This window comes from Psammomys obesus, unplaced genomic scaffold (assembly GCF_907164565.1).
Source record: "Psammomys obesus unplaced genomic scaffold, mPsaObe1.curated_primary_1811, whole genome shotgun sequence".
Lineage (NCBI taxonomy): Eukaryota > Metazoa > Chordata > Mammalia > Rodentia > Muridae > Psammomys > Psammomys obesus.
This window is the reverse complement of record NW_026596962.1, coordinates 973,713-1,045,801: the sequence shown is the minus strand read 5'-3', so window position 1 is coordinate 1,045,801 and position 72,089 is coordinate 973,713.

Below are 72,089 nucleotides of genomic sequence, written 5' to 3'. Positions count from 1 at the left end.
AACTGAGTTCACAGCAATGGGCACACTTTCAAAAACCAGCAGCTGAGCCAGGTGGCCCTGCTGCTCAGCTGCGCAGAGGCTGAGACCGCAGGATTGAAACCCAAGGGCAGCCTGGGCCACTTCTGAGTCCCTGTCACAAAATTAAACAGCCACAGGAGGGCTGAGGGTATAGTTCATCAGAAGAGGGCTTGCCCAGACTGCTTCTGGGCCTGGGTTTGAGCTCAGGACTAGGATAAACAAAGAAACAACCACTGGCCTGCGCATCCTCTGCCCGGCCGGTATAAGGGTAAAACCTGAAATCAATTAAACAATACAAAATTAATAATACAAACTTAATTTGAGTTTTGGAAAGATTTATTCTCATTTTGTGTTTATGAGAGTTTTGGCTGCATGTATGGATCCAGGTAGAAGGCAGCCTGGATCCTCTGGAACTGCAGTTAAGGTGACTTTAAACCACCATGTGGGTGCTGGGAAAGCCTGGGTCCTCCCTGAGCTCTGAGCGACCGAGCCTCCTCTGCAGCCCAGTTAGTTTGATATTATTGAAACACCCAACGACAGGTTCAGGTGTCTCATGTGAAAAGCCAAATGGGGATGTTACATTCTGTCTTGATCTCGTGCAAAAGCCTTAGAAACAAGCAAGAACACTGGAATCGGGCCCAGGCCCTCCCTCAGACCTCTCCCCTCCCTCCCATTCCCACTGGAACTTCTCTACTCTGTTCTACAGAAGGGGCAGCAGGATAAGTCAGACCCAGGAATCGTCCGAGCTCTCCAGGTTTTGTTACTTGATGATGCATTTCTTGGCATGTAATGGGCACGCTGCCTCGGAGTCAGAGGCGTGTCAGACAGGGTCCTGGTTTCACTCTGCCTCTGTTTGGTGACTTTCCAGTCATCCTCCGGGAGCCTGAAAGCCAGTGTGGTTCTGTTCGGTGTGGAGCACAGACGAGGCATCCGCATCGCAGAGAAGCCTGCGGTCCATCAAGCGCTCAGGCCGGGGGACAGAGCCCTCGGCGCTGGTGCAAAGTGAGGGTCCCGGCACCCAGGAGGGAGGTGGCTGGAGACTGGACGCTGGCATAGATGGTGCTCAGCTCGGGGCTGAGATGGCCACAGGGAAGGCAGTCGCAGGTGAGGACCCCACGGGGGACGATGGCTCCTCCTTCCATGCCTGCACACTGGGTCACCAGAAGGGCAAAGGCTGCAAGGAAAGGGTTAGGTCAACCTCTGCGGGCTACAGGGCGGGGGCAGGGAGAGAAGAGATTCCTTCGTGCTGTGACCCCAGCCTCCCCCACCCACTGTCTCAATTCCTGCCTCCTTGTGCTAACATTCAAAACAACAATGTGCGTGTGCACACTCACGTGAGTGTGTGGTAGCGGGTCACTGGGAGGTCAGAAACAAGGTCTCATCACGTCCCAATATCTGGAAGTCAGTCACTGTGCGTGGCTGTGTCCATTAATAGTGAAAAGAATGATGAGTCAAGGAGAAACCCCGAGTCAGGTCAGCGTGGGAGGAAGGTGCATCTGGTCCACGCCTGCAGGGCTGGTGGAAGCACAAGCTTCTCCAGGGAGGGTCATTGAAAGGGAACTGTGCTATTACAGAGAAATAATGAGCGGGGCAGTGGTGACACAGAGGCAGAGACAGGCCAATCTCTGTGAGTTTGAGGCCAGCCTGGTCTACAAAGGGAGTCTAGGACAGCCAAGGCTACACAGAGAAACCTTGTCTTGAAAAATCTAAACAAACAAAGAAATAATGAGTCATCAGCTCCGAATGAACAATGAGAACAGAGAGAGGCAGGGCTGATGGGGAAGCAATATGGAGTTAGGGTGAGGGCAGGTGATTGGGTCCACGGCTGAACACAGAAGAAAGAGAAACTTCTTCCTTTTTCTCTAGCAGAACACCTGAAGCTGGGTGACTCAAAGGTGGCAGAGGATGAAACTGCTCACATATTGACATCTGTGAAGGGTGGTACCCACATTTGCTCAGTTTCCAGTGAGAGGAGAGGAGGGACAGGCAGAGGACAGAGGGGCCCAGGCCTTCCCGATGTCTGTCTCGGCCTGCTGCTTCCTCTGAGAGTGGCTGGAGGCAGACTGTGACCAGATCTTCACTTCCCACCAGTGTTAAGAGCTCCAGGACTCAGGATTGCCTGGAACGTGGCAGGCCCTCAGCCAGGGCATGCTCCACAGATAAATGTGGGAGTGGTGACCGTGAGAACAGGAGCTATGGCGTTAAGGGGAGAGCAAAGAGGCTAGAAGGGAAACCGAGTCCCTGCTAGAGGATGAAGGCAGGGCACGGTTAGTTTTCTCATGGCTTTGATAAACACAGTGGACATCAACGCCAGGAAGGCAGGCTTGGTTTTGGCTCACAGGGGGAAGGGACCATCCACCAGGGAAGGCAGGAGTATGAACAGGGCTGGCTACTCTGCATTCAGAGTCGGGAAGTGGAGGTCGAGGACCGCTGGGCTCACATTGTCCTTTTCATCCGGTCTGGGGCTCCAGCCAGTCAAACGGTGCAACAGTCACTAGGATGGGTCTCCCCACCTCAGGTAACGGGATCTACAGATGCCAGAGGACCGTCTCCTAGGTGACTGTAAGGATCGGAAGGGCTGACACAGTATTGACCCTCACGGGCGGTGGGGCGGTGGAGGAGTGGGGGGGGGGGGAGGGGGGAAGCACAGTTACTCCAGGAAGTGAAGCGGCCTACGAGGGGCAGAAGAGGGAGGAAAACCTTCGTGCAGCTTGTGAGCAGCAGGGCTGGGGCCCAGGATGGGCACTGTGGGTTGGCAGGTGGCTACCGTGTTCCCTGGGCTATCGGGGGTGATACAATTGGTTTTGCACAGTCTGAAGGTCCTGGAGTCCTGGCCAATGCCAGCCTGTTCACAACGTCCAGGGCTTTGAGCTTTTCTCTAAAGTAAAATTTTTATCTTAAAAAAGAAAACACATCCAATACAGTGTGTTCTGACCGCAGCGGTGTTCTGGATCTCGCCCAGGCCTGAGGGTGGGGGAGTCGTGGGCCACTGGAGCACGGCAGGAAGCAAACAGACTCTTCGTTTTCCCCCTCGCCTTCTGCTCTGTTCTCATGGGCTGAGGACACAGGAAATTGAAGGCACAACAAAGGGCTGAAGAACTCTGTGGGCATTTTGAAAACCCTGGGACAGAGGAACTTGGAATAGAGACCCTGATCCTCTCTATGGCAGGAAAACACTGAGGTCTGCTATTCTCTGGGGCAGTCTGAGGCTCTGGTGGAAATGCTAGCTATGGGTCTCCGGTCTGTAGTGAGAAGCCAATTTCCAGGTGACCTGAAAGGAAAGGCACCCACAGGCGGTTTCCAGCGCTGGCCCAGCCCGCACTCTGTGGACCGCCTCAGGCGTGATGCTCCTTCAACATACCAGCAGGTCCAGGGACAAGTCTAATTGTATCGTGATTAGAGTTGTGAGGGCTGAGGTCTGGGAGGCCCCGACATCCTGAACGAGTCAGGCTCAGTCATCTACCCTCGACAGGTGTCGACTGAAAGATTTGTTCAAGGTGGCAGGAGGTCCCCCGACACATTCCACAGACTCCATCTTCAGGGTTCTGGCAGGAGGATTAGACTTAAGCCGGGGACAGGAGCTGAGCATAGGCAAGCAGGCCTGGTTAAGGTGTTCCTGTCCTGCCGTCAGAGCAGTGTGAGGTCTCTTCCTGAGAGACAGGCTTCCTCTCCAGCAGGCCAGAGAACCCCAGACTTTTCATTCTCCCAGTTAGAGACAACTGGAAATTGCAACTGGGCTCCACTGTCTTAGCCTAACGCTGAAGGGAGCGCAAGTGTCCCTGAAGAAAAGAACATCATTGTTTCTGCCAGGAGCCTTCAGACACCCAGCAACAGGCTACCCTAGAGCACAGCAAATGTGGAAGTGTTGTAGCCCGAGGCTCTGGAACACTGTGTGATGGAGCTTTCTGTGCTTGAGGAAATACATGGCATTTCTGAAAAGCAAAGCCAAACGTCCAGTGCTGCCGACTGGTTGCTGTGTGTGTTCCCAGGGTGGAAGCCAGGGCTGTCTGTGGGCCTCTGGCTAAGGTTTCACCCAAGGCACTCGCTGCAGTGGGAATGAGGTCAGCGATTGTGCTGGGCGGGGGTGGGGGTTGGGGAGGGACAGGAAGTGGGATGAAAAGAAAAGTACTGGATCCAGGGCTGAGGCCAGGCTGATGCCCCAGAAGCAGCAGGAAGGAGCAGGCTTTCCCAAGGCCTGCTGTGTGAGTGAGGCTCAGGCTGCCAGCACCCTCGAAGCAACGCTGGTGCAGGGTGTGCGTGTGTGTGTGCCTGTGTGTGTGTGCTCTTGACATCTGCCTAGCAAAGCACTGAGCTCTGAAACCATCCTAGAAACAACTCTCACCTCCTAGGGCATGAAATGGGCAGTCCTGTCTCTCTAGGTGTTCAGTGTTTGCTTTGGGGGTAAAAGTTGGAGACTTTCCTCCTGGCCCTGCTGTTTGACCCTCAGATTCTGTTCCCTGCCTTTCCAAGCTGCCTCCATTCGCTCGCTCACCACCCAACAGTTTGCTTCTGGCCTTTGTCTTTGCTGTGAGTGCGATTGCGCCCCCTGCTGGCAGCCCTTGGCTTGTGCTCACGCAGTTTGCTGAATTTTCTTGCTGGGCTGTGGCGGCACCAACAGAGGTCTTCCAGTTTCCCTCTGATGAAACTCAATGCTTAAACGGAAGTAGGAGTCCGTTTAGCCCTGCATTAGCAGGTTTCCTTCTGAACTGAGGCTGCCTGGCGGGAGGAAGACACAGAAGAGGGTCGGCTACAACCATTCTTTTTCAGCCGAGAGATTACGGCATCTGTGGGGCCGAAAACCGGCTCATTTAACCTTTCCAAAGATTTTATCCAAGTCTTGGCAGCCACAAGAACTTTTAGGTCAATATACTAAAGAGCTTTTGTTGGGATTAAATGCAGAATGCCAAAATTTCATTTAAAAACATGGATTCTGAATAAATGCAACGTTAGCACATTTGCAAACGGATGCAAAACAGGCACTTTGAGCTCCCTCCCCCACCCCCACCCTCTGTGGCCTTTGTGTGAGGGCTGTTTGCCCAGAGTTTCAAGAATGGAAGATCTTGGGAGCTGAAAGCTTTCTCTTCCTTGCTGGCAAAGAGTAATTTGGTCTCTCAAAGTTTTACATCATTGACGATTGGAGTGTGTGTGTCACGGAAAAGCAGACTCCTTTTAGCTCAAGGTGGCACAAAGATGGGATCCCGGGGCCTGGGACTTCTTCAGGAGAGTGGACTCTGAGGTCCTGGGCCTGGGGATGGCCCCTGCTGTGGCACGTTGTACGTATTCAGTAATTAAACAATAAATATTCAAGGGAAATGTGATTCTGCCTATGAGGCCTCTGCAATGCACTGAGCTTTCAAGAGGCAATAAATGAAAGGCTCCTCTATTAAAAACCAGAAGATTAATGAAATCATGACGTACGGGGAGGAACAAAACAACCCACAGGCTCAAGACAGTGTGTGCAGAAGCAAATTGCTTCTGAAACTCCAAGCATGAGCTACTTTAGTGTACCCCAGCAGCTCTGAGAGAGAGCAGGGAATAAATAATTTCACAGGGAAGAACACGACCCTTTAAAAATGTAGCTCTTTCTCTTCAGGAGGGAAATGCAGCAGATAGAGCTGATGGCCAAGATGTGTTTGAAGCTCAAAGGCGGGTGCTTTCCATTAGGAATTAGATGGTAAACACTGATTCCCCTTAGGAATCAAGTTAGACCAGCCTCCGCCCGGCTGGGAGCAGCTGCTAGCCCTCTGGCTTCTGCCTCTGTTTTGTGATTAGAAGCCTGGGTCCTGCCTCACAGCCAACTGCTACTATTCTCTTTTCTGAGTAGGCTGTTCCCACAAAGATGCAATGACTTAGCATCAACCTGCCTGACCGTGAGCCTCTGCATTTTTAACACGCACTTGTCCAATCCAACGTCACAACAGAAGGTGGCAAGAGAGCCTCCCCACCCTGCACTACCAGCAATTTCTGCTCCCACAGACAGCTGTTTTCCTTTAGTAAACAAACTCACATCAGAGCTTAGCTAAGGTGAATGTGCCTCCTGGGGTCCTGAAGCCTAGGAAACCTGCCCTGAGGTTTCAGAAGGACTCTGGCAGCAAGGTTTAGAAACACTGAGATGGAGACAAAAATGGGCTTAATACAAACAAATCCTGTGTGTGTCTCAAATGCAGCCCTTTTAGCCACTTACTCTCTCAATATTGACTAAACTTTGTGTTGTATAGGAAATTGCCACCTTCTCAATGGCCACAATTCAAGGGTAAATTGGCAAGAGAGGCTCAGGTGGCAAACATGCCCAGGGGCCTTGGGTATTAGCAGAGTTTCTTTCAGTGGATATAAAATGTTGGGACCACTGCGGGCCATTCTGCTAAGCCCAGAGTTCTAATGTTCTGGGCTTTAGAAATCACACTCAAACATAGCATACACTTTTAATCCCAGAACTCAGGAGGTAGAGGAAGGAGGATATCTGAGTTTGAGGGCAGCCTGGTCTATATAGTAAGTTCCAGGACAGCCATAGCTATGCAACAGAGAGAAGACCTTGGAGAGAGAGAGAGCGCTCAGACTCCAAATATACAAAAAGCTTCACAGAAGCCCAGAGCCACCTGCAGCACATCCCTGGTCTTCTAGACAGGAAAGCACTGCATCACAGAGTTACACAGGGTGTGTGTGTGTGTGTGTGTGTGTGTGTGTGTGTGTGTGTGTGTGTGAAGCAGGGGCCTGCTCTCTGCAGTACTGGCAGGCCAGAGGAGCACCTCCAGCTCGTTAACCAAGAGTCCCTCCTCTACCCATCTGTGTCACGTCCTACCACGCCAGCAGCGTCTACTAGCTGTTGACTGGACCGCCCTTTGTTCAAGTAAACAATAGCGTCCCCAGCCAACAAGCAATCAGGTCAGGAGGAAGGCTGCCCTTCTGGTGCTGCCAACCTGTGCTTTTCTCCCGGAGAGTCAAGGGCACCAGTCGCCCCAGAGTCCGAAGTTCAGAAGGCAAAGATGTGCTTTGCTTACCAGGGCAGGGACTCGAGCCTCGACTGCATTTCTTTTTTCTCTTTCATTTTGTAATTGGAAAGCTGAAGCTTGGGAGGGGCTGCCAAGCACAGGGAGTCAGGAGTTAAGGTCTGGACGCGCACTGCTAGGATCTAACAGGAGGTTTACCTAGATCTCCCCCACCCCACTTACGATTTGGGGAACTAGAGGGTTAAGTTTATGGCTAAGGAATGCTTCAGAATGAAGAGTGAGTCAAAGCAGGCTCTAGGCAACAAAATACTCAGGCGTGCTGAAGGATTCTTCCTGGTTTGTGACCCAAACACATCCTACCTGAAACTGAGCCCCAGAGAAGGGGGGGGGGCTTGGTGAATATAGTCTATCTGCTCCCACCCATTCATGTGTGTGTGTGTGTGTGTGTGTGTGTGTGTGTGTGTGTACAATGCACAAGTGTGCATTGAGAGAGCTGTCTTAGGGTTTCCATCACTGTGATAAAACACCACGGCCAAAGCAACTTGGAAAGGAAAGGTTTTATTCCATCCTATACTTTCATTTTAGAGACTGCCAGTGAAGAAAGTCAGGGCAGGAACCTGGAAGCAGGAACCGAAGCAGAGGCCACAGAGGAACATTTCTCATTGGTCTGCTTATAATGGCTTATCAGCTGGCTTTCTTACATACTCCATGAAACCAGCCCAGGGGTGGCAACGCCCACAGTAGCTGCCCATCCCATCAATCATCAGTCAAAAAAATGTACCATAGGCTTGTCCACACACCAATCTGTTGGGGCCTTTTATCAACTGAGGCTCCCTTTTCCCAAATGACTCCAACTCATGTCAAGTTGACATAAAACTCCCCCACACAACCTGAGTTGTCATTTCTTAGGGACACTGTATATAGGTAACTTTTATTCGCCTGAATCAATTGTTGTCTCCGAGGCTTACTGCCTTCATAGTCCCAGAAGCTTCTAACCTCCATCTAGGCCTAGAATGTTTTCAGCCTCTGAGACTTACTGCTGAATAAGTTCACCCTTTCTACCTCTTTCTGAATTCTCACTGGCGGGTTCAACTCAGCTGTTCTGGCTCAAACTCATCTTCAAGTTGACTGATTCAACCTGGCTTCTCTCAGCTTCTGACTGAATTGCTCTGCTTGTCCTCAAAATAACTCTAGAAATTTGTTCTAATATTCTTGCTCCTTCTTTTTCTCTGGCTCATTTTATCTTCACCTGTGTCTAGCTTGTTCTCTCTTTAACTTCTCTCTGTGAAACTCTCCCTGTAAAACTGCCTCTAAATTCCACAAACTGAACTGCCACAAACTCAACTCCACTGCACTGCCTCTCAACTCACTGACTCAACAGAACTGCCTGAGCAGCACTGACTAAAACTGAGATCTGCATGCCTCTTTTCTCCTGAGTGCTGGGATTAAAGTTCATGCATGAGTTTTTCTTTACCTAAAACTTGCTTGATAACAGGCTGGCCTTGAACTCAGATCTGCTTGTCTCTGTCTCCTAAGATTAAAGATATGTCTGTATTCCAGCCAGATCACACAAACCTAGGTCTTTGGATGTGATCTCTTGCCAGAATAGCCATGTTTGGAATCAAAATTCCTCTACAACACTGCGCAATTCATTTTTAAGGCAAAGTCTCTCATAGGTTATTCGGGATGGCCAGTGAATTCCAGGAGCCCATCAGTCTCTGCTTCCCTAGTGTGGATATTACAGACAAGTGCCCCATGCCTGAGAGTTTTACAGAGATGCTGGAGACTGAGGTCCAGTCCCAACATGCAAAGCACACACTCCATGAACAGAGCCACCTCCTGGGCCCCGCCCTCAACTCACCGCAGAGCAGGGACTAGGGAAGAATTCTTGGAACAGCAAGTCTGAGAGAAAAATCTGAAGGATAACATCAGTGCTCTTTTCCATCTCCGGGGTTTTCATAATTATTATGAAAATAGCTGGGGCCGAAGAAATGAATGCAGAAGAAATGAATGCTGGTCAAGTTGTTCAGCTGCTTATCACTCTTCATCCTTGGGTATTATTCCCAGCTTCCCTTGTGATAGAAGGTAGAGCTTGATAGATTTGTCTTTTTTAAGTTTTAAAGGTCTCAGTGTGTGCGTGTGTCCATGACTATGAATGTTGGGGCCTGCGAAGATGTTGGATATCTTGGGGCTGGAGCTACAAGCAGTTGCAAAAAGCTCGACACGGGTGCTGAGAACCAGCTTAGCTCCCATTCTGACTATTTCATCTGTTTATTGTCAACTTGATGCAAGTTAGAGTCATTTGGGAAGAGGAAACCTCAGCTGGGAAAATGTCTCCATCAGATTGCCTGTAGGCAAGGCTTAGAGCAGCGGTGCCCAGCCTTCCTGTGACCTTTAATACAGTTGCTCATGTTGTGGTGACCCCAACCATAAAATTGATTTTGTTGCTACTTCATAACTGTAATTTTGATACTGTTCTGAATCACAATGTAAATTTTTTTGAAGATAGAGTTTTTCAAAGGGGTCCCAGCATCTCTCTTGGTAAATGGTTGATGTGGGAGGGAGGCCCCAGCCCACCACAGGGGGTGCCCCTTGGGCCTGTGCTCTTGGATGGCAAGAGAAAGTGCTGAAGGAGCTACCTCCAAATGATAGCCACTTGCAAATGAAAAGTTATTTTTCTCCAAGGGAGTCTCACAGGAGAAAGAAGCCATTCTTAAGGGCAGGCCCCATGCCGGACAGTAGGAGGCCAGCACAAAACAAGCTCAACAGTGTCTTTGGAGGCCCTTTGTCTCATGTTGGGTAACTATTTTATAGCTTTACAGGTCCTTTGCATCTCTACTATGCCGTGCAGATCTGTGGACCCCTCAGTGTGAGGGGAGGGTCTGCACTCACCCTGCAATTCTGGAGCCACCCAGGTGACCACTGAGTTCAGGACACGTGACAGGAAAGTCCGGCTCCTGGCAGAGTGGCTGTTTCATCAACAGGGAGGCTGAAGAACTGTGCAGATAAAGTATCACCTGGGAACTGACGTTAACACGCCGTGGTCTCACACAGCTGAATGTTTAGGGAGATAAGATTTCTGCAATCTTGAAGAATACTTTTAAATCACACTTTGGCAACAGATGGGAACAGTTGGTGGCCCTGGAAGCTCTAACCAGTTTCTTCTTGCCCAGGCGGAACTCCCGTTTTCCCTCTCACAGAAAGCCATGGCCCCTGGAAAGCATACAGCCCAGTCAGGGTTCCGCATAAGACTTACAAGGCAAATTCTTTGAAAGCCAGGTCCCAGCTTTTGCCTCCAGTCTTCACATGCAACAGGTCTGAAGTCAGGCCCTGGGAACTGCGAGTGTGACAAATGCCCTGCTAGGTCCGATGCTCAAGCTCCCAAGGACAGGCTTTAAGGCTCATAGGAAATGTGTCATGCTTCTCTAGGTAGAAAAGCTGCAGTCACCATGCTCAAATACAACGAAACTGCCTTGAGAACAATTCTTCCATGAATTCAATTCACTCCACACGCCGCTCTCCAGGCGCGCTGAGGGGGGGGGTCTGTAAAAGGGTTAATGAACGTTTGCAAGCACCGCGGATGTACGATTCACCTGGGCGACTGCCATGCTCCAATCAGCCTCTTCCTCGCAGCCTTCCCACACTCCACGGCTTGAGTGAACTCTGCTGTCACGCTCCAGCTTGGTTACCAGCCCTTGCTCCAGACGCGTGGCCCCGTGCTGGCTGCTGCTCTCAGCTTCGTGGTCTTGCCACCTGTGTAGAGGCAGCACCACACTCTCACCTGGAAGTCAGAGAGCACAAGGTTCAAGCAACATAGCAGACAATCTGGGGCAAGCTAGAGTGGACAGCCAGCCTCAGTAAACACGAGTGTGGTCTTGCACCTAGGAGACCAGGATCTCACCTGAGGTCTGTCTGATTCCATACTGGGCTTTTGTTGCCTACCCAGAAAGCCCTACTCACCTAGAACCTCATAATGTCAGCATATTTGGAAACAAAGTATTTCAAGAAGTACTTGGTTAAGATGAGGTCACCCATAGAGGGTGGGCCTGACATCCAGTGACTGGTGTCCTTGTTTGAAGAGTGAAGAGACTCCGACTCACAAGGAAACCTCTGTGTGAGGGCTGGGCCGAGACTGGAATGATGTTTCCATCAGCCAATGGCTGCCAAGGATGGCTGTTGCTGCAGACAGCAGCAAATATCCAGCCCAGAACTGTGGGGGAGCTTAGAACTTTACTGTTAGTGGCTTTCAGAATCTCACAGGGGCACAGGAGTTACATCTGAGCCTTGAGCTGGCTCCTGCTCTGGCTGTGTCCTCCTGAAAACCCAGCCGACTCTTGTCCATCTGTGTGGGTTATGCTGTTATTCTCTTTTCCATGGACTTTCTCCAAGGAGTAGAAATACATAAATGAAAGACAAAGTTCTCTCTTTGAAAGAAAATGGCTCTTACTGAGAAACGCAGAGAAAAAGCTGGCTTCAATGGTATCTGGCTTTCTACGCTGAGCCCTCCTACAGCTAAAGTTAGGAGGGATGGAGAACCTCCTTGTCTTAAAGTCAAGATAGCAGGAGCTAGGCTTGGGCCAGCTGGGCACTCCCACCAGGACAGTGGAACACAATGGGAAACAAGAACAGGAATAGCTGTGTTTTCTTCCCAAATAGATGCATCACAGCATCTGAATGAACCAGTTCAGGACCAGTTCTCTCCTTCTGTCATGAGGATCCTGGGAACTGAACTCAGCCACCAGGACTGGCAGCAAGTGCCTTTACTCACTGACCCATCCCACTGGCCTTTAATTCCTAATTAAATGTATTTATTGTGTGTTTGTGAGTCCCCATGTGCATGCCAGAACACATGTGTGGAGGTCAGAGGACAGCTTTCAGGAATCACTTCTCTCTCCGCCAGGTTGGTCCTGGCACTGAATTCGGATCCTCAGACTTGTTGGTAGGTGCCCTAATCTGTTGAGCCATCCCACTGGCCCAGTGTTATCCAATAGTCTAGCGGGATCAGAGAGCAGTAATGGCACTGTGGACAGTCTACAAAAGCAAGCTGGCAGCCCTGAGCGTAGACCGATACAGCTGAGAAAACAGGCGCAAATATTAAGGGCAGCTTTGGAAAAAGCGGGGTTGGAGGGGGATTAAGCAAGGCTCGAGGCAATCAGGGAGCACCGTGTAACTTGGTAAAAACAGCCACTCTCTGCATACAGGGGCGTTCCTGCACCGCTGCAGCTTGTGGCTTCTGCGTGTGGACACGCTCCCACCCCCACCCCCGCATTTAGAGGGATACTGACTGCACTAGCTCTAGGATCCAAGGAGAAAGCAGAGTGGGGAAGGAGTGAGTGCAGGCAGCAGGTAGGGTAGCCCCAGAACAAGTGAGCTCATGACCTGGGGAAATGAGAAAGGCAAAACCGAGCCCATAGTGCATCTACTTGCAGGTAAACTAACCCATTCTCAGGGTAATCACCTAAACTTGTTTATTTTTATTTTAAAACTTCATTATAAAACACTTGCAAATACACACACACACACACACACACACACACACACTGAAATTCATCAGATTCAATGTTTGTGCACCTCAGTGAACAGTTAGAATAGCCCTTCTGAAGCTGTGGATCTTCACATTGGATTTTATACTTTTTTTTTTTTTTTGAATGTTAGCATCTAATTAACCTCCCTGCATGGCTTTAAGCCACCAGGACATAGGCACCTCCAACACCCCTCATCTTCTGCTGAAGAATCTCACCTTCACCAGGACAGACTGTTTAGGGAGTCGCCAGAACCCTGCAGTAGCCAGATGCTCCCATCAATGATGGAGCAACTCCGGCCTTGTTTTTTGCAGCACTAACCTGTGTCTGCTCACTGACCAGTGTGCACAGCTTATCCGGGTTGGCGTTAGGTCAGAACTGGTTCCTCTTTAAGTGGTAATGCCTCTCACCAACTTTCCTAAAGTAGCCTGGATGATGTTTGTCGAAGCTGGTCCAGCACTGCCGAGGCCTTCTGGGTGTTTGCGGTGCTTATGGCCGTGACAGTGGAGTTTCCCGGTCTTCCCCTGTCTGGATGGCATGGTGGCAGCAGAAAGGAAAGAGGATTTTATACTTTCACTATCAGATATATTTTTGTGTACTTACATAATCAATTTGCTTTATTTCCTCTTTCATAATTCATGTCCATCACTTACATTCAGTCCTTCCTCATCCCCTTGTATTTTGCCTTTCTTGTTGTCTTAATGTTATACTGTACCCACCAGATCATTTGTTCACACACGTATATGAATGATGAGGGAAGAGCTTGCATGGCTGAGCAAGTCTCCTCAGACCCACCTCCCAGGTCACTGCAGTCGGTACCAAATGTCTAATGCATGGACTTCTGGGAACACATTCAGACTGTAACACATCTAATTTTTATTAATCAAGGAATCCTTCAGTATTAAATGAAGATCTGCTAGACAGTCATTTGAATCTATATGAAGTACAAAAGAACTTTGATAGGTAACAACAAGTAAATATTAGTGTAGTTTTTGTTTATTAGTCCTCACTTTCCCCATCTGATTAAAGATAACTGCATAAAATAATGCTACAAATCTATGCTGGTAGGTACAAAAAAAGTATAAAGCTATGATCCGTGGCAACAGTTGTATGGAGGAGAGAACTATAAAAAGAGTCTTTGAATTCCACCCAAATTGAGTATAAATTAAACTGTATTTTATACATTAAGCTGCTAATTTGAATTGCCAAGGTAAGCATTAAAAGAAAATATCTTTTTAAATACAGTGAAACAAAATAGAACACTAAGCTGGGCATAGTTGCACATATCTTTGATCCCAGCACTTGGGAGGCAGAGGTGGATGGATCTCTGTGTGTTTGGTGGACATAATGAGTTTCGGGACAGCCAGGGCAAGGTAGAGATCCTGTCTTTTTATTTTATTTTGTTTTTGTCTGTCTAGACAGGGTTTCTCTGTGTAGCCTTGGCTGGCCTAGAACTCACAGAGATCCACCTTCCTCTGCCTCCCCAAGTGCTGCACCTGGCTGAGATCCTATCTTAAAAAAAAAAAAAAACTAAAACAAAACAAAACAAACAAACAAAAATCATAGGGTATTAAAAATACCCATTTAACCAAAAATAAGGTAATCATAGAAGGATTGAAGGGCGGAGGATAGAAAATAGGCTGAGAACTAATGACAAGTTAACTAGTCTTTCCTTATCAGCAGTTATATCAGTTGTAAGTGAGTTACACTCTGTAAGGAAACAGCAGAGACTTGCAGAATGAGTTTAAAGAAATCCACATGGCCCAAGCACATGGTATCTACAGAGACATAAGTGGTGTAAAGTGAAAAAGATTCCTTTCGATGGTAACTAAGAGAAGTGGAGTTGGAGGACTGTGCTGAGACTAGACAAGAAACCAGAAGAAAAAAAAAGACCAAAACAACATTCTATAATAGCAAAACATTTGAGTAAGCAAAATACATACATTTCATAAACATACATGCACCAAAAGACAGAGCTTCCCTGAGACATGAAGCTGTAACTGATGTTATGGAAGAGTGAACACGTAGCTCAGCAGTAATGCCTGCAGAACTCAGTCTCTGCCTGTCGATAATGTTCACAACCTTGAGACACAAGGACAGCAAGGACATTTTAGCCAACCAGACCCAAAACTCATGTGCAGACTATTTCACTCACCAACAGCCGGATCTGTGTGCTTCTTGATTATAGGTGGGGTGTTCTCCAAGTCTGACTGTCTCTATGATATAGAACGCACCAAGGACTGACACCATATGAGGCATCTTGTCCAATCTACGGGAATAAAATTAGAAATCAGTAAAAATAAAAACTGGAGGCTGGAGGTGGCTCAGAGGTTGAGAACACTGGCTGCTCTCCCAAAAGCCCTGAGTTCAAGTACTGGCAACCACATGGTGGCGCATAACTATCTATAATGAGATGTGGTGCTCTCTTCTGGCGTGCACGCACAAATGCAGGCAGAACACTGTATAAATAATAAATAAATCTTTAAAAAAATAAATAAAAGGTGGAAAATTCACAAATGCCTGTGAACATTTAGATAACCAGTGAACAAGAAAAAAAAAAAAAAAAAAACACAGAATAAGTGTAATAACAGTGGAGAAAGGGAAACCAAACCAAACTACCAAAACAGTGTGGGAAGCAGTGAGCAGGGAAAGAGATAGAGCATCGTACCTTATGAAACCAGGAAAACAGCACATTTTGTTTCTGAAATATTCATTGGCGTTTTTCTCTTTTCTCTTCTGTATTTGTGCAGCCTTGAATCTCAAAACCTGCTGGTATTTTATATTGCTGCTCAGAGTTGAATTCCATTTCAGCATAGAAACAATGTATTCAGTGCTTTGGGGAGTACAAGGATTCAAAAAAATATGACAGACACATTGGGATAAAGTTGCAAATTAGCAACAAAGAGATTAAAGATCGGGCAGGACTGCAGTACTTATGTCTAAAGGACATTAATGCCTGAAGGAGGGAAAGCTTGAGGAAGCAACAGAGAAGGATTCAACTGTCCAAGGTGCTTTGAAAATGTCGAACCCAAAATAATAGCAATGCCGAAAAAGCTTGCTATTGCACCAGGGTCTCACTAGGATGGTTTCCCACATAAAGGCTCCAAGAGAAGGAAATACTAATTTCCATCAAAAAAACAAAGAAAAGAAACTTGGAGGTGGAGGAGAGCTAACAAAAGCATAAAAGAGGAAAGAGGAAGTAAACAGTAGAGATCAAGCAGTGGCAAAGAGAAGAGACAACAGAAAAAACAAACAAACACAACATAACAAAACAAAACAAAAAAACCATTGAAACCAAAGACTGGGTCTTCAAACAATATTAGCAAAATTAGCAAACACCTTCTTGGACTGACTAAGAAAAAAGAGCCAGTGAAGTGAAATCAGGTGTGTCACTATCAACCTCACAGAAGGAAAGGATTTTAACAGACTGCTGCTGATACCAGCGTGCAAGGTCACCCATGTGCTCTGTGCAGATTCAAACATACAACTCCCAAAACTGATTTGGGAAAGTCTCCATAGCCTTTAGCAGTAAAAGCCCAGGATCAACACTTCCCTGAGAAATTTAAGCAGACATTTAAAAAAGATTTGATCCAGGTCTTCTCAAGCTCATTGAACATAAACAATGGATGAACTCTTTTCTCTCTTTTAATTGAAAATAATTTTTCTTATACAGTATACTCTAATCATGATTTCCCCTCTCATCTCTTCTCAGGACCTCCCCATTCATTCAACTCCTTGCCTTCTTTTACTCTCTCTTTAGAAAACAAATAGGCCAATAAAACAAAACAAAGCAGAATAGAGCAAAACAAACAGGCAAAACAGAGGGGAAAAAACCCAAAACCAAAGAAAATGTACAAGAAACACCCCTCCCCACATACAAACCCCCCAAAAATCAGAAGCTAAAATAGATCAGCAAAGGATGAGTAAGGTAAAAACAAACAAACAAACAAACAAAATCTCAAGCAAAGCGTTGAGTCAAAAACATCTCCAAAAATGCCAGTGCATTTACTTTGGGTTGGCTGTATACTGCAGGCATGGGACCTCCCTTAGGTGAGGTTCTTTATCCAGTGAGACTCCATTGGAGAAAACTAATTTTTCCTTTGTGGGCAGTTGTCAGTTGGAGACTGCTTCTGGGTTAGGGATGGGGGCTCACGTCCACGTTCCTTCTCAGAGCTGGGACCCCATCTAGCATGGACCTGTGCAGGCACTGTGCATGTCAGCACAGTCTTTGAGTTCGTGTGTGTATCGGTCCTGCTGGCTGTGTCAGGAACACATGTGCTCACTGCCTCTTACAATCTTCCTACCTCCTCTTCTGCAGAGTTCCTAGAGCTCTGAGTGGAGGGGCTTGATGAGGAGGGAGGGTGTTCCATGGTTTCTCATTCCCTATGCATTGCCAGTTGTGGGTCTGTGTTTTAGTTTCTATCTCACACAGGAGGAGGCTTCTCTGGTGACAGCTGAGTGAGACCCTAATCTACGGGAATAGCAGAATGTTGTTAGAGTCGTTTGGTTTTCCTGTAGGTTCATGCTCTATTTAATCTCAGGTTCTTCGGAACCTGAGCAGCATCAGGCTCTAGGAGACGGGTGAATCCCATCTCATAGAGTGGACCTTAAGTCCAATCAGGGAGTGGTAAGTTACTTCCACAACTTTTGTACCAGCAGGTCATGCAGACAGGCCACCTTTGTAGACTGACAGCTGAGGATGAAGGTTTCTTAACTGTTTCCAGAAGGATGGCTTCACCAAACCCAGACAATGCAGAGGAAAACAAAGTGAGAAATCAATGTTCCCTATGGATGTAGACATAAAATTCTTCATCAAAATATCAGCAAACTGAAACTGGAATTGCACTAAAAGAATTTTCCACCAAGCTGGGCACTCAGGGAGACAGAGGCAGGTGGATCTCTGTAAGTTCAAGGTCAGCCTAGTCTACAAATCAAGTCTATGACAGCCAGAGCTGCACAGAGAAACCCTGTCTCAAAAAACAAAACAACAGAAAAAAAACAAAAAACAAAAAACAAATCCACCATGATTAAATAGGTCTATTCAGAAATTCTATGATGGATCAGCATTTTTAAAAAATCAAATAATATAAAGAACCATATTAACAGAACAGAGGATAAAATAACCCATCTTAATAGATATAAAAAAACAACAACAATAGAACCAACACCTTTTCACCATTAAAATACTCACCAAACTAGGAGAAAAGGCAACATTCTTATTTTCATAAGTTTCTCTGAAAAAAATCACACACACAGCTGCTATTGTTATTGGGGAAAATATTTTTTTAATTTAGGTCCAAAGTCAACAATGTCTGCCATCTTTTACTATTATATTGGAGAGGTTAGCCAGCAATTAGGCCAGAAGAAGAAATTATGTGTATATATATACATTTATATACGTTAGAAAGGAGGAAGTGAAAATATCTTTATTTACAGATGAAATAATATTATACATACAAACCCTAAACAACCATTTAAAAATGATAAAAAAAACAAAACAAAACAAAAAAACAAACAACAACAAAATTATTAGTGTTAATGGCATTTGGTGTGGTTGGGAGATAACCAGATCAGTGTACAAGAATTAGGATCATTAATATGCACAGAAATGAGGACTCTGGACATAAAATTGGGGAAAATGTTTCATTTATTTATGTCTTAAGATTCCTTTATCTTTTTGTTAAGGGTTTATATGTATGTGTGTGTCTGTATGTACAGCATGTGTGCAGGAGCCCGTGGTGGCCAGCAGAGGGCACTGGAAGCCTGATCACTGGAATTGCAGGTGCTTGTGAGCCTTGATAGGCTCCTTGATATGCTTGCAGACACCCAAACACGCCACAAGAACAGTGAGTGCACTCAACCTCTGAGCCATCTCTCCAGCCCCAACTTAGTTTATAATCACATTAAAAATATTTAGGAATAAATGTAACAAATACTCGATATGTACACTGGAACCTACAAAACATTGGTAAGAGAAACTAAATAAAATTTGATTAAATGAAAAGGTGCCTGTGTTCATGGACTGAACGACTTAATAGTTTTGAGAAGGCAGAATGGGAAAGAGACCTATGGATTCGATACAGTCCTTACACACACATCCGTTGCTTGTTGGTGCTGAGGACTGAGCCCAAGCTTCTCTACATGTGGCCTGTATAAATACACTTAGCTGTTTATTTTCTGATAATCTGTTCTTAAATTTCATGTGGAATCACCAAGGGGTCCCCCCAAAAGCCAAAACAAAGAGGGGATTTACATCCTTCTTTCCTAAATCAGAATGATTTAATGAACTTGCAGGGAACACATCCATTCCGTCACCCACAAATTAAAGGCTTCTACAGGCTGAGATGGAGGGTGTCTGCCCCTCTATCTCCGAGTAGTGAGGCTAAAGTAGCAGTGCGGGCAGGCAGGATGGCTCAGCAGGTAAAAGTGCTTGCTGTTCAAGCCTGAGGACCTGAGTTCTGTTCCCGGACACCATGGTGGAAAGAACCAACTCGTGGAGGTTGTGTCTGACCTTCATGTGTGCGCAGTGGCCCATGCCTGCACACAGTGTGCACACACAGATCCTAGTAACGTCATAAAGCCCTGTGCACCCTCCTGGGGTGCACCCTCCGTCACCATCACAAATGTGAAGGATGCTCTAATGGCCGGTACCACCTTCCAATGTGTGTGCCTCGTTCGGTTAGTGTAAGGATAGCCTGTTCCCGGGGACACTCGCAAATGTCACGTTTGCTCCATCAGGTGACCTTCCTGATCTGGCCTCTAGTGTGTAGCCAAGGAGAGAACTGAGGCTTTTCCCAGCCTGCAACAGGAACAGCAGAAGCAGTTGCTGGCTTCCCTCTGGCAGGGAGGGGAGTGCTCATTTTGATGCCTGTAGACACAGTTTGCTCGATTTTGGTCCATAAGACCATTTCTTTTTTCTTTTTTTTTTTTTCAGTTTTTTTTAATTTATTTTAAATATATTGATCACAGGTTATTTACTTTGTATCCCAGCCATAGCCCCCTCCTTCATTTCCTCCCAATCCCACCCTCCCTCCCTCATCTTCCCCCTGTCCCTTTCCAAGTCCACTAACAGGGGAAGACCTCCTCCCCCTCCTTCTGACCCTAGCTTATCAAGTGTCTTCAGGACTGGCTGCAATGTCCTCTTCTGTGGCCTAGCAAGGCTGCTCCTCCCTCGTGGGAGGGGAGTGGAAGAGCTCGCCATTGAGTTCATGTCAGAATAGTCCCTGTTCCCCTTATTAGATAACCCATTTGGACACTGAGCTACTATGGGCTATATCTGAGAGGAGTTCTAGATTATATCTATAATGGTCCTTGGTTGGAGAAACAGTCTCATGAGAGACCCCTGTGCCCTGATATATTTGGTCCTTGTGGCACTCCTGTACTCTCCAGGTCTTACTGACTCCCCTGGCTTACTCCTGGCTTTGGGGAAGATGGGCCAGCAGCTTGGAGTGACCTGATCACCCAGGCACCTGGACTTGGCCAGGGACCTTCCATCATTTACAGAAACATTGTCTCCAGGATTGACCGAGGCTGCACAGAGCTGGTGTGGGAAGAGGCCACTGACATCTCTGGCACATCTACACTTCCTACATTGTTCACTTTGACAGGGACGTGATCCAGTCGACTTTCCTGGGGGAAATTTGGCCTGTGAAATGATCTGCACTGATCCACACAGTGGTCTATAGTGTATCTAATCTCGACAGCCATGTCTACATATGATATAAAAGTGTCCCTACATAGACTTTGTAAAACATACAGACATACACATGAGATAGATACATACACACAGAGGGTGAGGGAGAGAGAGAGAGTTCTGCAGCAACCCATTAGACGTGGACTGCAATATCTGATCCCTACCTTGATGTACAGAGTGTCTACGAGTGTTTCCGCATGGGTGCTGGACTCTCAAGGTGATGCTTCAAACCCATCCATGTTAGCTGTTCTGTGGGCTGGTACTTAAATCCCGTTCAGGCTTTCCACACACCAAGAGCCCAATTGCTCCACTGATAACTTTGAGTACCGCTCCCCTCTCCCCTTCGTTTCCCAGGTCATCCTGTGTCCTTCTGGACTGGAGTTCCTGGCAGTCTTCCGAGTCCTTAGTCACCTCATCCCATCTTGTCATTCCACAGTCTTCCAATGAATTTCTTACCTAGTGCCATGTCTCCATCTTCAGGTCAGGTTGCTCGGCCCCAGCCAGGCTGAGCCTTTGTACTCATCCCAGGGGCCCCTGGATCTCTCTGACATGCTAATATACTCTCCATAGGCTTGGGACCAGGAAAAGGCTGTCTTCTTGGGTATTCCTCCTGAACCTTCCAGAATTCATAACACACCCACACAACCCCTTGAAGGACTTAGGTGGCCCTTACCCTGCCATTCTGCTGTCACCTTAGCCCAAGTTGTAGCTTGTGATTTGTTTGTTTGCCTGTCAGGGCTGCATAAATGGCCAGTGTTTCGAGGAGAAGCAAAGGAGCATGGCGCTAGGCAGGGGGTCTGTCTCCTCAGGGGCGACCGCAGCCAGCCCGCTGTGAACCAAGGCTAACTTTCAACACCGCTGGTCTAAGAATCCCACCTGCTCGCTAAGGAATCCAACACGTTGTTCCACAAATGAACATTCCTAGGTAATAAGTGGCTAAATTCTAGATTACATATTTTGAGCTGAAATGTTGGTTCTCTGCCCTCCCAAATCAGTGTTCTTTCGTCAGAACCAACTGTCTGTCTGGCTCCTCTTTTAACTCAGGATTACTAGAGCAAGTCCAGGTGAAGACTTGCTGAGACTGGGCAGGGAGGGGAGGAGAGCTTAGGTGTGAATGCTGGGGCCGGGTGGGGGAGGGGAGGAAGTGGTTTGTGAATGCCCTAGTTCCTTTTCATCTGGCTAGGGAGGATTATAGAACACCCTCCTAATACGATTTTGTTTTATCCCAGGAAAGCCATGTGAAGGAAGAAATGAAAATTGATACGCCATTTTATTTTGTATGCTTTTGCCAACGCATTCTGTTGAAAAAAAGGTCTGGTTCACAATTGCATATTATTTTGTTTGTTCTGTTTTGTTTAGACAGAGATGTGTTTGAAAGCCCAGTCTCTGCTTTACTTATTTTGATTGGGTTGTAACCCTTGGGATCTAAGGTCATTGTCATTCTAGAAAACAAACTGTAGAGCGCATGTCCTCTCACGTGGACATTGCGGAGAATCCCAGCAAACCCCTGCTGTGCAGTGGCATGTGCTTGCTTGGGACAGCCTGTCCTGGTGAGCAGACAAAACCCAAGAGCAGACTGGTGGGGGAGAAAGTCCTGGTGGGCATGTGTGGAGTTTCAGCTCTGGGCTTGACCCCATCCAAATGAGCATGGCTGAGGACCTCACTCAGGCTTGCTTGGATCCTGGAGCCCTCTCATTTGAATTCTGTGGTAATTACTTACTTAATTTCCTATCTAATTTACCCACATAATTGTGAAGCCTCACATTGTGCCTTGCTAGGTGTTGAACACTTTAGAAAATTCTATATGGGGTGTCAGATTTTAGGACTCACTCTTTTGTCCAAAGATATGTTTGGCATGTGATCTGTAGATAACCCTATGTGTCGTTTGCTGTCACTCTGATGGACAGTTTCTTTGTATAAATACCATTATTGTTATTTATTTACCCATTGTGATGGTTAGTTTTATGCCAGTTTGATACCAGCTAGAAAGGAGGGAACCCAAGCTGAGAAAATGCTTTCCTAAGTTCTGGCTGTAAGGCATTATCTTAATAGTGATTGAGGGGGAGGGCCAGCCCATTGTGGGTGGTGCCACACTTGGGCTAGTGCTCCTGGGTTCTATAAGAAAGCAGGCTGAGCAAGCCATGAGGAGTGTTGGTACCAGGGTGGAGCACTGTTGTGATAGGCCTGACCATGCTTGTGTTTGGAGGAATGTTGATTTGGGGGAATTTGGATTAGAAAAGCAGTTAAATGTTTTAAGCAGGGTTTAGTGGCCCATACTAGGGGAAACATGGAAGAGAGTGGTGCTGAGGTGATTTGAACTGTGGTGGTCTGGCTCAAGAGGTTTCAGAGTTGAAGAATATTAGTATGTGGCATAAACACTGTTCTTCTGATATTCTGGCAAAGAATGTAGCTACTTTTTGCCCTTGTCTGAAAAGTTTGCTTAAGGCTAAGTTGAAGAGTTTTTTATTAATTCTGTCGGGAGAAGAAATATTAAAACAGCCTTGTATTGCCTCTGTCTGCGGTCACTCCTAGGACGATCTATCGAGAAAAGAAGCAAGCTGAGCAATGGAAAACAGAAATGTACAATTTGAGGAAAAAAGGGACACCAGGAACTGGAATGAAGCTAAGTCCTGTGTTCAAGCAGATTAAAATGACTGAAGAAGAGCCAGATTTAAATGGAATAAAGGGAATGGTGACCTCAGGGCAAGACCGCCTAGCAGCTAAGGTTTCAACTTGCGCAGAGGAATTAAAGTGAAAAGGAGTTAAAGAAAGGCTCAGAGCTACGTGGTGGCGGCACACACCTTTAATCTCAGCACTCAGAAGGCAGAGGCCTGCAGATCTCTGAATTTGAGACCAGCCTGGTCTATAGAGCAAGTTCCAGGATAGCCAAGCTTAGGCAGTGAAGGACACCATGGAAAACAGAAAGCTAGAGAAGATGCAATTGAATAAGAGGGCCATGTTCCAGCCCCAGCAAGGAGCAGAACTTGGTAGCTTTGACCATGTGGCTCTGGCTTTAGAGTCAAAGGTAGAAGAAAGGGGTTCTGGGATTTCCCGCTGTGAGTAAGGAAAGCTGCTGAGGTGGGTGCCAGGGGTGGCCCTGTACAGACGCCCAGGGAGACCACTGTGGGAAAGAAGCTGTGATGGTAAAGCTTGGATCACCTTGGAGACCCCAAGATGTTGGCGATGCCAGAGCCATGGGACACCTGCCAAGGAGAGCTCTAACAGGGAGTGGAACAGCCCAGCAGAAAGTGTGTTGCAGTCCACAAAGCTGAAAGGAGTTGGAGATCTGAAGAGCATTTTGACACCAGGCATGGAGATGCAGCATTTGGAGTTTGCCCAGATTTTCAGTCTTGCTTTGGTCCAGTATTTCCTTACTGTGCTCCCTTTTGGAAGGGTAAGGTATGTCCTTTGTCATTGCATGTTGGAATTATATAATCTGCTTTTTTTGATTGATTTTACAGGGGATTACGGTTAAGAGATTACATGAATCTCAGAAGACACTTTGAACTTTGGACTTTTAAGCAAGTTTGAGATTGTTTTAAACAGTGGGAACTTTTGAAGCTGGACTGAATGCATTTCTGCATTATGGTATGGCTACAAGCCTATGGGGGCCAGGGCGTGGAATGTGCTGGTTTGAATAGGTAAGGCCCCCACAGGCTCATATGTTTGAATGTTTGGTCCATAGGGAATGGCACTATTAGGAGGTGTGGCCTTGTTGGAGTAGGTGTGGCCTTGTTGGAGGAAGTGGGCAGGCTTTGAGGTCTCATATAAGCTCGAGCTAGGCCTAGGGTGTTCAGTCTTTCCCCTGCCTGCAGATCAAGATGTAGAACTCTCAGCTCCTTCTCCAACACCATGTCTATACGACGCCATGCTTTTCATCATCATGATAATGGACTCAACTTCTGAACTGTAAGCCAGCCCCAATTAATTGTTTTCCTTTATAAGAGTGGTCATGGTGTCTCTTCACAGCAATAAAACCCTAAGGCAAGGAACAAGCTAGTGAGCAGCACCCCTCCATGGCCTCTAGATCAGCTCCTGCCTCCAGATTCCTCTCCTGTTTGAGTTCCAGTGCTGTGGAAGTATAAGCTAAGTAAGCCCTTTCCTTTCCAAGTTGCTTTGGTCATGGTGTTTCAGCACAGCGTTAGCAACTCTAAGACACCCATTTAGGGATTTCTTTTTCTCCTTTTTTTCATGAACTCTGATAGTATCTCAATATCATTTACATGTGTAATTGTGCACATACGCAGCAATCATTACACTGAGTATTCATAAGCTGCAGACATTCTCTGACTACAGAGCCCACTACACACAGGAAGGAGCTATGAACTGATCACTGTTTTTCACAGTTGCATTGGAAATCAGAGACTCGAGAGGCAGAGCCTGGCCAGCTCCTCTCTCAGCCTCCTTCTGAGCCTTCCATTAACAGTAAGCTGTCCTTTCGATGAGATTTCTCCCTCCTGCAACCCCACCTAGGTGCCACAGGCAAACGTCAATGCATGTGAAATGCTGCCTTTTGCAGGACAGTATTCCCCAGATGCTCTTCTTATGCTTCCCCCTGACTTCAGCTATGAAAGGGCTCTGCTCTTCAGTGTGCCCCCTTGTAAAACAGCCATGCCTGACTCCCATCTGTCATGAGGAGAAGCCCATGAAGAAGGGTCCAAAGCGCTTTGTGATGAGCAGAACATTCTATAAATGGGCCCTGAAAAATAATCAAGACAATCAGGGATCCAACAGGCCACAGAAACTCCATAGCAACAGATGAGCAGTAATTGCTACGGGCCAGCTATTTCCGCAGCTGTGCTCTCAGGCAGTCACAAACTGAGCAGCTCTGGTCTTAGTTAACCCAGGTCAGGAACAGCTGCCTCCAAGAGCAGGAGCATGGAGCCAGGCAGGGCCAAGAGGAGGTGAGTTTGTCTTCCTTGGCACCTCTACAGAGACATTTTCAACAGAGACAATGTGATCCTGGCTATCTGCACCCCATTCCAGGTTACCCAAGTTGCTCAACAATAGTTTTTTCTTCCAAGAAACCTGGTGTCCCAACATCCTTATGTCTGTGGACAGATGGCTTGGAACTCTGCAGGCTTGGAGAGAATAATAAGGATAAAGTCCATCTCCTTACTCCATTCTTGGAAACAGCCATGGGCCCCTGTTCAGGAATGTGTGCGAACTGCAAAATGTTCTCCTTCCCAGTTGTTTTTGGAAATGGTCACAGCCAGATGTGGCCACACCCCGCTTCCCTGTGTTACCCAGAGGCTAGACAGCTCACAGAACCTGTTGCATTCAACAGTAGCTGGAGACACAAGTCCCATTAATGGTCTGAGGGACACTGACAGCTGTCAGTGCATAAGGGAGCTGCTGGTCCCTTTCTTGGGGAGGTGTAATGACCTTACCCTGCTCCACAATGTCCCTACTCCATGGAAATTGCAAATGCCATCCTACTAAGCATCCAAATGGAATACTCCTCTAGATAAGAGACAGAGTGAGTGGGAGGAGGCCCTCCCTCAGGTCCTGCTTCCCTGAACTGGTGTCTGACATCATTACACATCTCCCAGGCTAACCAGGCCTCTGACTCAGCAGACGCTTGGAGGGACATAAGGAAACTCCTTCCCACAATCAGTGATTTCAGAACTTCTGTTCTTGACATCGTCACCATCATGGAGGGTAATCTGTATGTTAGAAGGTGGCTTTGTGACACGCACCCTCCACCCCCCAGCAAATTCAAGTTCAGTTTATCCCCATAGTTATACTGCTTTCTCCCAACTCACAGTCTGTCAGAGGGGCATGCTGGCTGCCTGGTGACTTTCCTGCCCCCCACATGCACAGATCCCTTTAACAACATCTACGTGACCGCGCATGCTAGCTGGCAGTCCTAATCTTGAATTAAGTATCTTCCAGGAAACACAGCCAAGGACGCGTGCACTCTAAGCAACAGGGCTAAAGCACAGACTCCTGGGATGGAAACATAGGGTGAGAAACGAGGATGCAGAAGAGTGTCCAAATAATGGTTCAGATATAGGCCTCCCCAGGCTTGCGCGTGTGTTTGCACACAGAATGGTGGTACCATTTTGGAAGGTGTGGAGCATTTAGGAGGTTAAGTCTCACAGCGGGGAGAGGGTGGCTAGATTAGGACCCCACTTCCTGTCTGCTGTCTACTGTCTGCTTTCTGACTGGGGCAGGGGCAGTGTGGCCAGCTACCTCACACTCTCTGCCATGGTGGACTATATCTTTTCTTTTTAGACGGTAAGCCAAAAATATACTCTTCTTGTCAAGCATTTAGTCACAAGAAAGGTAGCTGATGACGTCAGTATTGGCCACACCGCCCTGGGACCGTTCTCTTGCCAGGCTGAGTCCAGGAGCCCAGCTCACTGGCTGGTGAGAGCCTGCCAGGGCTCATATACCACGATGATATGTTATCCCTGATAGCTTCAGACACAGGCTTTTTCTCAGTGACTGCGTGGATCTATTCTGTCTTACCTGTAGTTCCCTTAGCCACAAAAGAAGTAACTTGGGCGTTGCAGAGAGGATTGAGTGCCACAGATAAGGGGTTTAGTATAGCACACTCTGCACACAGATAGCTGCTATTTCCGCGCCATTATCTCAAAAGCCATGAAAAGCCGCAGTACAAATCACAGTGAAGTATGTCAGTATACCCGAGGTGCGTGGTGGAATTCACGCCTCTCGGTGAATTCATGGGGGTGAGGTAGCACTTGAGGTATGAAAAGCTCAGAGCCTTGAACATGAGCTGATGTGTCCGTTCCACTCAATGGGACACTTTTCTTCCTAAGGTCAGAGTCCCAGAGCACCACCACACGGGCCCTGTGTTGGCATTGCCACGCAATGAAAATGAAATCTTGAGCAGCGTACCCCAGGTTTACTCCATGAATCTAAATCCCTCTCAGGAGGGTAGGTACTAATATAACCCTCTGGGAGCAAAGACGTTTACAAAGGGCTCAGATAGATGTCTGCTCTCTAGGGAACGTCTCTCACCAGGCGGAGGGAGGTGATGCCCTCTGACACCCACAGAAAACAACCACATTCTTCTCAGCCCTTGCTTACCCGGAAGCTTGTACTGCAAGCTGGATCTGTCCCGGGGCTCAGCTGCTCATGCTGGGCCTTGTATTGGTGAATCTTCATCGTCACCTGAACAGGATTTAGAATCACCACAGAAGCACACCTCCAGGCCTGTGTCTGAGGTTGTTTCCTAAAAGGTTTAGTCAAGGAGAAGAGACCGGCTCTGAATAAAGGTGCCGTCCAGTAGGCGGTTGTTGTGGACAGAGTAGAATTGCTGAGCACTGTCCTTCACCCCTCTCTGCTTCTCCTGTAAGCACAGTGCAACCAATTCTTTCATATCCTTGCTACTATGATTTCCTCTCCGGGATGGATCACACCCTCCAACTGTGAGCCAACAAGCCCTTCCTTCCTTACGTTGCTCTTGTCAAGTATTTTTATCACAGCTACAAGAAAGTCACTAGCACAGCTTTCCTACAGTCCTGAACTACATGAAGTCTGCTGCTTTGTTCTTGAGGAGACACAGCCTTACCTCAGACATTACTGCTGCACCAATGGCCCATGCTGAAAGCCCTCAGTAGCAAGCAGAGTGGAGCTACTCTGACCAACTTGCAACAGTTGGTGCTCACTCACTGGGCACCAAGCAGCTGAGTGGAAGCAAGACTTCCCCATCGAAGAGGGAAGGGCAGCAGGTGGGCAGCACTGAGCCGTCCCTCTCAAGCCGGATGCAGGAAGGGACTGCAGCACGGAACGGGAACTCTTGAGGCTGAACGCGGAGTAGGAGCAGCTGTTCTCACAGGTGGGCCTTCCATGCTGGGAGATGCCTCGCCGCCGGCGGCGCTGCCGGAAGAAGGGCCAACCCCTCTGCCTCTTCACCCATGACTGGAAGCGCCAACCCCTCTACCGCTTCACCCGAAACTGGCAGGAATGTAGGGCTCAGGCGACAGAAGCCCTAGTTCCAGCTGCTGGGCTTCGGCAGGGCTCACCGGCACAGCAGGGAACACCTTACAGCTATAAACTGTTTGAGAAAACATGCTCTTCAAAATGCAAACGACATCTCCGCAAGACCCTCCGAGTAGCCTGGATCTGGCTCTCATGTTCACTGAGGCTGAGGGGAGGTCCAGCTGGGCCGTGTCCATCCTTGGTGTGACGTAAGAGGGTAATTAGAAGCCTTGGGCCAGGTGAGCCTGCCTGAAGTGAGATTAGGGTGAGGTTTTTTACACACACAAGAAGCAGGTAGGTGTATGTAGTGTAAGCTAGGTGGGGGTGCCACCTAGCTTCACCTTCATGGATTTACTGAGCTCTGGTCCTAGTGCGGCTTACACAGCTACTGGTAGGAGTGATTGGCCAAAGGGCAGGTCTTCATTTTTCTCCTTGCTGTAGCTCGTGGTCTGGGATGGGCTGACACCTGTCAGAACCTCAGCTAGCAGCTGCTGAGTGACCTTCATGGCTGTCACTGCCACATGCGATGTGGTACTGCTTCTTACGGGGTGTGTGCCTTGTTGTGTGCCCTTGACATGACTCGGGCCTGACTCAGGACATCTCTATTGGGGATAAGGGAAGACTTGGGTGGGATGTCCTCCAGCCCTCCAGCTCTCTCTGTAGAGGGAAGTGCTGTGCCTCTAAGGAAAGGGGGTGGGTTCCTGTTTACAGGATCCTTATGCAGTCTGCATTTGTCAGCGTTGATTGAGGTTTAATTTCCCAAAGCTTGTCACTATGTGACTGAACCCCCAAACTGTGAGCCACTGTACCCTCAAACTCTGACCATTGGACCACCAAACTCAGATCACTGTATCCTCAAACTGTGAGCCACTGTACCCTCAAACAGTGAGCCAAAATAAACCCTGTCTTTAAGTTGCCCTTGTCAGGCGTCCAATCACAGGGATGAGATAAGTAATGGATACCCCACACAGTAGACAGGTCGCTTGCCTCTCTGAGCTGTCATTGTCTGTGAGGCAGAGGGCAGTGGCCACAGAGAAGAAAATAAAACAGGCAATATCACCAAGTGTTTGGCTTGAAGACAGCGCCCAGTAAGTATTGTTCCCACAGAGTCCACATAAGGTCCCCAGAAGCTCAGCTTTTCTCTTGGTCACCTGAGACTTAGGATGGCCGGTCTTGTGAGAGTGTGCGAGCATCACGGAGCTGGTGGGATGAAGGAGGCAGTGTGTGCCCGACTCTGGAACCCCATGAAGGCTGTGTCTTTGAACCCTCTCATGGACCCACTTTTACCCCTCCATCCTCTTACAAGCTGTCTGCAAGATAACTTTCCTGTTCGCACTACCCAGCTAGTGGAGGATGTTGGAATGCACTCACCCCTAAATCTTCTTTATAACCTCCCAATGCTGCTCATTTGGTGTCTCTAACTTCTGTAAAAGGAAAAGAATTTTGCTTCTGGCAGAAACAATGCTCAGCCACTCATGGCACTGAGGCCTTCCCCTGAGAAGACCTGTTCACTCCTTTCCAGAAATGCCTTTTCCAAGACCCTTACTCCTCATACCAGGATGAGATTCCTCATCAGATGTCAGCACAGAGGTCCCAACACCTCTGACCCAGCCCGAGAGAGTACTGTCCACTTTGGAAGCAGAAGGGAATTTGAGCTGGCTGGTGGTACCAAGTGAGGAAGCTTCAACACTGTTGGTAGTTTTACCCATGGGAATCAGCATGTCGCCTGCTAGTCTAGGTGTTTTGGGTTTTTTTTTTCCCCATGTAGAATCACCTAAATCTCACAGCCACTGTAGGAGACAGGGACTTTCCTCACTGGCTCCTTAACAAACTGTGGAATGGGGAAGATGTCCCGGCTGAAGTCCTTCATCATAAGGTGCCAGGATGTAAGGGCTGGACGTATCCTGAGCATTGATCTTGCTCGGCCACACTGGACAGCTGGTGCCCTACAGAGAACCTGGTTTCAGTCCAGCCCTGGCTGAGAAAGTCCAGATATAACATGAGTACAGCAGCTAAGGACAGTTTGGAATGAGTTAAACATTCAACAGTCCCTTATCAGTGGGACATAAACATCTATGTTTCAGAAAGGAAACTAAAACACTTTTGGATACAAGACAGGTCTTGTCTTTATTTGAACAATGGCAGCCTGTGGACAAGCAGGGAAATCCGGGCTTATATAGCTCTGCCTGCTGTGTTCTTGCTCCTTCCACTGTGCCTGCTTCCTTTAAACTCCACTGGGAACAATAAGTTGTTTTCCTTCCTCATCTGCTCATTTTACAATCTATTTCTCAAGTAACTGATTATATGTTGGACATAAAAGTGAGATGTTTATTTTAAAATGTGATTGTGTTTGGCTACTGACATATTTATTATCAGGGAGATTGAATTATTTTGAGGGCTGCCGTTTTGAAAAGCCTCTTGTGTGGTGAACTTAGCACTGCGTTTCCTACCATGTCAAGCACTCAGGGTTAGGACGTAGAATCTGGCTCAAGCCTGTTCGGGGTTCTACAAGAACTGAAACTTTTCTGCATCCACCAGCAATAGACCGGGATGGAATGGGCCAGCCTGTACCTTTCCAGGTTCTCCCCTGGAGAATGCGTTCTTGCTGCCTCAGTAACCCAGATGGCACGCTAACAAGGCTGGCACTGAGCGCAGAGCGAGCAGACTTACCAAGGAACAGCACACAGCAGCGGGGTTGCATTCATGCATTTGATTGTAGGCATGCGTGGGTGCATGCGTGGGTGTGCGTGTGCATGTTCATGTTCGTGTCTCTGTGGGAGGGCTCATGAGCATGCGTGTGTTCATGTGTTTGTGTCTGTTGACAAGATTGCATGGGCATTTGTATGTGTGTGTATCAGTTCTTTCAGACAGCTTTCTAACGGGTTCCAACTTTAAGCAGCAGAACTGAGGCTTACCCTTTAATCCAGGTTAGATGCTTCCTCCTTCCTTCTGAGCCTCTCCTATGTCTCTGGGGCTCTTTGCTTAAAGTTATCCTCAGTGCTGGGCTTAGGACAGTGCTCAGGCCACACAGCATCTGAGTCGGGTCTTTCCCTCCTCTGCAGCCAGCACTGGCACTTGGGGGACCAGGCTGTGAACTGGGCATGGGAAACAGGGCAACTGACAGCCAGTTCCTACAGAGAGGGGATCCACTGGGGGCAGGAGGTGACCACTGTCTCCAGTGCGCTCCTGAGCCTTAAAGTAGTACAGGAAACCAACTGGCCAGAGCCATGGAGGACGGTGTGTGGAGCAGCGTTCCCTGAAGGAAATGTTTAAGCTTTGCTCCGCAAACACCGTTTATTATAGAGGCTTCACTTTTCCACTTCCCTCCTGCTGAAAGCTATCTGAACAGATCAGGGACAAATAATTCAATGATTATAAAATTTTTTTTCACTGTAATAAGAAATTCAGCTCTTCCTTTGAGAGGCAGAAAATTCCACACGTTCTTGCCTGGTACCATCAGGACGGGACACACCAAAACCTGGGAATAACCTCTAGCCACTGAATCAAACGAAGCCCCAGAAATCAGAGCCATAGGAGATTAACGCTGAGGGCAGCATCTCACTGGAGCCTCTTAATAGACAGCACTGAGGACGAGGCGAAGGAACCTTTTTTGGTCAATGTGCCGTGGCCCCCAGGAGCTGCTCGCTGTGTGCACGCCTGCACTGGCTGACAGTCTGGCTGACCCCGGCCACCAGGGAGCTCTTTGGTCACCAGACTTTTCTTCTTCAGGATATTAGAGCAATTAGTTAAACAATCTGATTTTAAGGAAATAAATATGGGGCATTTAAAAATACATCTCTTAGAGGTAAACAGGGCACAAAAACACACCTCTCAGGGGTGGCCAGGCCAATCAATAAAGGGCCATCATGCAAGCATGAGGTGTGAGTGCCGATCTTCAGTGCCCACATGCACAGCAGGGCCTGCTGCCACGAACTTCCCATCCCAGGACTCGGGACATGGAGACAGGAGGATCATGGGTCTCCCTGGCCATCTCATCTAGCTGAGTCCCAGAGCCAGTGAAAGACAAAGCAAGGTGGACAGTGATGGAGGAAGCCACCCCTGGCCTTCTTGAGTACTGTACACACGTATGTGCACACACGCACACACAACTAAGGAAGAAAAAGTGAAAGAATGTGAAGTTCTTTGGGAAAGCAAACACATGCTCTACTTAACACGCTTCTATTCTTTCCCTCTGACACTTTATAAAATGGTTTTAAAGGTTTTGTTTACAGTAATGAGAGTGGGAGGAGAAACAGCAGTGATGAGCCATCTCAGTGAATGCATGGAAGACAGGGACAGAGAGAGACGGCAAACACAAAGAGAACATCTACAGGGGATGCTGAAAAAGAGTCTCCAGTGATGGGACCCCTTCCACCATCTCCACAGGCTGGGGGCAGCAGCTCTGACTTCTCCATCTCATATGGACCAGAGGTTTTATTCAGAGGAGAATATGACAGCAGACACTGGCTGAAGGGACCAGGAACCACCAGTAAAGGCAGATAGGGAGAAGGGACACTGAAAAGTCTTCTTGTCCCCTCAGGAAGGGGACAGTGAAGTGAGAAAACCAAGAGGGTGGCCTTCTACAGCAGAGCCACAGAGAGAACAGTACCTCCTGGGACTTAGCCAGTCTGGGTTTCAGGGCAGGGCCTCCATTATCAGCACAAGAGGCAGAAAAGCAGGACAGAAAACACAGGACAGAAAACAGAAACAAAGTAAAGCTGACATGACCCCTCCTAGTAAGAAGCAAAGAACACTCCTTCACAGTGTTTCAAATCCTTAGACAGATGAGCAAATGTTGCATTTTTAAAATAGTAGCAGAACGGATGCATTCAGAAGAAGTAAAAAGCTCTTGGGATCCATATAGACCATAACTCAAGTAAGGCAAAAGTCTTTGTGAAAGAGTGTGGCTGGAGAGATGGCCCAGCGGTTAAGAGCACTATCTGCTCTTCCAGAGGACCTGGGTTCAATCCCCAGCATCCACATAGTGGCTCACAACCATCTATACTGAGATCTGGTGCTTTCTTCTGTCATGCGGGCATACATGCAAATAGTGTGCTGATGTGTATAAATAAATAAATCTTAGGGGAAAAAAAGAGTCAAAGAGTGAAGTCAAGGAAAATTCTTAGGTCTAAAAGACGAAAATGCTGAACAGCAGGAGAAAGAAAAGACAACATGCCAGGGTCTCTAAAGACCCTCCCTTCCTTGTGCTCTTGCCAAGCAATGGTCACTGGAGGGAGGAAAGACGTTTTCTTTAGTAGTATAGCCATGCTAAGTTGCCTGTGCTCCTGAAAATATTTCTTACCCCCATTCAAGCTCCTGAAATATTAAACTTATTGAGTGATATTATCTGGGAAAGATGAAGGGGATCAGCAAGAGCAGGGAGAGGATAAAAAAGGGTGTGTGTGTTTGTGTGTGTGAGATCCAAATACATTGCACACATATATGAAAATGTGATCATTAAACCCATTATTATGTATAATATGTTTTTATTTGAAAAAAAGGAAAAAAAAAGCTAGCTAGGAAGAGGCATGTCACTATGTCTTTCAGGTCACCATTGAGAAACAGATGACCTTCAGGGAAAGACATGTTTCTCTTCTGATTCCATGGAGAGAGATCAGAAAGCCCCAGGGGATGGAGGAGGGGCTGGACCAGGATGGCTCCCTGAGTGGGGTGTTAGCCCTTCTGGCTCAGAGTGCCCTCCCTAGGCTAACCCACGTTTGGAGGTGTGCGTGTCTTGGGGGAAAGGCACTCTAAGCCTGGTTACCTGGCTGATCGTAAGTTTGAGTTTTGCTAAAACAAAATTCTGTGCTTTGCTTCATGTTCATGAAATTTATTCCAACTTTTTTCTCTACCTGTTTGTCTATTCTGTTCTTATTTTATGGTATTTCTATTGTTTAGGAGAGACTGGAGCCCACCGGTCCAGCAGGCATTCTCCATGAGGGCAGGGTTCCTGTAGACTTGAACTTCCCTCTCCAAAGCTGTGCTGAAATGACAGATTTTGGCGTGCTGAGAGAGGTACAGCATTTCTACTTCTGACAAATCTTTGTATAAAAACAACCCCTTTTCCTGCCCTGTAAGAGTAGTGGTTTTTTCTGTTAAGGGCGGGCACATACTGACGTCATAACCAAGTATCCCTTTCAGTTCTGCTGTTTCCTAAAGCTTTCTAGCTCATCATGAGAGAGGAGGAGTCAGGCAGCTGAGACCCTCTGGTGGCCATCCTTCTCTGCCTGAGCACCAATCTGAGCAGCTAGCTATATGCCAAACTACTTTCACAGGAGTGATTTATCATCACCACAACAAGAAAATGCCGGAGCAGGGGTCGTGCGGCTAAGTGGCAATTACCTTTCATTTCTTATAAAATCAAAACATCAAACAATGTTATCAAGTTCTATTTAACATACAATCCTTTTTTTTTTTTTTTTTTGCCTTTTTTGTAGGGCATATTATCTAAATCCATATGGTGCTTAGTGGCCACAGGAATTATACAACATGAAACAAATCAGCCGGTTATTAAAGGACAAAACGCAAGAAGTCTAAACAGAGTGTTACTATACATTGCATAGTGACAGCTGGTTTTGATGTCACGACATCAAATTAAATGCCCATCGACATTTTGAACCTGCAATGTGTCAAAACCAAACAGACACACTATCTCCCCTTAAATGTGTCAATAAATCATGTTTTTAAAAATCACATAATTACCTCAAAGTTAATTATCCACTGTCTCAGTGGAAGCAGTTGAAATATCTAAGCAAATGTTATAAAAATAACCGGTGCTTATATTTAAATAAATGTTTCAATCCACAATGCTCTTTTAAAGACTTGGAATCGCGTCTTCATCACACACCCTGCAGAACTGTTAGCATGGCTGGCAGGCTCCTGAGGTCAGCTGTTACTGTAAAACAAGTTCACGAGGCCAAACGTGGGAGTGCGTGCTGTACGTTCTGTTTCCTGTCGCTACTTGGTCTGAATTCACCCACATAGAGTTGCCCACCCCCTCTAGGAGGTGAGCAGATACTGCTCCACAAGAGGCCGTTCTAATGAAATTAGGCCATTTAGCCTCTGGGCTTGCTTCCTTTCCAGGCAAGACCACGAGTCCCTGGGTTGATGTGGGTCCAGGCGGTGTTGTTCACCCCTAAACACAAACAGCATCCACAGGAGACCTGGTGGAGACCCTTCTCGGTGCTGTTTGCAAGTACACTTAGCCTCATGCCCTGCAGGTCAGGGAGGCTTGGCATCCCCTTCTAAGAAGGTGGTTCCCAAGCTGCTTCTCCTCTCTGTTCCTTGCCCCTTCCTACAGCAGAGTCAGTGATGATAGCCTAAGTCTATCAGGGAAGAAGATGAGCCCTGTAGCCAATGAACCTCAGCGTCCACTACAGGAAATGAAATGCAGCACAGGCCGTCTTGTCTGAGACCTCAGGCAGCCCAGAGAGAGGAGACAACACCAGGCCCATCTCGTCTCCTCAGAGCCTCCAGGGGCCCCTGAAGGCTCAGCTCAGCTCTGCCTTGGAGGCGTCTGTGGCTCTCTTTGCTCCTTCTTACCCTTAGCTTTTACTATCCTCACCTAAAATGGCCATGTAAGCACCAGAGCACATGTCTCAACAAGGAGCATCCTAGTTAGAGGATGGTGTCGTCTGGCCCACTGTGGGCTACAAGGGACAGGCACCTTCTCAGCTTGGCTTTGTGGAGAATACAGGCTCTGTCCTTGAGAAGGTACAGGCTGAGTACCCGAGCCTCAGAGACAGTGAAGATCCCAGGGAAGCAGGAAGCAGGGGATGGTTTCCTGTTTTGCCCACAGTCAGAACTCTGGCAATGTCTGCTCTAGTCACAGCCCCCCATGTTGGCCTTTCTTGGTGCGCTGATGCAGCTGGCCCTGGTTTGAATCCACACTCCTTCCTACTTGTGGCTAAAATCAGCGGCGTGTGACATCAAGTGATTCATCCCAACCTTAATCTGGGGTTTTTGTTTCCTGGGTAAATTTGCAATTCAGTGTCAGCACAGGTGAAATAGAATGTGCCCACGCCTGGAAGAGTCAGCATTTTAGACATAGCTGACTCCAAATGTATGCCACAAGAGAGATAAGAAAGATGCTTCTCTGCTCACTCTCTGCCCTTCCTTTGTTTTTACTGTGTCTCTTCTCTGTGCCAAGATGGTAAGTGATGGTGCTTTGAGCTGTCTTTTCCACAATCAACCACACTGAAGCAGGCCTGGGAGTCTGGAAAGCTGCTGTAAGTTCCTTGGAGAGATAAAGGACTGGACAGGAGCCCAGGGGATGAGATATTCCCAAGGTCGCAGATAAAGAATGTGGGTGGGGCTGAGGCTTCTGGTTGCTCCAGTGTTGGCTCACACCGGCCTGTGACTGTTTCCTCCCAGTTATTACCTGTCATTCTGCTGCACTACAAACTGAGCCCTGCCTCTCTTCCCAGAGAGACACAGATGAGAACATGCATTACCACAGTGGTTCTCAACCTATGGGTTGTGACCCCTTGACCATTGGAAAACAAAGATGTTTACAGTATGATTCATAACAGTGGTAAAATTACAGTTATGAAGTAGCAATGAGATGCTTATGGTTGGGGTCACCACAACAGCACTGAGGGGTTGCCACAGTAAGAAGGTGAAGAACCACTGTTTTACAAAGTGAGAATTTGCTGCACTGGGCCCAGCCCCCTCCGGGCAGGGGACGAGCAGTACTCTGGAGAGGGTGACAGGGTCCGCCTGCCAGGTCTGCATTCCTGGTGGGCATCTAGGGGGTGGAAGGGCAGGCTACTGACCCATCCAGGATTGCATGGGGCCTCCAGGAAGAGGGCACAAGGTCTCCCATGCCTCCTGTTAGCCATAGCTGCCGGTCCCTCTGTGATTCTCCATGGCATTGCCCCTATCTGAACCTCAGCTGCTGAAGTCTTGGGTCCCAATGCTCACAGCCATCCTGCCCCACTCTGCCAGAGGCTGCTCTCCTCTGGCCCTTCCAGGCTGGCCCAAACCTCCCCGGAAGGGCCCAGGTCTTTTAGGCTGTGTCTTGAGGGCCTCCCTTCATTCGCAGAACCGCTTTTGCCTTGGAAGGTTTCCAGAGTCTACACAGACCTCACCTGTAAGTTGAGCAGGACTTCTGACTCCCTGTGGTACCCCAGGGCCTGGGAAGGCTCCCATACTAGGACAGAGCTTCATGCTGCCCTTCATCTTGTCCAGGCAGGGCAGGCTCTCCCATAGTCCCAGCATCACCTCAGGTTGCCCAGCACGCAGACCTCAGCTCCAGACTGTGGCCCTCCCTCCGTTCCCTGGCATTAGCCATCCCCAGAGTCCTGTGCCTGATTCCAGTGGGGATTAAGCCCTCCTCCCGCCTCAGAGTGACTGAAGAACCCAGGCTTCAATTCCCAGTGGACTCAGCTGGATGTCTTGGTATAGAATGCCTATGTATGTAACAATAATTACTAAAAAAGAGGTCATGAAACTGGCAGCAAGTGAGCAGGGGACATGGGAGGAGTCGGAGGGGAACTGTGGGGTGAAAATTATGTAAACACATATTTGCAAATCTAAACAATAATAATAAATGATTTTTTTTTTTTAACTGATGACCACTGGAGTCATAATGGACACTCCCTCTCAGCCAGCTGCTGCCTGACAGGTAGGCAGGATGCTCAGGCCAGGAACAGTCTAGGAGGTCTAGAGTAAGGAATCTTTCCAGGAGGCATGAAGCGAAGCCTCACTCATGGCTAAAAGTAAAACATGCTGCTCACTTAATGTTCCCAGTCCCAGCAAAAGCTATCAGCCTAAGCCACCAGATCAACCCTGGGAAGGAGGTTGATTTTCTCCCAGGGGTGCTGACGGAAACTGACAGGGGCTACTTTGAAAGTTGACTTTCATTCCCACGTTGTGGGGTGTTGTGGTTTTCTCTTTGTAATTTTATCTCTGGCTCTGAGGTAACAAAAATGTGGGTTTTTCCCCCCACAAGTAGTTTAAAGCCTGGGCTCTCCTGATAGAGCAGTCAATAACATGGACACCCCTCCCTTGTTTTATAATCAGGGTCCAAATTGCCTGGGTGAGGCAAGCCTCACACCCCCGAGGTTTGCTGTAAAAGATGTCTACCGATGACCACCTAAACTGTCCCAGTGCTCAGTGTCACCTGCTCCTCAGCAGCCAGCTCGCCATGTCAACGCCGTCCTCCTCGGTGCTACAGATGATATTTCCTAAGTTAGGAGAAAAACCTAAAAGACTTTTCAGTATAGTGCCACCCATTTTCATAAGAGGGAGAATTGCGGAGAAGTCAGGAGAGGAATGAGAGAGAAATAGAAAAGCTGTCACTTTAAGTTTCACGTCTCTGGAGGACTGAGTTTGCAATTTGGACTGTCTTTTTTTTCTTTCTTTCTTTTCTTTTTAACAACAGAAGAAGTTGTTGTCTATGTTTTGGGAAGGGGAGAAGAAAAAAAAATAAACAAAACCCAGAATTGTCACTGGCTCCCATTGTTTCTTTCAGTTGTCATTGGAAAACCATGGAGATGATGTCTCTAAGGAAAAAACCTACTTGTGAGCAATGGCTCCACAGTGCGTCAGTATAGGCCATATAAGCTGAGTTCACAAAGTGTGCACTTCAGTGTGTCTCGTCACACACACAGGGCTGTGCAACCATTACCTCCACCTAGTGTTGACACTGACCTCTTCTTCCCAGCCCAGCTCAGCCCCACTAGTCTGCCTTGGTTTGAGTTTTCTCCCTCCAGAATTCTCCTCATTGGAGCTGAGGGTGTGGCTCAGTGGTAGAGCACTTGCTGGCGGTGTCGAGACAGAATTGATTTCCAGTTCTTATTTCCGAAGTCTGTGTAGAGGGAGAAAGTTGAGTGTTGGAGGGATTCTGGGCTCTGGGCTGCCTCTGCACTGCTGATGCTTGGTCTGGTCATGGCCCTTGAAAGTCCTCTTTTCCCAAGGCGTGGAAGTCCACCCTTTGCCTCTTGTCTCACTGGCCAGACTAAACAAGAGGTGTTCTTGGCTTATAGTTCCAAAGGACACAGTCGGTTGTGGTGGGAAGACATGGCAACAGCGGGGATGGGCCAGCGGGAGCGGAGAAGAATGAACATTGGTGTTCTGCTTGTGTTCTCCTGATTACTTCAGTCTGGGACCACAAACTACACGGAGGGAGGAGCTGTTCCACCTCAACCCAACCCGAAATCCTCCTCAGAGACGTACTCAGTTTTGTCTCCCAGGTGGCAAACTCCTGGGAGAGCAAACATTGCCGGTACACCCTCCTTGGCATCAGATGGTGCAACTTCCTCAGAGGCTGTAGTGGATGCCTCGGGGCACCTTGGGATGTGTAGTGGTTAATTCTGACTGTCAGCCTGACTGGACTGAAAGATGCCTGAGAGATAACGATGCCTCTGGAGGCTTCCAGGACGGACTGACACCTCGGACAGCAGCTCAGCAGGGGAGGCCAGCCTACATGTTTTGATGCATCTACAAAGTTCACCCTCAAGAGCCAAACAATCCACAGGTGTGGGGGTGCAGACCTTTGTTCCCAGCACTCAGGAGGCAGAGTCAGGCAGATCTCTGTGGTCTGCATAATGAGCTCCAAGCCTGTCAGGGCTACACAGCAAGACCCTGTCTCAAAAGAAGAGACAAAGCTCAGAATCTAGCTCCAAAATCAAACCGAACAGCCCCCTCACCACACAGACAAAATCTCACTGTGTCTTAAAGAAAGTCATAATTTTGTCTCAGGCTTCACTCATAAACATTGTCAGTCATGTGCTCAACTCACCTGAGAATCAAAACCCAGATATTCATGGGTTAATCAACACATGCCCAGAAACAGCCAAAGCTCAGTGTGTGGCAGCCAAGACCAATATTATTACAATCATAATTTAAGAGCGGGAATCACAAAGTAGAGCCCATTCATATATTTCACTTTTTCAAGGCCATTAAACACTCTGTTTACCCAGCCTGGCATGGTGCCCGCCTGTAATCCTAGTGCTCAGGGAGGCAGAGGCAGGTGGATCTCTGTGAGGTTGAGGCCAGCCTGGTCTACAAAGTGAGTTAAGGACAGCCAAGAACACACAGGGAAACCTTCTCTCAAAACAACAACAAAACAAAATAAAACAAACAAAAAAGGAAAAAAAAACCCAAACAAATAAGAAAATTATGTTTACAAAATTTGTTTAATTCAGGAAGGATTTTTCTGTTCTGTTAATTTTTTTAATTTTCAAGATTATGTATACTAAGTGGCTTCAATTATGCTTTAAAAACAGTAATAAAAGCTCCAAACGAAATATGACAAGTGTTAACAGTGATGAATCTGGGGGTCAGACTGCTTGGATAACTATTTTTTCTACTTTTTTTCTGCTCCAGTGAACTTCCTGGGAAGCCAGTACTCTCCCTATACTTATAAAAACAATACATCCAGGATACTAACCACAGTCCAGCTTCCTCCCTGAAGCTGGCCCTGCGCAGCCAGGAGTGTCCAGGTACTGGGTCATTCCCTACATAAGACATGCTGCAGGCCCTCTCACCAATGGGCACTGGTGCAGGGCACGGTAGGGCTCCAGGCCTGGTTCTGAGCAGAAACATAACTGGACTCTGTTTATAAGAATCTGAGAGTGTTCACTCATGTCTTCTACAGACAAACATCAGCCTCCATCAGCATATGAGCAAAAGCTAGGCACGTGAGGGTGGCGTTCTGTTGATAGCAATTACCAGAGCCTGGGCACAAAGGACCCCCTTGTTGATCCCAGAGCTGCCTGTTCTCAGTCCTCATTTTCACCTGATTTGTCAGCTCTCCCTTTTGCCACCCTGACTGCCATAAGACCTAATGAGAAGGGCCTGCAAGATGGCTAAGATGGCAAAGGTGACTGACACCAAGCTGAATGCCCTGAGTTTGATCCCAACAACTACACGAGGGAAAGAGAGAAAAGACTTCCATGAATATTTCTTTGACCTCCACACAGGTACACATACTGCTGTGTGTCTCTGTGTGCGTGAAAATCTTTCTTCTTGAAAACCAAACTCACTAAAAAGAAGTAAGAGAAAGTGAAAACCTGAGAGGAAACGCAGAGGCGTCAAGTAAAGTATTCCTGGGCACAGAGTGGGGCCCACCGTGCAGAGGTCAGGAGTCAGAGTGGGAACACCAGCCTCGTGCCCGCATCTCAAGCTAATCCTCACAGTCCCAATAGACACCATTGACAGACAAATGAGGTGCAGGATTAAATTTTTCACACAGGCACTCTGGAAGGCACACATTCACCCCAAAGCAAAAGGTCAAACCTGACTCTCCCAGCACCCACAAATAGGTTAGATGCACTTCAAAGAGCATCTGTCCTCCAATAATGGTTCAACAGAGCTCAGGGGGAGTGCGCTCTGAATGTGTGGGTCCTTCAAAGTCTGTGCTGGACTGTGTGATCCCATTATTCCCGTATCAGAACCCCACAGAGGCCTGGGGAGGAACTGAGGACACCACTGTGCTTGGCCCTTGGTCAGAAGCAGCTGTCCTCAGTGCCCAGTCACTTAAGAGGACAGAGTTGGCGTGATCGGCAGAATCTGCAGTTCTTCTGCCACACTCTTCAGAATAATTTGCAAAGGGACTGGAGGAATAGCTTAATGGTCAGGCACACTGGTTGCTCTTCCAGAAGACCCAGGTTCGATTCCCAGCCCCCACACTGGCTCACAGCTGATTGTATGTAACTGGAGTTCCAGGGGATCTGACTCTATCTTCTGGTCTCGGCAGGCACCAGACACGCAAGCAGTGCACAGCCATACATACAGGAAAACTACCTATGCATATAAAATAAAATAAATAAAATAAAACAAATAAAATAAATAAAATAAAATAAAACAAATAAAATAAAACAAAATAAAATAAATAAAATAAAATAAAACAAAATAAAATAAAATAAATAAAATAAAACAAATAAAATAAAATAAAACAAATAAAATAAAATAATAAGAGATTTAAAAAACAATAGTAAGAAGAGGGCTGCGTGTCTGGGCCAGCCTGGGCTATGAAGTGAGACTAGGGCTCAAACTGAATAAAACAAAAATGGCGGGGATTTACCTCAGCAGTAGAGCACTGGCCTGGCATGTGTGAGGACACAGATTGAATCCCCAACACTGAAAAGGACACAGGAGGAAGTCAGAGAAGAGAGCCCCTGGGCTTCGGTTCCTATAGGAATTCGTGGTTTTCTGCCTCTGTGGAGCCCCAGCAGCAGCAATTGCCTCCCAGGAGACACAGTGACACCCATACTCTCTGTGAAGTCCGCTTCCGTACTGAGGGACAGTCCAACTGAAAGATCAGGGTGGCCAGGCGGCTCCAGTGCAATAATGGAGCCTTTGCACAGTGCCACCTCCATTTCGCAGGGAAAGAGGTTCATCTGGTCCATCCACAGCCCCTCTTCACCCTCCAGCCCAAGCACAGTGTGTGTGTGTGTGTGTGTGTGTGTGTGTGTATGTGCAGGGCAGAGGGCAGCTTGTGGGAGTTACTTCCCTCCTTCCACCATGTGGATCCTGGGGGCTAATCATGTGGTATGCTTAGCTGCTACAAGCTGTTACCCGCTGAGCCATCTAGCCATATCTGCTCTTAGTGTTTAGTGTTGAAACCTGGTCCTTGAGGTTGGTAGCTTTTGCTTAGCTTTAAAGGTGTCAAGAGTTGACTGTGTTGTACAGGGGCCAGATATTCCCCAACACCTGAAAACACCCAGATAGTCTCCACACACATTTGAAATGGCATCCTCTTCTCAGGTCAGACTTTGTGCTTCATCCCTGTCTGTTAAGAACACTCTGCCTCAGGCCTGCCCTGACCCTCTGTCCTCAGGGTGCAGCCTGTCCCTAGTAGGGTCACCCCTTGACTCTGTTTCAGGAAAGCTCAGGTGTCAATCAGAGCATGGCCCCATGGACTTGCAGGCAGCCAAGTGCACCTCGGGAGAGGAGGCTGAAAGCTTAGGGACCTCTTTCCAAAAAGAGGGGCCCCTTCCCTGGAGCCAAGGCAACTGCCCAGTGTCCACGCCAGTCAACCCTTAGCAGCACATTTTGCTTCCTCCTTTTTGTGAAGGTAATCCCAGACCCACAGTAGGTCAGTTTGACCCAGCTCCCATTCTAAATAAAACAGGGCATGCTCTAACAGAGCCTCTGCCCCGCTTGGCAGGCAAATGCCACTTGCCCAGGACTGACGTCAGCAGGCCATTGTCAGCGTAATACTGTGTTACAGGGCAAGCCACAGACTGAGTCAAAGCTGCTTCTTAGACTAAGCCATGGGTGTGGCAGCCCTGGCTTCATTGTCCCTAACGCCTAGAATACACAGACATCTCAAAAAACATGCCGTCACGACACAAACTCATTCTAGGTCAAGTCCATTAAAATCAAGCGTTTCTGCCAGGCCCTGAAGTCCAAAACTGACCCTTTGTAAGCTTGCTCTCTGCTAACCCTGACCTTCCTCCTGCACCTCAGGGTGGGCTGTCAGGCAGGAAATCCCAGGGATTTGGACAGACTCTTAAACAAGTGAGTCATCTTTCCCAGAAAGCCGTCTTTGCCTTTCCACTCTCTTCACAGGGAGGGGACTGCTTCAAGGTCAGTGCTCAAGAAGACCCCAGAAAAGGCCAATAGGGAGTGCATGGATATTTAGGGAGTGTCTTAGTTTGGGTCATTGCTGTGAAGAGACACCATGACCAAGGCAACTCTCACAAAAGACAACATTTAATTGAGGCAGTTTCAGAGGTTCAATCATCGTTGTGGCCTGAAACATGGCAGAGAGCAGGCAGACCTGGTGCTGGAGGAGCAGAGAGTTCTACATCTTGATCCACAGGCGGCAGCAGGAGACTGAATGTGTCTCACACCGGAGGTAACTTGAGCATTTAAGACCTCAAAGTCCTTCCTCCACAGGACACCCGTGTCTCCAACAAGGCCAGCATGTCCTCCAAGGAGGCCACACCTCCTTATAGTGCCGCTCCCTACGGCCAGTTCATTCAAACACAGGGATCTTTGCGGCCACTCCTATTCAAACCACCGCAGGGAGGTAAACGATTACTGTGGCTCCTCTGTGTCGGTCACATTTAATTAGCTTTGTCTAACTAATTAAATGGCTCTTGACTGGCCATGGCTAGATGGTACCCTGTAACTGCCAGTGGATTCCAGTCTGCTCGGAGATATTATCCGAGAATCTGAGGGAGAAAGGCTCTGAGAACATCGTATCATGGCCTAGTGGGTACAAGAGTGGGCATAGGCGTGTAGAACTCTCCAAGGAGGGTGCAGAAAGCAAAGCCCAAGAAAAGACACACACGCACACACACACACACACACGCACACACGCACACACACAAGCACAACCAAGAAATAAGAGAGACAAGAGAGAAGAAGATTTACTATCTGTAACAGCTAAATTATGTCAAAGCAATACTGTCCTTAAACAAAGAAAGCCTGATGAATATCCATCCAGCACGCAACTTCAGCAGCAGGAGTATTGCTGAGCATGCGCGTATGCTACTTTCCTGAGCATGCTCGGTCCAAGATCACAGCTCACGGAAGGCAAGATGGCGTGCTTACCTGGCTGGAGGTCCTGGAGTTCGTGTGCCGAGGCTTAAGGTGGCACAGGAGCTCTGGGGTGAGGGTTGCTGGCCTGCATCATAAAGATGGCGGACAGGAATGCCTGTGGGCTTAGTGTGTGGTTGGGCTTTGCCAACTTAGCACAAGCTAGACCCGTCCAGAAGGGAATCTCAGCTGGGAAATGCCTCTGTCAGGTTGGCCTGTGGGCAAGCCCGTGAGACATCGTCTTGATGAATGATTGATGTGGGATGGCTCTGCCCACTGTGGACAGTGCCACCCCTGGGCAGCTGGTTGGGTGTCGCGCGCGGCCTTTGCCGATAAGGACGACACAACAACCGAGGATTTCTTCAGTGGCAAGTTTATTGTACAGCTCTCTCTTGCAGATGGTGAAGGACCCAAACCCCTGGCAGCGCCCCGTTTAAATAGCCAGCAAGGCGACCTGTCCGTCTGTAATTGGTGCTCTGCTCGAGTCCTCATCAGTATATGGCTGGCAATTGGATTGCAGCCTAAACCCTCATCAACATAAAGCTGCGCATGCGTAAAGCGCAGGGCGGCGCAGGCAAGAAGAACCAGGAAACAGGAAGCCGGCGCCATCTTGCAATGGCGGGAGCGGCTCCCGACAGTTGGGCAGCAGAAGAAAGCTGGCTCGAACAAGTTGGTAGGCAGCATTTCCCCTTGCTTCCTGTGTCTGCCCCTGTGTGAGTTTCAGCTTTGGCTTCCCTCAATGAGTGACTAGAATCTAGAAGTGTAAGCCAAATAAACCTTGTCCTCCCCCAGTTCGTTTTGGTCCGTGTTCTCTGCCGGCAGCAGAGCAGCGAGCAAGTCAGAACACCCATCTTTCTCCAAAGCTTTAGCTGAAAAGGAACTGTAACTAGTTTTAAAGCAAGAGCCCTGGCCAGGCAGCCTCCACCTGGCCACCCACCCCAGTATCTGATTAAAGAGACGGTGACGGTGAAAAGCAGAGGCAGTTTCTTGAATGTGTTGGGAAAGGAACTAACAAAAGCATACAACGACTCAGTTCATCTTTAGCTTGTCAACATGAACTTTAAGTTCAGATAGAGGAAGAATGGGGTGGGGGAGACACAGGTAATTACTCAGTTCTGGTCAAATGGCGGGCTTGCCCGTGGTGGTCCCTCGTGCCGAGAGGAGGCACTGTTGTCATCCCTGGGGAAAATCAACCTGGTTTCTACAAGGCAAAGTTCTGCTCCAGGGTTCAGCCTAGCTGTTGTCTGGGATCCGTCTGTCTGAAGAGGCTCCATTTGTCTGGATTGCAAGGTGACCACCGGCTTAGAACGATTCATCTGTGCCGTCAACCATTTTCCAACATGCCGCTTGTTAATACATCTTTTTCTTCCTTTGTCTCTTCCCCCAGATTTGCCATCTTCAGCTGGTGGCAGAGAATTGAACTTTGTACAGTTACATTGTGGAGTCTTGTTAAGCCATTTCCCCTGGTACCATCTGCAGGCAGATAGATGGAGCCAAGGTTATCCTTGTTCAACATTAGGTAAGTCTTGAAGTCAAGCCCAGCGTGGTGGCACGTGTCTTTAATCTCAGCACTCGGGGCAGAGGCAGGTAGAGCACTATCGGTTTGAGGCTGGCCTGGTCTATGGCTGGGTTTGAGGCCAGCCCGGTCTATATAGCAAGTTTCAGGACTTCAGAACAGCTGGGACCACCTACTGAGAGCCCGAAGACAAGAAGTCTAGACTCAGCCCCTCCCTGTGCCTCCTGTGGCTCTGAGCCCCCGTGAGGTGATAGCTGGCAGCCAGGTCAGCACTTCCGGGGTGGGGACAGCCATGGAACCACTAAGACCTTTTCCCTTTTCTTTGTGCAGAATGAGTAATTAACACTCCCTGATCCTCAGCCCTCCACAGCTCCTCTGTCTCATGGTTTCCCGAGTGGAGATTTGCCAGCATGGCGCAGGCTGATATTGGTCTCATGCTATGCTCTACGGGATGCCCCAGGCTCCAGATGTGTTCGACGCTCAGTCTCTCCTCCTGGGGTCCTCTCCTCCTCTGGCTAGAGAGCCCATCACAAAAGACTTTCAGGAATGTGTCATTTCCACGTCCACCAGTATTGTCGCAGGGGTCTAAGGAAAGCAATAAAAACTGCTGCTCTGAGCTAAAGAGTTGAAGAACATCCCAAAAGTACCCTGCCAAGGACATATTTAACAGACATGTGACCCAAAGCTCACTTTGTCCTTTCATTGATAAGCATGCTCTCACTCAAAAGCCTCCAGAAGTGCTGACACTGCCTTTGATGAGTCTGCATAAAACTTGAACAGCTATCCTAGGACAGAGGTGGTAAAGGCAGGGGTCTGGGACATGTGACTTCCTGTTTGGTCATAAACACCTCAGTCCAAATATAAACTTTCCCATTCTGTTAGAGGCCATCCGTCGGCCATCATCCTGCCAAAGTGCTCGTTCACTTTCAGAGCACAGAAAATTCCACCTGTGAAATGGAACTTATTTGGAAGGGTGCACGGTTGTTCCTCTCGAGTCTTTTTCACATCTCCTGCTGGCGTAGTGCTCATGTGAAGCCTGAACCAGAGGGTTTCTAGGCAACCTGATAAAATTGCCCACTGGCTACAGTGCCACCTGCTGCCAGAGGAGGGCATGTGCCTGCCGTCCAGAAGCTTGGTTGAGAACCTAGAAAATGAAAAGAATGGAAGAAGCTGAGGTGACTCAGCTGGGAAAGGCCCTTTCTAAACAAGCCAGGCAATCTGAGTTTGATTCCAGAAAGCTGGTGGAAGGAGAAAAGTTGACCTCTGACCTCCATACATGCACTGTTGTATCACACACACACACACACACACACACACACACACACACACACACACACACAAACATATATTTGTTTGTTTTTCAAGACAGGATTTCTCTGTGTAGCCTTGGCTATCCTGGAACTCACTGTGTAGACCCAGCTGGCCTGGAACTCACAGAGATCCACCTGCCTCTCCCTCCCTGAGTGCTGGGATTACAGGTGTGCTCCGTCACCGCCTGGCCAACATCTTTTATTTAAAAAATAAAATATTGGCAGCCTGAATTCTGTTTCCTTAAACACCGATGTTTGTTCTCTTGGAAAGGCCTTTAGCAGAGCACAGCTGACACAGGAGACAACTCTGCCCGGCCCGGAGGTCCTGAAGAGGCTGTTTCTTCCATGAGTGAGCTCCCGAGCAGAGCGGGAGGTTGTCCACGGGGCTGCCCCTGTGCAGGGCCAGGTGGCACGTGAAGAGCACAGACATGAAAGCTGCTGCCTTCTACCGCAAGCTGTTCTTGGGCCGCCCTGGGCTACACCTGGCTGCTCTAGCCTGGAGGTGGGACTCTGAGGTTTGGTGACAGCTGTCAAGAGCGGGCAGATGAGGCGCCAAAGGGCATGCAGCAGGGCCAGGGTGTTGGTGCTACAGCCAGCATGCTCCTGCCCCAGGAGGATGTGTCTGCTTGCCATGGCCTCTCGTCGCTTCCCTTGGTCTCCCTTCACGGCCCATCAGAAACCCTAGACCCTGGGCTGCCTCCTAGTCTAGTGGCCAGTCATTAGGACCCTGGGGTTTTGTCCGCTGTCCTTTCACTTGATGCCTGCCACACAGAAGCACCGGGACCACTGAGTAATTCACCAGACACCTAGGAAGCTTTGTCACCAGCTTCCTCTAGCCTGATCAACCAGTTCCTTCAGCACTCCACCCTCCGGCATGAGCTGCACGCCTGTTTCCCACTTCATGTGTGCTTCAGCCCTCTGAGCCCTGACGCTGCTTGCTGGATGGTTAGCGCTCGGGGCACGGGTTACCCACGGACCATGTCCACACGCTTATCTCATTCACACTAAGAGTCTGAGTCCTTAGAAAGAATGCTTGCATAGGCGGGTGACATCACAAAACACAAGGCCTTGCCAAACCTGACTGACTGGTTTTTCTAGACGGAATCTCTGTGTCTGTATGGAAGCATCACCTGTCAATAAAAATCTAATGGCCTGTCAGCTGAGGCAGGAAGTAAGGGGGAAGTTCTGGGGGCGGGGCAGAGGAGAGAGAGGGAGAGTCTCTCCCTCTCTCAGAGGCAGGGGTTCACCCCAGAGGTAACTGGCCACATGGCACAACTAAGAATAGAATAGACGGGAGGTGAGTTATGAGCAAGTCAGGGAACGTGCCTAGCTGTGTCGGCCTGGGCTTTTGTAAACAAATGTAAGCCCCGGAGTTTTATTCAGAGCTGGGGTATGGGAAGAAATCATTCACTTACAGATTTTGATCCTCAAAACCTGCATGGTAGAACCAAGTTCTGTGGGTTCTCCTCTGAACCCCACATGTAAGCGCAGACTCTGTGCGTGGGCACGCATGGAGTGTGGGTCTGTGTCTCTCTCTGTCTCTGGCACACATATACACGCACACATGCACACACATAGAAAATACACAGACACACATACACACACATACACGCACATACGCACATACACTAACACGCATGCACGCATACATACACAGGCACATACACACACACACACATAAACATGTGCACACATGCACACACACACACAGGGCACAACTGGACAGTAACAGCCAGGAAGTCAGCCGCTTTGTGCCAATGCTGCAGCAGTAAGGAACGTCCACCAGGCGGCACCATGAGAACCGTCAGAGCCGGTAACACCTCTGACCCCTCAATGGCTTGGTGCACGGAAATGACAATTTTTGTAGTAGGAATGTGCCAAGACTTGTGCTAAGTCCGAGCCAATTTTTTCCCTTTTCCCAGAGTTACTAATAACGCAGACCGAGTGGAGTCTTGCGTGTGGTTCTCCTCCTCGGTTCTTGCCGACAGTGGACAGGACCGGCTGGGCGGGCACCAGGGGAAGGCCAGCTCTGCCTCACCCAGGAGTCCTCGGTGACTGACTTACAAGGCTTCAGCGAGTGCCATGCCCAGACATGCACACCCTTCCAGAGCGGGTGGTTGTCACTCCTAACTGGGAGAGAAGAAGCCTCCCGGTGACACCGAGCTCAGTGTCCGTGGCTTCTCCTGAGTTCAAGGCCGCCCTCCCTGAGGTATGTCTTGAACCTTGACCAGGAAGTCCTGTTGTGTTTGTAAGGCCGGACAGAGCTGAGATCATAATGGAAAAAACCCACCAATGAAAGCAGAGTTCCAGAAAAGCTTAGAAAATGAAGCAAACGAACAAAAACTGTTCTGGTTTTAGTCCCAGCGAGATGGCTCAGCTGGTAAAGGACGTTTGCTGCCAAGACCCAACACCGACTTTGACCTTTGGAATCCAATCCACACTGAAGGAGAGGATGAGAACTGCAAGGTGTTCTCTAGGCTCTGCACGCATGCTGGGGGATAAACATGCACTTGTGGCTCATGCACATACACACACACACACACACACACGTACACATGCATGCACGCACACAAGTCAAAAGGATAGAACACCTTTCTCCAAGCAAGGTTTTCTTACAGAAGGAGGCAGCTCACACACTCTGTTGGAGCTCAGCTATGATCTTTCCAGGACCCTTGGAGAAAGGCTGCTTAGCCCCATGGAAGTATGGGTAAGCCAGGCAGGGGAGCAGCGGCCTTCTCTAATATGATATTTCCTGCAGGACATTAAAGCACCTTATAAATATTAATTATCTCATTCACCCTCATCACTCTGGATGAGCCCAGGACATTACAGATGAGTGTGGTCAGCTCCGCAGTCCTCCAGGCTGGTCATTTCCATTTCTACCATGCTCATCACCCCATCCTTCAGAGATGTTACAGCCTTTATGAGTTTCCCCTGTCCTGCTCTTCCCATCTCCACTACTGGAGCATGCCTGTGGCTCCCCCTCCCCTTTCCTACATATTCATTCAGCAGAACAGGAAAACACAGATACATAAAAATGAAGCTGAGTCCTCATTTTAAGTGACATGCCAGGGCTGGAGAGAAGGCCCAGTGGTTAAGGGCACTTGTTGCTCACGCAGAGGCTCAGGTTCAACGGCCAGCACCTACATGGTGGCTCACAATTGTCTGTAACCCTAGTTTCAGGGAAGCCAACGGGCCTACACATGATAGACATACATGCACGCAGGTAAGGATTCATACACATAGAGTGAAATAAAGAAATCTTGACATTTCTAAAAAACATAACAACATGCTAACAGTTGTCATGGACATTTGGAGTCTGGCCACTCTGAGGGTGTGTGTGTGTGTGTGCGCGCGCGCGCGTGCGCACGCACAAGCTTGTATGCATGCACCATGTGTTCTGGTACCCATGGAGTCCCGACGACGGTGTCTAACCTCAAGGAGTTGAAATAACCGGCCGAGAGCCACCTGCTGGAGGTGCCAGGCGCCGGGCTCCATCCTCTGCAGTGCGGCGCACACTCTGAGCAGCCACTGACTCTCTAGCCCTACTCTGAGCGTTTTCTGGATGCATGGGACTGTGGGGCTTATTTTCTTTCCTGCAGCCCGTGCTCACTTCGGAGTGTCATACACGGCTATTTAAATACGTCGTGGCTAGCAATTTTATCGAGCCAGAGATCCCTTTGCTGTGCACGTGGGCTGCAGTGACGTTAACAAAGCCCCTACAGGTGTGCACACCAAGGCTGCTCTAGACCCGAGGCCTTCTGGTCAGGCACGCTCTCTCCACCCGGGTATAGGAAGGGCTTCTTACTGCTCTCCTTTCTTTACAAGAACAGCACTACATCCTGCAACTGCTTCTCTTATTTGAGAGAGAGAGTTTTCACGGAGAAGTTTCTTAACAGCTGCACAATATCCTGAGGTACAAACGCCCGTCGCTGGCAGCCATGTGAGAGCTGGGCCACACGGGTGGTTCTGCACCTGTTTGCTTGCCCCATGTGCACTCACACAGGAGGAGGCTGAGTGTCCTTGCCAGGTTGAAGCACTTGTTCTGTTAATGGAGCTGCAGATGCTCCTAGAGGCACTACCCTGATGAGGAGGGATTCCCAGCAGTCTCCCCACTCCTCTTTCAGATGCCCCCGCTGGAAACACAGCCACACAGAGCCTGGCGTGGCCACCCCGACTGAGCAAAGAGCCTCTTGTGGAGGATGGGTATGGATAAAAAGAGGAAGTCCAGCTGTGGCCCCACAACAAGCTGCTTTAAAGCTCCAGATCTTAAATGACGGCTGTGTATGGGTCCATGCGTGCACAGGCCTGGCTGGCTCTGGGGAAGGTCATCGGCTCTGAGCAGGGTCCAGCCACATACAGGTGGCTAGCCTTAGCCTTGTGTCCTGAAGTTCATGAAGAGAAGGCAAGCACGGATGGCCTCACGACACAGAGGCGCAGCAACAGGCAGGCCGACCTCACTGTACCATATTCTGCACCAGAGTTTGTAGCAAAGATGCAGCCAGCAGTTCCAAGCCGTGCTGCGTCTCCTAATGGGAGGACAGAAGAGAGAGCAGGCCCCGGGCTCTGCTGTCTAACCCATGTCCAGGTGGCTGCAGTTTTCACCTCTCTAAGCAGTTGCTTTTGTGCCATGTTCACTTACCTATCTGGGGTCTCTGTAAAAGCATAAAGGAAGTTCTGTTTGTAGAGAGACCCCAAAGGCCTCTTTCTCTAGATGCCCAGAGTACATTTTGGCTACTACCTTTTTGTTTTGTTTATTTTGTGTGTCCACAGCACATGTCTGGAAGTCACAGAATTCCCACAACTTGTGGGACTTGGTTGTTTCTTCCCACCATGAGGGTTCCAGGGATTGAACTCAGGTTGTCAGACTTGGTGACAAGTTCCTTTACCAGCTGAGCTGATTCCCTGCTCCCTTCCTCTCCATTTTTTTTTTCCAGCTAAGAAAGGTTAATCACTTTGTTTTCAATACACTGGGTAGAGTTTAACTCTTCTAAATGGCCCCGAAGCTACTGAGGACATTATTAAGGAGCATTTCTCATTTGCTTTCAGCACATCTGTAATTTTCCATCTCTGTCTAGATCATGAAAATGCCAGGCAGTAAGCAAAGTTAACACAGGGCACTTCTTTTCAATGTTTCCACAGAAGCCTGTCTGTGGAGATGAGGGGCTTCGGGTCTCTGGTTTACTGGGAGGACTCAGGTGCCCAAGACATGGAAAGTGTGGACAGCCTTGCGTGGTGCCCAGGATGGGCACAGTACAACTTCTATAATTTAGAAACGCGTGGCTTCAGCCAAATGTAAAGGGGTTTGGCATGTAGGATGACGTAAGGAGGGACTGTGTATGTGAGCGCCCTGCTTGCCCTTTTGGGAGACTGCAGCTTGGTGTGGAAAAGCCCTTGAGGAGCAGGAGAAGCTGGCCAGTCCAGATGGACACCCCGGGTGAAGCTGCACCACCCTCTCAGGAAGGAGCCCCGCAGCTGCCCCGCAGGGCAATCAGGCACTTCCAGGAGGAACCCATGTGGGCTGTGCCCTTGAAAGCCACAGGAAGTAGCATGAAAAGACACACTTCCGCCAAGATCCTTTAACAATCCTTTCAAGGAATTCCCGGGGAGAAACAGGAAAGGTGGAAACTGCGTTTACCTGGAGGTGGGAGGAAGTAGGTCAGTGACTTGTTTCCATAGCAACTGTTATTGAAACAAGACAAATGGCCCAAACTGTCTGCTCTCTGGCTTGTTAGATCACTTCAGTCAGAGTTGGCTGGTGGCTGCAAAAGACAGGACCTGTTTCTTGAAAATAATTAAGCTTGGCACACCTGCAGCAAGTTGATTTTGCTTTGTTTTTGTTTTCAATAATATAATTAAGAGAATCCAAGCACATTCCAAGCCAGACTGTGAGTTTAAATGTAATCTGTGTTCTATGTGTGGAACTGTGTTCTCTCTCTGTGTGTTTACTTTAATTATCTTATTTGTTTTGGGTGTGGTGGGGGCTAGGCACATGCGTTCCACTGCAGAAGCCATGGCAAGGGGTCAACTTGTTTAAGTTTCTTTTCTTTTTCCACCATGTGGGTTGTCTTAGTTAGGGTCTCCATTGCTGTGATGAAACACCATGACCAAAGCAACTTGGGAAGGAAAGCATTTATTCGGCTTCCACTTCCACTTCCACAGCACTGTTCATCTTGTAAGGAAGTCAGGACAGGGACTCAAACCGGCAGGATCCTGGACGCAGGAGCTGATGCAGAGGCCATGGAAAGATGCTGCTTACTGGCTTGCTCAGCCTGCTTTCCTGTAGAAGCCAGGACCACCAGCCCTAGGATGGCAGCACCCACAATGCAATGGGCCTTTCCTCATTGATCGCTAAATTATAAAATGTCCCACAGGCTTGCCTACAGCTGGATTATGTTGTGGCGCTTTCTTAACTGATGCTCCCTCTCAGATGACGCCAGCTGGGTCAAGCTGACCTAAGACTAGCCAGTGCATGGGTTCTGGGGATCAAACTCAGGCCCGTCAAGCTTGGTGCCAGGGCCTTATCATTCTCGCCACCTTCAAAGATATTTTAAAGATTTTATCAAATTAAAAAGAACTGTAAAATGTTTTTTTTTTTCCTCCCCTTTTCACCAAAATCATTCTGGAGCTTATTTGAAAACACAATATTTAAGAGTAGACAAGAAAATGATTAGGAAATGAAAGCCACTGAAATAATGAGGGCCGTTTCTTGTGGTGGGTCAGAGCAGGAGGGGAAAGGGCAAGCAGGGCCACTATTGTTCCTAGGAGTACCTCCCAAGTCATGTAACACTCGTCTACTCTGTCCTGGTGAAATTGCATACAACATAAATAAGATAAATGCAGAGTACTTGGCTGTGTTACAGACAGATGCATCAGAAGGATGAGAGGAAAGATCCCTGAGTTTTTATAACATTGAAATCAGTGGCACAGCTGTCAATCCTTCAAAAACAATAGACCACACATCTTGCACACATAATAATAGCTTTTTTAAAAACAATGTAGAAAGAAAGGAAAGGTGGGCTGTAAAGGCCAAGCTTTTCTTGGTGTCCCTTCAGTTCCGTAATCTGGGCAGCGTGTTCTGTCTGTCTTCTCCCCACAGCAGCTGTGGAGATGGGATGGGGGAGGGGTCCCTGGGAAGCAGCGCTGGCATCCAGGCTTGTGGGGCGTGGAGGATTTGGGGAGTTTTCCACGATCACTTATCAAATCTTCGAATTACAAAATGTTCGATTAGGAAGGCTGTAGAGAAGGCAAAGCTTCATTTCAGGAGCCTCCCTGGGCTCCAGGGGCTCGGGGCTCTCTGGTGCTTAGGCCCTTGACTCCAAGGCAGCTCAGTCCTTTAGGTGGTGCTTCTGGTGTGTGTGCTGCCTTATGGGAGGTGGGGCTTATTTCTCATCATAAAATAAAAGTCAACTCCTCAGGAATGTTGAGCTCACCAAGAGAGATGCCAGGATACACTATGAGAGCAGAGACAGGGGCCAAGAGCCGACCTATATGGGAAAAGGCTCTGAGCGCTGGGGCAGAACAATTTCCTTCCTCACTTCCTTCCTCCTTCCACTTTCTTGCCTCCCTCCTTCCCTCCTTCCTCCCTCTTTCCTCCTTCCTTCCTTCTTCCTTCCACTTCCCTCCCTCCCGCCTTCCCTTTCTCCTTTTTACCTCCTTCCTTCCTCCTTCCACTTCCCTCCCTCCTCCCCTCCCTCCGTTTTTTCCTCTTCTCCACTTTGCTCCTTCCCTCCCTACTTCCCTTCTTCCTTCCTTCCTTCTGCCCTTTCTCTCAATTTTCCTTCTTTTGACAAGGTCTCACCTTGTAGCTCACATAGGACCGAAACCAGGGATCCTCCACCCTCAGCCCTCTGCGGCGTAAGAAGCCCCAGCACGTAGAATGCATTTCCATACATTCCCCTGCCATTAGCAATCCCAACTTCCAACTAGTCCCCACAAACCAGCATATTTTTTTTCCTCCAGAGGAGGGAGGAGCCACCTCTGCAGTAACTCTGATTTTATATTTTGGTGTAAGACTGCTCGCTGTGATGGGTGGCTGAGCATGCTTGCTTTCTCCCCTCCTTTTCTCTCTCTCTAACTCCTGGAGGAGGGTGAGGCTGAAGTTAGGGGTCAGCACAATTCTGGGAAGATTGAGCTAGCTCCCCTAGCTCCCATCTTTCCCTTCTAGAAGCAGGAATCAAGGCTCCCAGGAATGGTGAGTCCAGCAGTGAGAACACCTTTTGTGAGCTGGGACCACCTCAGGAAGGAAGTGCTTAGGCAGGTACCCAAAGCAAACCAAACCAAAGGATGACTCGTGGGCCTGCCTGAGGGACTCTAATGGACGTTTTGGTTTCTTTATGTTTTTGTTTTAATCCCAAGAATGGGATCTAGTTTGTGCTTTAGTCTGTCCACTGCTGATAATTGTCTTGTGCAGAGCATGGTCTTTGCCAGCTGGTGATGGCCTGCCTCGTGCTGCGTGGAGGGTTGGGTGGCGGTCGTGGTCTAGGACTCTGAGGGGTATGTACCTGGGAGCCGAGAGAGAGGAAGTGTGGCATGTGGTGTGTACCTGTTTGCGGTGAGCAGAGATGGGTATTGTGGCGGCAGAAATGTCTCAGTGGCAGCTTGGAAGAGCCTGCCTGTTGCGTTTGCTGGTGGCATCGACCCAGGGGAACCCATCGAACCTAAGGAGCAGGGAGGAGTAAAGGGGTCTGTGCCCCCCCACTAACCATTCTCCTACCTAAGATGGGGGCTTGGATGGGAGAGGCCTCAAAGAACTCCAAATAAAGTCGAGTTTAAAAATGAGCGTTACCAGGGACACACCAACAAAAGCCAGGTTCGAATGCTAGTCAAGGGCTCCACAGTGGCATGTATTCTTAGACCTCCAGTTTTGTTTTGAGACAGGGTCTTGACACCTTGCCCACACTGTCTTTGAGCGTATTCTGTTGCCCAGATAGACCTTGAATTTGTGACCTTTCCAGCCCAGCCTCTTGGGTGTTGATACTACAGACCTGCACCACTGAGGTTGGCCAAGAACCCTGTCTGTCTCTGCGGTGGGAGTCTTCAGCTTCTCCACACACCCCACTTTGTCTTCAGGCACCATACTCCCCAGTGCATGAGAGGCTACCGCAGTGCCCAGGGCCTTCCCTGGCTAGGCCGGTTCTTGCCGATCTGACGGGCAGCTTGTGAGGGCCTTGAAAACAGAGATCCTCTCTTAAACCCAGAGCGTGCAAGCCCCTGAGGAAAGTGTCTCCTGTCCTTCCTTTGTCAGCATGCCTGTCCTGTGGGCTGCCGCTGTTGGGGGCTGACCCCTCAACTCTCCTCAGTGACGGGAAGGAAGCAGGGGAGATTAGAAGTTGTGCCCTCTATCCTTCCAGAGCAGGGACACCCAGGGTGGAGGTGGACATGTTCGAGGGGCTTCTCACTCTCCAGAACTATCAGTTCAAAGGTCCTGCTCTGCTCAAAATGCCGTCATGCTAACACAAAATAGATGAAGACAATGACCTTCCCCCGCTGAGCGCTGGCCTGATTTGTCTATGGCTTTGGTCAGGCTTCTAGAATGCATTTTGGTTCCAGCCATAGAAATGGAGCAGGGTTCTTACACAGTGTCAAGGCCACTGTTGGGATATCCTGATGTCTCTCTCATCCTGCTCTTCCTTCCTCCCTGCCTGAAGCGCCCTCTAGAGGAAGTGTTTACCCGCCACCATTCCGAGGTGGACAGTCCTGGCTACCTCTTCAGGTGCCAGCAGCAAAACTATTTGGGTTTTTGGTACAGAACGTTTTCTTCTTCCTCCTCATTATTCAGTACAGATTGCCAAAACTTATGTATGTTTGGGCTCATTTTCTTGCACGCTTTATTCATGGCGTAGACCACAAGAGCCCCATGTGGCACTGTGGTCCTAGGGGAGTTTTCCTCTCTGTTCCCTTTGGTTTGGTTTGTCTACCACCTTGAGCGCCTCCTCACTTGGTGGTAGCAGACAGGCTCGAAGCTCAGGCTCCGTGCGTTCTCTGCCAGAGTCAGCGCTTCTCAGGACCTCAGCTTCCTGCTGTGGAGCAGGGGCGTGGGGAAGACAGGGCTGGGTATGTCCACCCTTACCAGAGCCCAGGCTTTTGTTTGTTGGTTTGGTTTAGTTTCTGTTTGTTTTGTTGTTGTTGTGTTGTTTCTAGACAGGGTCTCATGTAACCTAGATTGTCTTAAAATTCATGTGGAGCTTAGGCCTATCCTGACTGAACTGATCCTTTCACCGCTACCTCCCAAATGCAGAATTACAGCTGGGCCCTCCTTCTGAATCCTTTATTTGGTGCCATACCCTTCACCAGTGCCCTCTGCACTTCCAAATCCCATCCCTTAGCATCCAAAACTTCTCATTCCTTCTCATTTACTCTTTCTGCTCTTTCTTTGCCACAGCACCTGACTGCCTATCATTAAAGAAGTGATGGGAATAATTTGCGCTACGGTGTAAATGTTCCGTTCCAAGCCAGTGGGTGACTCCTGGCCCAGGGAACTCTGTTAAACAGCCGCTTGTGAATCCAAGTGGAAAGTTAAGGTCAGAGTGACATTCACCAGAGAATTTCTGTTACTTAGGAAGCCTGTGGGGGATGGCCCCGTGGCCACTCTTTCTGCCATGGCACCTGTTATGAGGCCATGGTGCTCCCAGACCTTAACCACACATCTCTTTTAAAGGAACCAGCACTCACTCGAATTATTCATTGACTTTCCAGCTTGTATGTTAGCGGCACTCTTGCGCGCACAGGCCGAGAATGCTACAGATACACACGTCAAAAGGAACTAAACACGTAAACAAAAATGCAAGTAATGCTTTTTTATGATTTATTTGTATGTGGGTGAGGAGCACATGGAGTGGCCTGTGTGTGGACCCCAGGGGCTGCATCTGGGTTGTCAGGCTTGGTGGCAAGCACCTCTACCTGCAGGGCCCTCTTCCGGCCCAGCGATACTTTAGACCATTTTCCCTTAAAGTAGTTTTACTTCCCCCAGCCTGTGCTGTGCAGAGAGGGCTTGCTCGGAGAAAGCACCAGTACCTATGTAAAAATTAAACAAGCAAACAAACAGGTGGTGTTGGAAGTGGGAAGGGGCAGGGGCAGACTCCGGAGTTCACTAGCTAGCCAATCTAACTAGTAGCTGAGCTGTTGGTTCAGACAGACCGTGTCTCAAAAACAAAGATACCAAGTTTTAAAATAAAAATTAGGTGGAGAACAGCAAAGGAAGAACATCATCCTGGTTTCTTACCTTCACCCAAGCGAAACAACAAAAAACATCTACACCTTTTACAAATGTTTACTACCCTCAGGCACAAGGTCAGGGCCTCCCCAGCCTCTGGAGAGACCCTGTACTGACCCAAGACCTCCAGCAAGGCCTGGTGGGAGGCTGGCCTTCAGCCTGAGGGAGTCCTTTCTGCAGACCCATAGCTGGGAACACGGTGCTGCAGAGGCCTCAGCAGCTGGAAGTGAAGTCTCCTCCCTTCTTGTTGACCCTGGCCTTGGGATTCCAGGCACAGGAGAGCTAAACCTAGAGAGGCAGGGCTTGTTCCCACAGCTGGCGCCCCTCTCCTGCCACTCCCCCATGGCTGCTCACAGGATAGCAAGAGATCCAGAAGGAAGATGGATCCCTGTGGTAAGGTACAGTCAGGACTTCCTAAGTCACAGGGACGCCCCTCCTGCCCACTGAGGGGACTGCCTTCCCTACTCCACCAGCTGGGGGAGAGATCTGAGTAGGCTTCCTTTTAAGGCTTTATTTTTCTCTGTAAGATGGCTGAGGAAAACCAAGAGTAGGCTGTGGCTGAGAAGGCATGCTTATGACTCAGGGACCTAGGAAGGCAGAGAGTAGGGCTGAAGGTGTCCTGGAAGCCAGGGTCAGAAAGTGTTAACTGCAGACTGAAATGCCTGGGAAGCTGGAAGGAACTAGAAGATCTGAATTTTCATTGTCACGGTCGTGGCCAATCAGTGTCCCTTTCTGGGCCAGAGCATCGGCCACGGGCCCCTGGCAATGGCTTTGGAGGCAGAGGAGCATCAGCAGGAGGCCCAGGGACAGCCCTATGTGGCCTGGGTCGCCAGGCTGGAGCGTGGACACGTGGCCGCCAGCACATGGCTGCAGCCTGCCCCTCCCCAGAACCGCCCCTCTGGGACACAGGGCCTGTGCTTCTTGCTGTGGACATGGACCCAAGGAGATCCAGGCTCACCTTGCCCCTAGCCCCCCAGGCTCCACAGTGGCCAGCCCCCCTGGGGATACCCACTTCCTGTAGGAACAGGCCATTCTCAGGGGGACTCTTCTGGCCCTGCTCTCTCTCTCCTGGTAGGCAGCCACTCTGTCTGTCTTCTATGAGGGACTGTCTAGAGAAGCATGGAAATTCAACAGGAGTAGGAAGTTAGACTCTGGGAGGAGCTATGTGAAGGTCGGGTGGGACCTCCGGATGCAGGTGGAGGTTACTGTGTATAAAGATGGGACAGATGAAAGTCAAGTAGTCATCGGGAGGCAGGTTGACACAGCCCCGGCCAGCTGACCTGTGGTGGGCCTCTCTGACGCGGATGTGGACTCCTCATGGCCATCACTGTAACCTTGTTAATGCCAGTTTGCAAAGGCCACAACAAAGGGGGAGGCGGCGTCACCAGGAATTGCCTCCCTGTGCCTCCTGTTGGACAAGGTGGAAGGGGCTGCCATCTTGGCAACAGCGGACATTCTTCCCATTGTGCCTTGTGGCTGCACTCTAGGATACAGCAGTCCCCCACCCCACGTTGGCTGGTTCTTCTTTACATTGCCTGCAGGCAACCATCGACTGAAAATATTACATGGAAAACTCCAGAAGCAAATTTAGGTTTCAGCTCTGAGGAGCAAGATGACAGCTCCCAGCTGGGATGTGAGTCATCTTCTGTCCAGGGCAAACATTCTGTCCGTACCGCTCACAGCCTCGGTCAGCGGCAGCCTCGGCACCAGGCCGCTGCCTCGGGGTGCTGGTGCTGCTCTGTGCCTGTGTTCCGCCGATTCTTATGGCATTTAAGAATGGCGAGGTGCTGGCGGTGGATATCCGAGAGGCAAATAACTGGGCTGACGGGAACCTGATGTGTTCCCTATGTCAGCTTCGAAGGAAGAACCCGTGAAGAGGCTTCTGACTTGAATTTGTGTATAATGTGACCTTCAGGAAAAGGTAGTAATGTCAAGAATTTGTTCCATTTAGTGGGTTAAAAGAGAACAACATGAAGTTGAGAAGGTAGGAAGTAGGAGGAGGTGGCTCTTGGGGGAACTGGGGGAAGCTAAAAAGTGTGAAATTCTCAAAGAATTAAAAAAAAAAAATGCCGCATGCATGTTTGCGCACCACACGAGTGCATTGCCCATAGAGGCTGGAAGGAAGAGGTCATCGGATTCTCTCGAACTGAGCTGGAGTTAGAGTTGTGAGTCGCCATGTAGGTGCTGGGAACGGAACTCCAATCTCGACAAGAATAGCAGTGCTCTTAACCTCTGAGCCACCTCTCAAAAAGAACTGGTTCAGACAACAAAGCTTTTCCTTCAACTGGATTTTATCTATACAGCTCCGAGGAAGAGAAACTACTTTTCCACTCCCTAGAGCTCATAGGACATTCTGGCTCCTGGCTGGTGTGCCCCTCCCTGGCTGGGCCAGGACCCATGCCAGGCGACATTAGTGATGTCCTTTTGCAGCGTGGGGTACAGGCACGTTTGCATCCTGAGTCGCTCTGCTGAGTCACATGACTTCAACTAAATGGCGCAGAGTTCAGAGCTGCAGCCTGCTCACTAACCGGTAAGGAAGAGTTTGTTGTCTTCTGGGCTGGCGTTCAGCGCACAGGAGTCAAATGATTTCCTTCCGAGTGTGGGGATCCTGTGGCTTAGGCGCCACTGCCACCTGGTGGTTTTATTTTGAACTACAACTTCAGGACAAATGGCTGCATGTCCCTCCCTCTCTTCCCTTCTTCTTGTCTTTCATGTGTCTTGGGGGCAGAGGACAATTTTTAGGGTTCAGCTCTCACTTTCATCCTCTCTGGTCCTCGCTGCCATACTGCATACTCCAGGTTCTCTGTCTGGCCAGGTCTGTCTCAGCTCAGCTCACATAGGACTGCAGACCTGCTCTGCCACACCCGGCTTTGTACGTGGCTTCTGGGATTTGAACCTGTTGAGTCACCTCAAGCTCCTAGGGTATTTTTATTTTATAAAATAAATAAATGAAACCTACAGTGTTGATGGGGAAGAAGTTCCTTGAGTGCAGGGCCAGATAAGATATGGTAGAGGTCCATTTTGGGCCTGGGTGGTGGTGGTGGTGGTGGTTCCTCTCAAATGCTTGAAATTCTTGGAATAGTGCATCCCCTTAAAGGGAAAGAGCCACCCATGCCAAAGGCACAGTTGCAACTCCATACTTCCTGGGACTTTTGCTTGCTTTCTTCCTTCCTTCCCTCCTTCCTTCCGTGTTTAAAAAAATTTATTATGTATACAGTGTTCTGCCTGCATGCACGCCTGCACACCAGAAGAGGGCACCAGATCTCACTATAGATAGTTGTGAGCCACCATGTGATTGCTGGGAAATGAACTCAGGACCTCTGGAAGAGCAGCCAGTGCTCTTAACCTCTGAGCCATCTCTCCAACCCTGCTTTGTTGTTTTTCTCCGTTTGTCCATCCAGGTGTTGTTTGAGGGTTCAGAGCCAAAGGACTCTGGAGTGGAAGCAACAGGTTCTGCAGCCTCCTCATCTCATCCAAATAAAATCTTATCCAGTTCCTGGTATCAATAGCCTTGTGAGGCAGGTGGGCAGATTGGCCCCAAACTCCGGTGAGAGACTCCTGCCTCATGAATAAACAATGATTTTGTGCTGTCTGGACTGCGCAGGAAGCGCTCTGCAGCTGAATGGTCTCCTGGTGGGTTGAATGAGAACAGCCCTGTTTTAGTCCGGGTTTCTATTGCTTTGACAAAACAATGACCAAAAAGCAAGTTGGGGAGGAAAGGGTTTATTCGGCCTACATAGCAGATCATAGTCCATCAATGTCAGAAGTCAGGACAGGAGCTCAAGCAGGGCAGGCACCTGGAGGCAGGAGGTGATGCAGAGGCCATGGAGGGAGGCCACTTACTGGCTTACTCAACTACTTTCTTGTAGAACCCAGGATACCGGCGGCCCAGGGATGGCACCACCCACAAAGGGCTGGGCCTCCCCAGGTGATCACTAATTGGGAAAATGCCTTGCAGGTGGATCTCATGGGGCCATTTCCTCGGCTGAGGTTTCTTCCTCTCTGAAGACTCCAGCTTGTGTCAAGTTGACACAACCAGCCAGGGCAGCCCCCTGGGTCTCATATGTGTGGATGGTCAGCTGAAGGATTAGGGGGTGTGGCCTTGTTGGAGAAGGTGTGTCACTGGGGTGGGCTTGGAGGTTTCAGTTTCCACACCCAGCCAGTCTCTGTCTCCCTGTCTCTGTGCCTCTCTCTCCCTTTGTCTCTGTCTCTCCCTCCTTTCCCCTTCCCACTCCCTCCCTCCTTTCTTCCCTTCACCCCCTCCCACCCTGCCTGCTGCCTGTGGATCAGGGTATAAAGCTATTTCTCCAGCAGCACCATGCTGTCCTCCTTGCCACCATGATCTCTGCCGTGATGGTACTGGATTAACCTCTGAAACTGTAAGCAAGTTCCCAATTAAATGTTTTCTTTCATAAGACTTGCTTTGGTACTGCTGTCTCTTCAAAGCAATACAAAGTAACCAAGACAGGCCTACTCTCCCTCCCCTCCTCAGCCCCAAACCTCCTGATTTTCCTGTAGCCCAGAAATCCTTCAGCCGTAGTCCTCTGCTGTCAAAGACACATGCCATTGTAGGGCGTGCAGACACCCACTGTGTCTGCTGTGGCCCCTGGTATGGTCTGGGCCTGTGCGCCACAGGAGATAATTCAAGAGGGCCTCAAGAACTTTCTCCACACAGATCTGTCTGGCTGAGGACAGTGCCCAGGCCCAGTTGGCAATTCTCTCCCTTCGCTTCTCCTTCCAGCCCTAAAAACCCAGTAAGTCTTCTCCACTCTAAGCTGCCTTTATGAGTTGGCTGAGTTGAGTGGGTAACTTTTCAGTATCCCAGGATCCTCAGGTTGAAACCTGCAACCCGGCTCAGGGGCCCTGAGTAACCCTCCCTGAAGTTTTGTGTCACCTTGACACAAGCAGAGTCATTTGGAAAGAGGGAGGGAGCCTCAAGTGAGAGAATGTCCCCACCAAACTGTGGTGATTGGGATTGATGGGGCCCGGTTCACTGCAGGTGCTGTCAGCCCGGGCTGGTGGTCCTGAGGTATACACAAGAGCAGGCTGAGGGCTGGGCATGCTGGTGCACACCTGTAATCCTAGCACTCAGGGAGGCAGAGGCAGGGGGGATCCTGCGAGTTCCAGACCAGCCTGGTCTACAGAAAGAGTCCAGAGCAGCCAAGGCTACACAGAGAAACCCTGTCTCAAAAAAAAAAAAAAAAAAAAAAAAAGCAAGCAAGCCATGAGGGGTCATGCCAGTAACCAGCAAGGCTCCTCCATGGCCTCTGAATCAGCCTTTAGGTTGCTGCCCTGACTCAGAGGGTGACCTGAGATGTCAGATGAAATACCCTTTGCCCCCGCCAAAAGGCAATAAGCCCAAAACCTCAGGTGGGCTGAGATCTTCCACAGGACCTTAGGATTCAGAGATTCCTTGTAAGAAGTTCAACATACCAGCCCTGTGGCTATTTACAGCTTCGAGTCAGTGGCAAGACAGATCTGCATAGTGAATCTTCCACCACAAAAGGACCATTTTCTGACCTACATACCTAAGCCCCGTGCTGGAAAGATGGCTCAGAGGTTAATAGTACTGGCTGTTCTTCCAAAGTCCTGAGTTCAATTTCTGGCAACCACACAGTGGCTCACAACCATCTATACTGAGATATAGTGCCCTCTTCTGGCGGGCAGGCATACATACAATAGATAATGCCATATATGTAATCAATCAATCAATCAATCAATCAATCACCTTTTAAAAATTTAAAATTAAAACAACAAAAACAACAGGGGGATGGAGAGATGACTCAGCAGATAAGAGCACTGTCTGCTCCTCCAGAGGTCCTGAGTTCAATTCCCAGCAACCGACAGTGGCTCATAACCATCTATAATGAGATCTGGTGCCCTCTTCTGGCATGGCAGGCACACATGCAGATACAACACTCATTATTGAAGAAATAAAATCTTAAACAAAACAAAACAACCCCCCAAACCCCTGAACCTAGGCACATGGTCTCCAGCCTTCAGAGAGACCACTACCCTTCACCATTCTGATCAAAAGACACTCTGGAGGTGCCCTTGGGTAAATGGAGGTTCCCTACGTTCAAGCTTCTCTTCTTCAGTCCAAACCTTCCCTCTAACCGTTCTCCATAACCTACTTAACTTTGTTCCAGTATCCTGCCAGACCCAGGTGTTTCCTACGTCCATGACAGCTCGGAAAAAACTACCTACATGTGCTGCAGTCCCAGTCTAACTTCCCAGACTGCATCAAGCCGGACCTGCTTTCCCTCCCACCCACAGACTCTGGACAGCATCAAAACAGCCTGTTCTTCCTGGACGCGGCCAACATTTCAGCCTCTTGACCTCCCTATAGCTGCCCTAGAGTCAGCAGGAAGTAGCTAAAGATAATTGACATCTTCTCCTCTTTTCTACTTATTATCAACAAAAGGCGCAGTGGTGTGCTTCAGACCCTGGACCAAGAGCTGCAGGTTCTCAGCCCCTAGCTGCTGCTGGGCATGGCTGGCAACCCCACCCTCTACCCTGTACTTTCCAGGGCAGGGGCTTCCCCTCCTCCTCACCATGTAATCTGGACATTTCGGAACTCTCACTTTTTTCCTCTCTCTTATCCCCTTGCATGGCGACCAAGAGCTGCTTCTGATGAACCTACATTTATATACTTTAACTTGCCTTACAAGACAAGCAGTTCAATGTCTTCCTTTTTTTTTTTTTAATTATAGAAAAAGGGAAGAATGTTTGCCTATAGGCAGCTTGCTTCTGGGTTGCCTAGTTACCTATGATGCCATCATGTGTCACCTACCAGGTGTGTGGCTGGTGCGGTTCAGCTGAGCATGCACAAGCTACAAAAGGACCAGCCCTCCACTTGGCCTCTTTCTTACTCTCCTCTCTAGCTCTCTCCACCTCGATTTCTTTCCTGGGGTACCCCGCACCATGATTCTTTCTTCTTTTCCTCTCTATCTCTCCACCTCCATCCAACAAATATCTTTCATATACTATAAGCTGTGTGCATGGCATCACTTTTAATTAAATGCTAACACGCTTTGCTTTATGGAGGTCAGTCCCCTCTTCCTTGTATTTCCATGTTGCCTCCATTAATCCCAACCTAACATTTGACACTGAAACCTGGGAGAGGGTTGGGGCCCTGCACTCCAGCCCTTCCTTCAGGGTGGCCTTTCCTCTTCCCCCTTACCCATCTCTCTATCCCCTTTTCTGACACCCATCACAGAGATCTAAACAGCCGCCAGTCGTGACCAGAAACCTCTGAGTTATTGTAGTCTTTGTCTGTGTGAGCAGTGTAAGCCCTATTCTGGGGCTTTATGGATGTGCCACATGAACTCAGTGTGGGTGATATTCCTCATCTGTTCCCTCTTTTTCTCTTTCTCTCCTCTCCCCTGACCTCCAAAGCACAGGCCTTTCCTCCCTCACAACTCCAGTGCATCCAGAGACCAAGGTAAGGTGTCCAGACCCAGGGCTCTCTGCTTTCAGCTTCGTTTGGTCATTAGAATTTGGGATACACATTAAAGCCCCTGGCCACTCATTTTCAGCCACTTCCTGATTGTAAATGGTGACTTACTACCAGAAACTAGCCTCAGCCTTACCTTGTCCAAGATGTCCATCCTACACATATTTGACTTGCTTTCAAACATCAAGGTGACTGTCTGGACCCAATACAGATTGGTCAATACTTTTGTATCACTGTCTCAAACAACCCTGTACGATGGACGGCAAACGATGCAAGTGTGAAGTTCGCACATTCAAGTCTCCTCCCTATCTCTATCTGCACACCTGCTCTAACTTCTAAACACGATTGCCCAAACTCTCTCTCCCTGATGCTAATTTAGCAGATGAGCTCTGGCTCCACCAAAGCAGAGGGAGCACTCCTAAGGAGCTGGCCTGCTTGTGTATGCTCATCAAGAAGCTGGCTCTGGAGGCAGACCTCTGCTCTCTCACCTCAGACTCAGGTTTTATCTCAGACTGTCCTCCAACCCTGCCCTGCTTCAGGCTGCCTGGACTTTGTGACAGGAAGGGGAGAAAAGAACAGCCAACCTTTCCCCTGTCCTGGAACTGGGCTGATAACATTCCTGAGGAGATTTGGGAAGTTGCTATCAGCTGAAGACAAACTGTTGTTTTCAAAGCAGCTTTATCTTCTCCTTCCCCCGTCTCTCCAGCGACGCTAACAGAGATGTCACTCTGTGAGTCCAGCTATGCTAATAGCTGACTGTGGACCCTAAAATTCCTGCTTATTTTGCCATTTGGGGCCTACCCACCTAGGCCATAGGTGCCGTCTCTTCCTAAATCCATACTAACGTACTAAGGTGTCTTTTTAAAAGAAAAGGATATAACGATCTATGTTTGACCTGTGAGATATGTTAATGTTGCTTTTGCCCCGAAGGGTGGCCTCATTTACTTTGAAGTTGAGCTCAACCAAAAGGGAGACATTAATAAATACGTCCTAGTCCCACTGAGTTTTCAGAGGATCTCTTCATTCCTTCTATGTCAGACTAAGGTGGCATCAGTCCTCCAAGGTGTTTTTTGTTGTTTTTGCTTTTTTTGTTTTTTTTACTGGCTCTAAGGAGAACCTTAGAGTTTTCTCAAGACTCATAAGATAAACTACCAGGCACTAGACAGACTGCTGCCAGTGAGGAGCCGCTGTGGAGGCCCTGCTGGGTCTCAAGGCCTGCTCTTTCTGCCTGGTTTCTCCAGGCCCATTCTCCTCTGAGATAAAATGCACCCTGCCCCCCAGTACGCCTTTGTTCTAAGGTGTCTGCTTTTGTTGCTGCCCAATCTAACAATACTTGACTAAAAATCTCTGTTAAGTTTTCCTTTCACAGTAAGAGTTATAAAAACTGAGTCCCAACAAACAAGGCCCAGGCCTTGGCTGATGTCCACACTGCAGTGTCCCTCCACAGCTGAAAACAAAACAAAACAACAACAACAACAAAACACAGCCTATCTTCGTAAAGACTGAGACCAAATCTAAAAGCTGCAGTTACCAACTGTGGGATCCAGCTCTTTCTGGAAGTGTGCTTTTTGTAGACCTAATGTGGTCTTCTGCAACCTGAACCCATCGAACTCAGGTTTGGGAACTCACAGAATGCCCAAGGAGTGTACCTGGACCATTGCTAGGCAATCCTATGAAAATGGCCCAACAGAATTCTATTTCTCTTAAATTATTGGGTAGATGCTGACTTCAGCTGAGCCTTCCTGCAGTCTCTGCCTGCTTGTTCCTCGTGCAGAAGTCTAATGTAACGGCCAAACATGGTTACCTTATCCTTCTACAGGCCTTTGGCATGTGGTCCAGCCAATTGTACAAGAGCATTTTACCTTATTAAACAAATGATATTAAATCTATTCCTCAGTAACTTTCTCTTTTAGTGCTCCCAACAAGGTTGGAATACAGGAAACCCAATGGCTGACTCTACACTTATGCTGGTCAGTGAAAATAAAACAAAAACAAAAACAAACAAACAAACAAAACCACCTCAAACTCTTCCACCAACCAGTGGCCTCACATCTTGTCCACCAGGACTCAGAGCCTGTCTCCCTCTCCCCTGTGATGAAGCCTGTCGAGGGCTGTCCCTGATGTTTCCCTTGCCTGTTCTCTTCCTCTCATGAGGGCATAAGTGCCTGTGCTTTAACTATGCTCTCAGCAGGAATTATAACAGTATTACAGTCTCACTTTTGTATGTCAAAGATGTTAACTCACACAACACACTCCAAAGATACATACTGTCATCAAATGGCCATCGTGTGCTTTGGATCATTGCCGTCTGTTAAGTTTTATCAAGACCCCTTAGATGGGCCCGCCTCTGAGACACTTTATCTGCTGCCATATTCTGTCACCTTTTTTGTCAGCTCAGATCAGTTAAGAGAGATCTGAGCCCCAAACCTCTAACGTGGCTTCTGAAAGGTACTAATGGGCCATCCACCCCAGGCCTCCTCTGCCACTCTGGGCATTTCTCTCAGGACTCAGACTGAGGCTTCTTTGCATCACTTAACCTCTCTGATTCAACAAGTATCAGAAAACCTTAAAGAAATTTCAAATTGGCTGAACCTCCTTCAGGATGGACTACATTCTTAGGCTCCTGTGGTACTCCAAAATTAAAGAGACCAGATCTCCTGATCCTCTGCTGCCATTGGGGTCTATACATTCCCCAGACACAATTCTGCTTTTTCACCAACAAGTCCAAACTGGTTTGAGATGGTGCTCAGGACTTCAGGACCAGACAAAAGCCACTAAGCTGTGGGTGGACTTTGGTTCCCTCCCACTCTGGCTCTACCTTTCCTCCCTATGATTTTCACACTGGAATGTTTACCCTGCCTTTTAAAGGCTTTTGCAGGAGCTCCTCCTGCCCTCACCAGGAGGGCATTAGCCCATAGCTACTGGCTGGGCCCCCTAATCTGTGGTGTTATCTTACTCACCACAGGCCACTGTCTAGTGAAATGAGTATTTTCAAAGATCTCTCCAGGAGGTCCTCTGTGCAATCACACAATCTGCCATAGCTGACAAGTCAAACTCTCCTTCTGCAACATGAAGTCAATGCAGTGTATGCCCCCTGAGATCTTGGACAGAGCCTAACACGCCAGCTCTGCCACCATTCCGAGGACACAGCCAGATCAACACGGTGTACTCTTTCCATTTGATGCCCTTCGGGTTTGAAATAAAGGGGCTAACAACCCAAAAACCTTGGGTGGGCTGAAACACCCCAGATAAGAAAGCTGACAGGTAAGGTGTTCAGGATATTAGGATCCAGGAACCCCCGAGACTGCAGGGGAACAGATCTGCAAAGGGAATCTTTACATCCAAAGATCTTCAATCTGCCCTAGAGACCCCAGTTCCCTAAGTCTGGAGACCCAGTCTCCCCTCCCTCGGCAAGACCACTGCCCTTCACATTTTGGTTAAAGGACAACTCTATGGAGGTCAGTCTCCTTTTCCTTTTATTTCCACACTGTCTCCATCAATCCCTATCTAAAATCCCACAATGAGCTTTGGTCATGATGTTTTATCACAGCAATAGAAACTTGATTAAGGTAAGTACTGAATGGAACAGCTTTTTTTAAAGGGATACAGGGTGTCATGAAGCCCAGTCCCAGCACAGGGACAAGGTGCAACAAGGATGCCACAGATGACCCCTCCACCCCAAATGGCGTTAATCTCAGGAAGCAGAGGCAAGCAGAGCTCTGAGTTCAAGGCCAGCCTGGTGTAGAGCAAGTTTCAGGTAAAGAAAGAAAAGCTTAGGTCCAAGTATGGTGATGCATGCCTTTAATCCCAACACTCAGGAGACAGAGGCAAGCAGATCTCTGAGTTCTAGTCAGTGCTGTTCAGGCAGTTTGGTTGAATCAGTGAGTTGGGAGGCAGTGCAGTGGAGCTGAGTTTATAGCAGTTCAGTTCATAGAATTCAGAGGTAGTTTTTTTATTGGGAGAATTTTACAGAAGAGGTTGAAGAGAGAACAGGCTAGACACAGGTGAAGACAGAACAAGTCAGAAGGAGCCAGAAGATTAGAACAGATTGCTAGAGTTTGTCTGAGGCCAGGCAGAGCAATTCAGTGAGAAACTGAGAGAAGCCAGATTGAATCAGTCACCTTGGAGAGGAGTTTGAGTCAGAACAGCTGAATTGAACCAGCCAGCCAGAGTTCAGAAAAAGCTAGAAAGGGTGAGCTTATTCAGCAGTATGTCTCAGAGGCTGAAAACATTCTATACCTAGATTAGATTGTACGGAGGCTAGAAGCTTCCAGAACAAGGCTTAGGTTAGCAGACAGAGACGACAATTATTATCAAGTGAATACAAGTTACACACGCTCATTCTTGTACTCCAAAAGACGAGGACAGACACAGGCATCTGAACATTCTGTCCCAGCTAGTGTTCTTGGCTCCACAAAGCTCTGCTCTTCAGGCTTCTATAGCTAAGCCAGTTCAGGGGAGGAGAAAGGAAAATGTCATGGGGCTTGAGAGATCCCTGCAAGGCCTCCTTCAGTCCTGTGAAGTGACAGAGAGACTGCAGCAGGAGTCCCTGTTAGGATTTTGGAACAAAACCTGCTTCTGGGTTGCCTAGTAACTTATGATGTCATCATGTGTCACCGGCCAGGTGGCCACACCTGGAAGGCATGGTTACCTTGCCCCTTAAAGGGACAACACGTGGTCAATGTCTTGGCCCCTCTTGGCCTTTGCTCTCTTGGTCCTTTCTCTATCGGGGCGCCTCCTCTCTCTTTCCCCTTCTCTCTCATTTCCTTTCTCTCTCTTTCCTCCTCTCTCTTTCTTTTCTCCATCATGTCCTGCTCTACCTGCTCTCCCTTCTCTCTCTCTCTCTCTCTCTCTCTCTCTCTCTCTCTCTCCATAGCCACCTAATAAACCTCTTTTATATATAAGATCTGTCGTACACCTAATCGTCTTTATTTAATTTTGTCCCATAACCTTACATAGAGTAATTGTTGAAATGTGGAAATGAGGAACTGAGGAAGTGTGGTAATGTGGACCTAAGGAACCATGGAACTAAAAACCGTGGAAGTTTAGAACCATGGAACTGAGGAACTGTGAAAATGTGGAGCTGTGAAACTCAGAAATTTTGTAACTGTTTAACAGATGAACCGTGGACCTATGAAATTGTCAAACACTGTGGAACTGAAGAATTGAATAACTGAGAAACTGTAGTTTTGGAATATTGAATTGAACTTGGAACGGGAAGCGTGTAGCTGTGAAACTTTGGAACTGCGGAGCTGAGGAAGTGTGGAACTGTGGGACTCAGGAACTGTAGAACTGTGCTGATGAAGATTTGTGGTACTGTGGCACTGATGAACTATGGAACTGTTTAACTGTTGAACTATGAAAATTTGGAACTATGGAACTGGTGATCTGTGAAACTGGGATTGGGAACTGAGGAAATGAGGAACCGTGGAACTGTGGAATGGTGGTATAGAGAAACTGAGGAAATGAGCAACTGCAGAACTGTGGAACATAGAAATTAACTAAATGAGGAATTGTGGAACTATAGAATTTTGGAATTGAGGAAATGTGTCAATCAGTATCTGAGGAAATGAGGAACTATGGAACTGAAGAACTTAGGAACCATGGAGCTCTGGTACTGAGGAACTGTGGAATTGGGGAACTAATAAACAGTGGAACAAAGAAATTGTGTAATGTAGAACAGAGGAACTGTGGAAATTAGGTACTGTGTTTTTGAGGAACTGAGAAACTGTGGAACTGTGGAACCAAGGAACTGAGGGTCTATGGAACTGTGGAACTTTAGAACTTAGGAATCAAGGAACTGGGGATCTGTGAAAATTAGTTACTGCAGAACTGTGGAACTTAGTAACTGAGGAACTGTGGAACTGTAGAACTGAGGACTATGGAACTGAAGAACAGTGGAACTGAAGAACTGTGGAACTGAAGAACAATGGAACTGAGGAATTGTGGAACTGTAGAATTGAGAAAA